A 72,089-nucleotide genomic window follows, 5' to 3' on the forward strand; every position below is an offset into this window, starting at 1 on the left:
TAATTAAACGAACTTGGAAAAATTGATGCTTTACCTAAGAATTTACATAAATGCCCTTGCCACGGGTTTGAATACGACTATGACAGACTTCGAAACTTGATATGTAACCTAAAAGTTTGAACTTATGCTTGGAATAAGCTTGAAAACTATTGACTCTGGAAGGTGACAACTTCAAATTTCGACTTGGGACCCGAACCAAAACTTGGACCAAGTTACATTTGACCTATGTGACTTGTGAGACTCGAGAAAATAACTTGAAACGATCCGAGATGTGATTTGACATCTTGACACGGCTTAAGAATGGGATTATGTTGACTTTTTGCACCACGACCTTGAATTTGTTGACTCAAAATGAAACATCCTTGAAGTCCCAAATACTTGTTGGAGTGTGTTCTGGTGGTTGGTGGTGCCCTAAGATGCCTCAAATCCATTCCATGCTCTTGCTGTCAAAAACTACAGAAATGCAGATGCAGTATGCCGTGCATTCTTTCAAAACGTCGTGCGTTACTCCTCAAGGTTTCACGGGGTACCAAAGCTATACCATGCTGATTTTCCTATATCTAATACGCTGTGTGTGGCTCTACTATGCCACGCGAGGTTATCTTCCTGACACTTTGCATTTTGTTGTTTCCCAAGGCATTTTGCACGGAGGTTGAAGTTTGACCTATGCAAAGGCATTTCAAAGCCAATGCATGTCTGCATTGTACTTTCATGCTATGACCAAGCCTTTTCCTATGCAAGACTCATGGAAAATTTGCACTTTTGAAACCTAAGGCTCCTTAAAAGTTGAAGTTGTTCCCTCCATCCTTCCTATAAATTCATGCCTTTAACTCCAAATTCTTTCCACCCCACTCAAGTCTCATTCTTCTAAAGCTCACTCTTCCACCCAATGGCCCTTTCGCTCACCGGTTCACTCCGCCCATGGTTGGTTTCGATGGAGGGCGTTGTTGGCTCAACTTCCGGGCTCATGGCCTCTACTCCATGAGGTACCTTCACAACATCCGTCTTTGCCCCAAGTTTTTGAGGGCAGCCGCGAGTCTTTGGGACCCCGAGGTCCATGTGTTCCATTTTGGCGAGCAAGAACTTTGTCCGATCGTGGAGGAGTTCCGTGCGTACCTTGGCGGTTTTGGCTCGGGAGAAGTCATTATCCCTCCTGTTCGTGAGAGCATCCATAAGGTTTTATCCGCAGCCCTTGGATTGAGTAGCGGCGCTGCCTGTTACTTAGTTAGCGATGGTCGCCTCAACGTGATGCGACTTATTGAGATATTTTCTCCCCCTGATGATCTTGCGGACATAACTTATCAAACTCGGTGCATGACTCCCCTCTGCATGTGCCTGCTTGCAGCCTACCTTTTGGTACTCTCCACTGGTCATGTTGGCTCAGCTCTGGTCAGCATTGCCATTCAAATTGAGGCTCGAAAGAACGTGATTCCGATGGTTTTGGCTGAGACATTGATAGGTTTGGATAAGGTTCGTTCTGGAGAAACTAAGGCTTTTGGGGGTAGTCCTCTCCTCCTACAGGTTGGCTTCTCACTCGGCTCTCCTTTTTCGAGTTTTTCTCACGTTCTCGTTTTACCTCACCACTCGGTTCGGCTTCCTATGGTTTCTTACTTGTTTTTCTCTCTTTTGTAGATCTGGCTTTGTGATAAGGTGAATGTGCAGACCATTCCTCCTGGCAATTGGGCATATGAGGCTAGGTTGTTGTCCCTCCGATGCTTTGAGTTTGCGGACAGACGAGTTTTTGAGTGGGTCAACTTCTTTAGGTGTCTGCGAGCTGAGACCGTTTCGTGGAGGTGTTTGTGGCTAGATCTCCCTCCTATGATTGTGCACTTCATGGGCCCCCAATGGGTCGTCCTTGCTGGTTTAGAGGCCTTTACTTTCTATATCCCATACCGGATTCAAAGTCAGCTCGGCCTTAGATAGGAGGCCCCTGCAGAGGTTATGGTCGATGTTGTTCTGCCCTTGTTTCGCCATTCTGTTCTTTGCAACTATCAGCGGTTTTGGAGAACTCGTGGAGTGACCGATGCACACCCTTATCCGTCTGTGATGGTTCGCGTGAGCTACCGAAAGTGGCTTAGGAGAGATATTGCCACAAGAGCTGGAGCTCAAGGAAACTGACTCAATCCTACTACCCTGACCATGGAATAAATTGTGGACCTTATCTTCATCATGTTGTGCTTTTTGTTCTTGAAAATCATGCTCAGCCTTATGTATTAGAAGCAGTTATTGTAATAAAATGAGTCGTGGAGGGCTTCCCTCTTTTTGATTCAGTGCTTTGAATTCTCGCAACCTGGATTTTTATTTTGATTGATCGTGACCGGACCTCAGAGTAAGGCTGCGTACGTATCCTTATGGCAAAGGAATCAGGTCATAACATAGTTCAGGTTAGGGTTCGCTCTAGTCTTAACACTTTTCTTTTGTGCTCTAAATTTTGCCTAGTACCGCCCTTTCGGGTTTTTGGTTTAGCGATCTCATTTATTGCATGGCTTAATTTTTGCCTAGGATGCCCTTGCGGATTTTCAATCCTAGCAGGCCTTTGCTCTAACTTTTGCCTGGGTCTGCCCGCCCTTGCGGTTTTCAGCCCAGCGAGCCTCTCTTAAGGGTAATAGCGCTTGAGTTAAACCAGGTTGACCAAAGTTGAAAATTCGTTTCTGTCCAAGTCAATAAGCTGCGCAGCTCCTCCGAATAGGATGGTCTTGATAATGTATGGCTCGAACCACTTCAGTCGGAACTTTCCACGCGGATCGTAAATTGGTGCTTGGATTTCCTTTAAAACCATATCACCTTCTGACAAGTCCCTAGGCTTCACCTTTTTATTGAACGAGCATGCAATTCTCCCTTGATACCTTTGAATATGATAGAGAGCCCTCAACTGGCGTTCATCGAACAACATGAGCTCTTCAAATCGATTGCTTAACCACTCTACCTTCTGGACCTCACACTCGATCATAGTTCGAAGAGATGGAACTTCCAACTCAATGGGAAGTACAACCTCCATACCGTAAACCAAAGAGTAACGGGGTTACCCCTGTTGGTGTACTTACAAATGTGTGATATCCCCATAAAGCTAGCGGCAACTGCTCATGCCAATCTCTTGAGGATTGAATGGTCTTTTCCAGGATGGCCTTGATTGTTTTATTAGCCGATTCTACGGCTCCGTTGGTTTGCAGCCGATAGGTGGTTAACTTGTGTACTTGAATTTGAAACTCATCCAAAACTTTCCTGGCTCTTCCCTTGAAATGAACCCCATTGTCAGATACAAATGCCTGAGGGACTCTGTATCGGTAGATGATGTTTTGTTTGATAAAGTGCGCAACTTGAACTGCGGTCAACGTGGCATAAGGAGCAGATTCTACCCATTTCGTGAAGTAATCGACAACCACCAAGATGAATTTGTGGCCATTAGATGCTGCTGGCATAATTCTCTCGATGACATCAATTCCCTTTACCGAGAAAGGCCATGGCGAGGTCATTTGATGTAGTTCAGATGGCGGGACATGCGTGAGGTTGGCATGGATCTAGCATTTGTGACATCGTCGTACGTGTTCCACACATTCTATCTCCATGGTAGACCAGAAATATCCCTGCCTGAGGACCTTCTTGGCAAGTATTATGTCATTCATGTGAGTGCTGCACACACCTTCATGAATCTCCTCCATTACCCTTTTTGCCTCTGTGCCATGGATGCATAACTTGTGCATGCCATAGGGTGACCTTCGATATAGATTTCCGCCGCAGATGATGTATTGAGTTGCCATCCTCGGTAGGTCAAGTTTTCGTTCAAATGTTGGCCTTCCTGTTTCCAGTTTCTACCGGTAGGAGCTTTAACCTACTGGTAGGTCAAGTTCTACCGGCAGGACTCGTTCACCTACCGGTAGGAGATTGAGCTGCTGCAATATCTTTCAGATGCTTCCCTATTTCTTCCAAATCATATTTTGAAACTTCTCGTCGACTCTAATGGGTTTGGTTATGCATTCTTTCTAGTGTTTTGAAGAGTGTTACTTGTTTCACACTAGAGTGGTGTCCGATGGTCATAAATAAACTCGTTGTGTTAAGAAATAAGAAATGGGCGTTATTACACATTGAAATACCCAAACGATACACTTGAACATGTCTAGGGACCCGATGAGTAGTCTTGCAATCCATTTTCTCTCGACTCATGGGATTCTTTAGATTCCTTTAGTATATGCTTTACGGACTCCAAGTATAGAAACTAGAAGACCGGGGCATCGCAGAGTCTAGACGTGGGCTGATATGTGGTATGTGAAGGTACGGGGGTGTACTTAAACGTACGGTGAGGATGTGTGGTGGATTGGTAAATTGTTTAGAATGCTTGAAGTGAAAATCGATGTTGTGAAACAACTGTTGAGATGATATAATAGCTGGTGTCCTCACGAATCGTCAAGTCTTTCAATTCTTTTGGCACCCGTCCTACGAGGTTCAAGTGTAGAAACTAATGAAAATGTATGAACCTGCACATTTGTGGAGCTATGCAAGGGTTGATTAAAGTTTTGTGATACACTTGGCAGAGTGATGATGAAATTGATTATGAAACGATGACGATTATGAAAAATGTGAACGGTGACCCAAGTGGTCGTTATTGAGGGAAAAGACTCGGGGTGACCCTACGCTCGAGGGAACTAGACCCGAGGTGACCCAATTGATTATTGCTATTGAGGGAAAAGACTCGGGGTGACCCTGCGCTCGAGGGAACTAGACCCGAGGTGACCCAACTGATTATTGCTATTAAGGGAATAGACTCTGGGTGACCCTGCGCTCGAGGGAACTAGACCCGAGGTGACCCTAGTAACTATTGATGGAAATATTTGATTGAAAGGAAAGATTATGTAGTGAAGGGATTTGATGATGACTGTAGACACGAGAAAGATTGTAATATCGTACGAAGAATAATAAAATGATTTAAATGGGTTGTAGACTAAGGTGGATGGACGTGGGTTCACTGATGTATCTAGTCCGATGAGTAAACGGTTAGTGACATTTATGTGGAGTTTAGGACCCTTAGACTATAGCTTGCAGCTTGTTGGTAGTCACTCATACTATGGGCATATCTGTCATTATTCACTCATTCATGGTGCATGATTCATCAAATTTACATATAGTTTGAGTATAGAATTCTCTACTGGGCACGTGTTTGCTCAACCTACCATTTCAGGTTCATTGCAGGTCATGGTCATGGAATGCTTGAAGTGCATGCTGGCGTTATCAAGTAAAGCTATTTTTTGGAGAGTACTTTATATTCCTTGTAAAACAAACCGCTTGTTATGAAACTCCTATTTCGAAAAGTTGTAATTGTAGGCCAGTTTGTGGATATTTGGAAACTGTATTGTATTTTGGGGTTATGTACGTACGATTGTGAGGACTTTGTATTTCAAATGGTATTGTTAATTTATGTTAAAAATCGAGGGCGTGACAAAGATGATCAAGAAAAGCAAACGAGTCACCCGCTGTGTATTGATCTACCCCAAAATTCTGAAGAAGCTCTCCGCAAAAATTTCTCTAGCAGCTCTGCGCTCTTTCAACTACTCTCCGCCAAAATCCTAGCATTGGCCAGGTACGTTGCACTACGGCTTTTAAAACCCGAAGGTACATCTTCTGCTCTCAACCCTCCAAACTTTTTATTTTTCTTTATTGCCCCGAACTACGGTTGGTCTGAATTTCCCTTGTGGAATACGTAGGCAGCCTCCCGGCCCGACCATAACTAAAACCTTTTTCGAAAACCCTTGGAATAGTGGTTCGACCAAATTGAAGTTGTTTTACGGCTTTGACTCTTACATAAACATGCCTCGCGATCCGTCTAAGTTTAGTCAAAGAGGGGCATCTGTAGACACCCCAATTTGGCCTAACAATTATTTCAAGTCCCACCTTGGGGACCATCCCGATGATTAATGGATACAGTGATTGCTGATTGACTTCTCGCGAACCCATGGACTTTTGGTAAGTACTTTTAGCCACTTAGAGGACCCAATCTAGAGCCAAATAGCCTTTCAGACAGAAGTACAGTATCTTAGGAGAATCCATCTGTCGGCCATAGCATTGATCTCACAGCCTCAGCATCATTCTTTCACCCGTGAAACATGTAGCATGAAAATCTCCCTGAGAGGTCGAGCACTCGGCCGCTAGGCCTATCCCTCAGCCGCAACATCAATCCTTCGGTCGCTAGATCATTTGCTCGGCCGCCAGATCGTTTATTTTCCAGATTCTGGAATATTCTGTCATACGTTTGATCCGTTCACAAAACCCCAGTAGCCAAATCCCGATGCGTTCAGGCTACGTAAGGAGATTGCAAAAAGAGGTCTTTTGCATATATACTTCCGATTTAATCGTGCGTTTTAATTGGCCGGAGTGAGTCACCAATTGCCTATATAAAGGGCCTTTAGGGTTCCGAAATTAACATGTTCATACACTCTCTCTAGCCATGAAATATTGATCTCACGACCTCAACATCATTCTTTCACCCGTGAAACATGTTGCTTGAAAATCTCCCTAAGAGATCGATTCTTCGGCAGCTAGAATCGATCGCCAAAACTATCCTTCGGCCGCCGGATCCTTTAACCGGCCGCCAGATCGTTTATTTTTCAAATTCTAGAATGTTCTGTCATACGTTTGATCTGATGCGTTCGAGCTATGAAAGCATAATCATCTAGAGATCTTATTGCCCTAGAATTCCTTATTGATTCACGCCATTTGATTGGCCAGAGTGAGTCACCAATTGCCTATATAAAGAGCCCTTAGGGTTCCGAAATTAATATGCCAATACACCCCCTCTACCCATGAAACCCTGCCAATATACTCTGTCATATCCTATCTACAAAAGCCCTAACCACCCGAAGGCAATCGCGATCCGACGATCAAGTCCCGAAGTACAAACCCTAACCTTAGGGTTTTCGAGAAGCAAATCAGTCAATCACCCCCAAATCCGAAGCAATCAAGCCACTGAGGGATCAAGGTGGTGAGGCCCAGGGGCCTTTGGTTCATTTTATTTTCAGTGTATGCATACTAACTGTAACATTTTGATTCTCTATTAATTATTTAGTCTGGTGTGAGGAAGAACATCGGCTAGATCTTCGATCCATCTGTCGGTACATTGAACCAAGAGGATCTCTCGACCGTGACATCCATTCACTAGCCGCGAGATCCATCTCCCTGGGACATCTTGTTTTATTCTGTCTTTCTGATGCATGTTTCAATTATCGTCTCGGCTCACCATTAACTGTGTAAAGGCTAATTAATCAAATCTATGTGTTAGGATTAAATAAGGCATGTGTTAATTGTATGTTGAACAATTATGGGCTAGTCTCATTGCTGGGCAAAGATGGGTGCCTAACACCTTCCCCTTATTGTACTTTTGGCTCCCGTACCCAGAATCTCTATCTTATTTTCCTAGTTTTCATAAACTAGGTGGCGACTCTGTTTTGACGATAACCGTTATCGTGTGGCGATGTTCCTAGCCATGGGAATGTCCACGATTTTGGTTTATGAAGCAAACAACCAAACAAACAGCAACGATCAATCTATATGGCAATGCCCCGTTTGGGAGGTGTCTACACCCAGCACCTTAGCTTGTTCAGCCCCGAACTGTCATTGAAAGCAAGCAGGAAAGTAGAAGGTAACTCGAGTTATACAAATCACCACAACACCAAAATGGCTCATGGTACTCATAGTCATGCTTCCAATGCCATACCAGGGGCAAACCCATTGGATCTGATCGCCCTTGCGAGTCTCCATCCACACCTTCCAAGCAGCCTCAGTTGGAAGCCGTCTGGTCACATGACGCTCCGTGTATTTGTCTGAACTATAGGGAAGTTGCTTTGGCACATCCCATACCCTCAGCTTCTCATAAAGCCATGCCTATAGAAAACAAGGGAAAATTGCGAGTTGTGAGAACATGTGAGTCAAAACAAAAGAGTGATGAGCGGAAAGATAACTTGACAATAAACAAGAGCGAACCTGTAGTAACAAAGGACTGCATGAGAACTGGGCTGTTGGATTACCCTTCACTGCATCAAGACCTATCAAGGTCTCTGCCAACACTACACTAGCAAAACCTACACGGTTTCCAATTTCTTGGGCGAAATCAAGTAGCATAGACTCAGCATGGCCAGAGGATGGGCCAACAAGTGATAGTGGAGAAGACAGACACACGGCGCATGAAAGCACGCCTTCTGTTGAGGAATTTGGCGATGAGCTTCAGCTACACCAAAACGCTGAATAAGCTGCAGGGTTTCCAACCTTCCATTCACCATGAAAAATTTGAATTTGTGTTTCTGAACTTGGAGTAAGGCCTTCAAAAGGTTACCACGGTTAAACAAAGGGTTAGGGGAAATGAGACCTTCTTTATCCGAATGCCCCATAATAGTTGTGAACTACTCAATGGTAGGGCACAATTCTTCTCTTCCAAATCGAAAAACCTGAAGAATAGGATCCCACAAGCTAGTGGTTGCATGAAGAAAAGCAAAATTCACAGGAACTTGGCGAAGAGAGAAGACAAAGTGTATACCAAAGCACTTAAAGTGTAGACGGTCAAAACTGTTGAAGGAATCCAACCACTAATCAAGAACCGGTTGTGCCATAAGTAAGAAACTGCTGCTAGCAAACCATCGGGTTCGTAGAATGCGTACTTATAGGCTAGGCTGAGTCCTAGTTCGAATCGGAATCGGATTCTAAAATCCACATTAACCAAGTCGGTCTCTCAGCCGACACTTCGATATAACGGCCGTAGGATCGATTCCCCGGCCCATGAAAATCAAGGCTGACTCAAAGTCAACCCCAGGAAGACGAATCGATCCCTCGGCCGCCAGAATGACTGTCTTACAGAGAAGTTCCACGGTTCTGCTCAATTTGTCGAGATACAATTTTTATACTAAACAAAACAGCGCAAATGCAGCATACACAATCACATATCAGAGCAAAAGATTTTGTTTCGTATAACAAAAGCTTTTTACATCACAAGGTGAATCATCCCACATTTCCTTAAACAAACTATACATAGGTTTCCTGTCGGACTAACCTATGCATGAAGAATAGAATAAAACAAGAAAGAAGGAGAAGAGGATGCCGAATCCTCTGGTGGTCTGAACACTAGAGACCAGCTGAAAAAAGATGGGGACACCCCCGGGGTGACCTTTACCAAAGAAGTACTGTGGTGCAGAAAAGACATCTCAAGGCTCAAAAGAATCACCACGTGGCCCAGAAAAATCATCATACCGCGTACAAGCGCCACCCCAGGAGTTCCGCGTCACGGAAGCAAGCCCCCCATGCGAGGATCCCTAATCAAGCATCAAGACATCGCAGACTCCCTCCACGATCGTTGATCGCACGCCACCCATGGCCCGGACCCGACGGGAATGAAGGAGAAAAGAAGTGAAGAGATCCTCGGTGGAGGTCTCCGATAGAATGGAACGAAGAGAGAAGGAGAAAAGTGAAAATAAAAACGCCGAAGTCTCGGCTTTTATAGAACTCTGGAAATCAAGTGATTACGCGGCCGAGACTTTGATCCTTCGGCTATGTGGCCGCTGGATCGATCTCCTGGCCTCCTAATCTATTTCCTACAGTAGATCCTGCTCGGTGCACCAAATTCAAGCAAAAATGAGGTTTTGGGTCCTCGACCAACAAAACCATTAATCAACATTGATTGAATCAACCTTGGGGGCATGCCTGAACATAAGGAAGCTCTCTTTCCATAATAGTAAGTTCATAACTACCGTTCACTTGATCACCAAGGATTATCAAACCCAAGCTCTTGCTCCGTGCTCGCCTACAATAGTCAAGCTACTCAACCATTCCTATTATCGGCTCTAAAGCTCACTCAGCAGCCCCGTGCGTACTACCTCATTCATTCAGCAACCCTGCATTCATTTACCAACGAAGTTCCATATTCAAACCATCTCGGTAACTTCACCAAGCTCACTCTCAGAGGCCCTGTGCCCCCCCATCACAGCCACCCAACAAGCCTCGAGCTCATCATTTCAGTAGTTCCAAAGGCTTTATCATTCAAACAGCTCTAAGCTCGCCATCATTTAGCAGCTCGATGCTCATGCCCACTGCTATCAAAGCTACTCAAAAGGCTCCACTGTCTTAACAATAGTTCCATGTTCACCAAGCTGAACAGCACCACGTGTTTATTATCTCAATGGCTCCATGCTCACTACCACCAAACTACGATAGCACAAGCTCAGCAGCCCTGTACCCAAGTTGCTCAAGTCACTCAACAGCCCTGTGCCCAAGTCTCTCGAATAACTCTGCACTTACCTCAGCGACTCTATGCCTATAACTACCTCAACAGCTCTGCGCTCGTTACCTCAAATGACCCTGCACTCACTATGCAGCAGCACCGCGTGCCCATCAAAGCCAGTCAATGGCTCCCTTACCTCAACAGCTCTAAGCTTGCTATCATTCAACAGCCATGTGCTCAATAGCTCCGTATTCATTCATCTGGTAGCACTGAGCTCAAATCACTATCGGTAGCTCTAAGCTCAACAACCCCCAGCTTATCATCTCAGCAGTTTCATTCCACCATCTTAGCAGCTTCACTACCTCTCAGCATCTCTATATTCACCATCTCAGCGGCCCTATGCTCACTACCTCACCATCTCAAAGGCTCTACTCCCATAACCGCCCTAGGCTCCATACCCGTGTTCACTATGTTCAACAGCTCTAAGCTCACCATCACTCAGCAGCGGCTCTATGTCTGTACCTGTTCACAACTCTGCACTCACTTCATGCTCACTATCGTCAAGCCATCTCAGCAGCTCTATGCTCGCTATCTCAGCGGCTCTACGCCCACTATCTCAACTGGCTTTATGCCATAACATCAACAAGATATCATCTGTTCTCAAGCTCTAAGCTTGAATGCTCAAAGTCTAACACTTTGAATGCTCGAAGCTTTTCGAATGCCCAACCACTGTGTACTAGATGCTCAAGTTCTACACTTATGCTTGAATGCTTCCCAGCCAAAAATCTTCTTCCTACGTGGCCTTCTCTTTAGGCCATTTATCTCACCAACCTTATTTCCTTCCCAGGTAAGTTGTCTCCTTTCTTTCTTTCTTTTTTTTTCACCAGAGAAAGAGAGAAAGAGAGAGAGATGTAGCGTGAGAGGTAGAGAGAGGAGGAGGAAACCGAGCCCCACACCACCTCCCACCACCACTGGATATCACCACTCTAGTAGGGCTAGCTCTGAGCTGAGACGAGCAAGGCGGCGGACTTAAGCCATCGAATTTTGGATCAAAATTAGGGCCCCAGATAGGTATAACCAGATATGTAATATATATTTAATCTAGCTCTTATATAACAAATAAGCTAGCTAGTCTAGTGGAAAAACTAAGTTCTTCTACCCAAAAGGTACATTGTTCAAGTATTAGGAGCCTCTTTTTTTCTTCCCCATATGAATATTTTTTTCCCCTTATAAGTTTGTCTTAGACCCCAAGAATCTCAAAGCCGGCCCTGACCACCACCACCGGAGCCACCTCACACACCCAATAAGCTGTGAAAACAGCTCCACTTCACCTCTATTTCAGCTTCAGTGTAGTGGCTTTGACCGAGGCTCGATAGTCCCCCTGAGTCGTACAGCACCGAGCTGTCATGAGGATCCCTACCCGCAATGACAGAAGAATCTAGAGGATCATGGTGTTTCCCTCGGTGTGTTGCTCGGTAAGTGGAGGTCCAGTCGGGATCCTGCTGTTGACTATTGGATTGGTACGTTTGCAACCCCGACCCCCCAAGGACACTTGAAGGAGAACGGTTACTCTAGGAGGAGCCCACGTGGTTATGCCATAAGGATAATTATTGGGGTCTGACCTGGCCATGTGCTCCATAACTGTCTTATCCCCTAAATCCTTTATGACATCACCCGAGGCGGTTACCCGAGCGGACCCTCCACGCGCTAGCTTGGAGGCCAAGCAAGCCAAGGTTTATAAATACGAAGGGATTCTAACCTAGAGATGTATGTCATTCTACCCTAACCCTAGACCTACATACTTCTCCTGAGATCTAACTTGATCATCTGAGGGTCATTAGGCAACCACTACCCTAGTGACTTGTTGCAGGTTCGGCGGCGGGAGCACGGAACTATTGCATGTCGCCCTCTGGGGTCCACCATGCCCTGATGCTGCAGTTTTCCGTGGTTGATTGCCTTAGGTCGGGGTGAAGGGTTTGGTAGGGTATGGTCCGCGGTTGTTGTTGGAAGGTTGAGTTCGGATCGGTCCGCCAGTGTTGCCTGTTGCCTTCCTCCATCGGGTTTTGAAGTCAATTTCCTCACTCTCCAGTCGAAGAGCACACTTCACAACGCCAGTATAGGTGGGAAAAGCCTGAGCTACCACAGCCCTTCTAGCAGTGGTCAACCCCCACTCAAACCTTATCGCCTTCTTGTCCTCCGTTGCAATGGCAGTTTGGGCGTAACGAGACAGTTCCTTGAATTTGGCCGCATATTGGGTAATGATCATCATTCCTTGTTTCAGGTTTAGGAACTCTTGTTCCCTAGCCAAATGAAGAGGCGTGGGAAAGTACTTGTCGAGAAACAGAGTTTCAAACTCGGCAAATGTCATGGTGGCTATGGCTTGGGTTGCCTCCATCAGATCCCACCAGTAGCGGGCTTCTCCTTTCAGCTAGTATATATGGCTAATGCTACACGATCTCCATTTTGAGTAATCTCCAAGGTGTCCAGGATCACCTTGACTTCTTTCAGCCATGTTTCAGCCACAGTGGGGTTGGTATCTTCGTTGAAGGTCGGAGGTCGGCGTTTGCAAAATTCGTTCATCGCTCTGGTTCGGGTCATAGGCTCATCATCGCGGTTTTGGTTTCGGCGGTTGGCATTCAGAGTAGCTACAAATGCTTGCATGACTTGGGTTAGATCGGGGTTTGTGTTAGAGGATTCACCACTTTCATACCCTAGTCCACTGCATCGGTTCACCATCTACGAATTAAAAGGGGGAGTTTTAGTCTATTTAACAATTTTTCTTTTGTAAAAGGTATATCTTTCTAGAAGTTAAACGCAATTTATCATATATATGCAACAGTACTCTTAAAACAAGGCAAGCTTCTCATAGATAAACAGGATATTACAATCATAAGCATAGAGTTCTACTATAAGACAAATAAGATAAGATTCCTAGTACAAGTTGAAACGATCCTACACATTCCTACTACATGGTCCTTCTAGCCTTAGTGCTCTCAAGGGTAACTCAAGCTATCAGAATCTTATTTTAATACTACTACTCTTCTGACGAGGTGGAATGAGTCCGAAAAACTCTCTCAACTACTCCATCCATTCCTTCTCTCTTATTTTGAGCCAACGCTCCCCCTCTTGGCGAATCTTCTCGGCTAGCTCCCTAAGCTGTGGGTCCAGAGGGTCGACTGCCATGTGCTGATCCTCATTGGTAAAGGGTGTCATCACAACTAGCTCGTATAGCTGATCACCGGTCTCGGGGTCGCGGACTCCCAGGTGGGGTATGGGAATAAGGGTCTCGAGTGCTAGCAAGGTCTTGTAATATAACAGATTTGCTACTGTGATCGGGGCAGCAAAGGTGCGGCTATCCATATCTACAATAAAGAAAAATTATATATTAGACTTAACGGTGTACGGAGTAGACTGAACATAAATAAATCCAAGTACACATAAACAGTGATCATATGCAAAAAGGAAAATATAATTCTTTCATTGCCAAATAACAAGTACCACATAGATAGCTTACTAGCCTAAGCTTCCTACTGCATTCCAATGACAACAAAAGATCCAACCACTTGCTAAGCTTTCCTAACTGGTCTAAAAGATATTCGGGAATTCGACCCTATACGCGCCTATGTCAGTCTCGAAAAGTGGTGGGGGTACATCTCCTGAGTCAGCGGGTATGTCCATGAAGTTGGGCATAACCCACTCTGCTGGTTCTGCTCCAAAAAATATCTCCTCATCGTTTGAGTCCCAGTTCTCATTTCCCTAAATTTCTATTGGTTCTTCTTCGGGAAACTCCTTCTCCTCGGGGTCTTCCTCGGGTTCCTCCTCAACTCCCGCGACCACGTTGTCGGGGGGTGCTATTGGGGCTGGAGTAGGTGCTACTTCAGCATTGCCTTCCTCAATTCCACCATTAGGGGGTGCTATTTGGACTAGAACGGGTGCTGCTTTGGCATCATCTTCCTCCTCCTCATTGATAGGGAGTAGGATGGTGCCATGCTCTTGGAAATAGCCACGAGTGTAGGGGAAGGAGTAGGGGAAATAAGGGTCCCCCACTAGTTGGTTCGTCATTGACTTTAGGGTGCTTGCAAGTTGGTGAGCTTCAGCTAATAAATTGACTTGGTAGGGACTCATGTGATTCATCTACAAGGAAAGTTTTAAACCTCAATTAGTAACATTTTTAGACAAAGGTTTACTAATACCAAAAATGCTTTCGAGTTTCTACGTCCCACACTCGAACCTTGATTTAAGTCATCATCCAATTGTTTGGGAATTCCCAACTCGGTGGTACTGCCAATTTCCTACACCTTGCTTCAATCCAAAGATTGTTTTGTCAGAATTCCACCCAATTTGGGACGGTAAACTTAAACTCAATTCATGTTTATGCAACGGTTAAACTATCTTATGGTTCTACCCATTCTACCCATGGCCGAGGTTTTGAACCTAAGGCTTTGATACCAAGTTGTAATGCCCCTAATTTTGGAACGTTATTTAACCAAATTTTCATTGAAAACTAAATAGAGTCTGGCTGAATATTACATCATAAACTTTACAAAAGTACTTTTATTCAAATAAGGGAAAGAACTAGAGTTCCTATCTACTGCTCCGCCTGTTCCTCCATCCTGGCCAGCTCCTCAACTCCAAAGGCTTCCAAGGTGTAGAGTTCACCATGTTCATCTATAAGATCTAACACATTATACCAGCGTCGCCACCAATATAATATGTTAGGGTCACCAAAGGTAACACCGTGAGCTACAAAAGCTCAATAAAGTAACCCATACCCATTAACCCCAAACTTACGAACAAATGATCATAAATTCAATGATTTCCACATAGTTCATACATATTCGACAAAATAGTTAACAACGACACAGCCACATTCATTATCTAAACTAACGTTGGTGTCCATGATTTTTCGAGTTTCTCCTACGCGACTCCTCGTAGACCGTGTCACCATTTTCCACATTTCATAACCATATCAACATTTCCAAAATCGTTTTTAACACACCCAACCTCGGTTCCGCCGTTCCGGTCTCCCGAGTATCCTCACAATGGTTCCGCCGCACTGGGTTTCCATTGGCACACTTTGCATTGGCTCCTCTCCGCGGATAACCAAGCCACACACCCAACCTCGGTTCCGCCATTCCGGTCTCCCGAGTATCCTCACAATGGTTCCGCCGTACCGGGTTCCCATTGGCACACAAAACACACACCACATAATGGGCTACCACGTCCGGCCACATTGCAGTTTCCAAAACATTTCACCTTTTCAAAACATGCCTTTTCATTAACCACACCCTAGGTGCCATGTCTCTATACCTTCTCGATTTTTGTGTCTTGTTTTCGTACAACGACTCCGTGGTAGGACATTTCACATACGTACTCATAATTCATTCATTGTAATCTTGAAACTAAACTAGCAAGATTATCCAACTCTATATTACAAATCATGCTCAAATCATCACTTAAAGCATAGCGCCACATGTACGGATGCCCTTGGAGTGATAATCACTTATCCTTCACAACAAGACAAGTAATACAAGCAATTCATGTATGCATGCTCATAACCATCCTAAAGATCAAAATACGAATACTTCTATCAAACGATAAAGTCTTATCTTTCGAAAATCGTTCTTTCTTCCTTTGTGGGAAGTTCAAAACAACACATGTTTATTGAAGTAAAAGTTCATTATTCAACACGTTCATACCACCAATAGCAAAACGAGTTTGTTAACCATCATGCATTCTAAATATTATAAGCGATAGATAACCTTATCTACTTAAAAATATTTCATGTTATAATTTGAACTAAAGAGTAAAGACATGTTATTTTTCCACATGCGGTTCTACGCTATACGTTGAGTTAGGGGACAAGGGACTCTACCTTACTTCTTGGCGGTTGGTCGATTTTGAAAGTTGATTGTCGGTTTTGCGAATTGGCTGCGTAACGGCTCCGAAGTGCTTCGAAAGGAAGAGAGATGGATTTTCTCTTCCTAGAAACAACTTTGATAACTAAACTAGGCTACTCTAAAGATCTAGGGGTGGTTTTTGGAGGTGGTTTGGTGTTATCTCTCAAGAACTTCAAGAAACTTAAGAACTTTGAACTTTGGCACTTCGAAAGCTTAGAATTTCTAGAGAGAAGTTGGAGCAAGAAGTGAAAGTGTGAGTTTAAGCTTGGAATGACTTGCTATTTATAGGCCAAGGCCCTTCTCTTTCTCCCTCTCACCTAAAATCTCTCTCTCTGTCTTTGATTTTCTTCACTTGTTAAACTTGATTGAAAGCTTGATAGGTTAGGTGATGGGGTTGCTTGCACATCTTTTACCTAGTTCTAGGCATGCATGGCTAGATTTAGTACTTCTAGGGTTGGTTTGGAAGATTTTGTGGAAGGAAGTAGGATTGTACAAAGATTTAGTGATTAAAAGAACATATAAGGACAATGGGAGATAGATTTTTTCTTGGTGAAGTATATAACTATAGATTGAAAGGATGTAAGAAGATCATGGAAGATCAAGGCAAGGTACACTCCAATCTCTCTCTCTCTCTCTCTCTCTCTAGTACTAGTACTATGGAAGCGTGTGTGTGTGTGTATATATCCAAGTATAAGTACACAAGGTACTATATAATCCTTTAAGATTTTCAAGTATCCAATAAAAAATTATAAGATCAAGATTTTCTAATAAACTAATCTAATAAGCACATGTTCATATTATATTATTATATTAGAGTACTTTAGTACACATATTTATATATATAAATGTCTTTAGAAAATCTAGGGCAATAGATTTATAAGGTACATATACATATTTTTAAAGATATAATCACATGGGAAATCTAGGAAGTGATTATTTAATAAAATCCTAGTACTTGTTGGTAAACTAACCTTATTATCCAAGGGGTAAAGTTTACCCTGGCATGTATTGACCAATGGTTAAAGGAGTGAGGTATTATATACTAGAATAATACTTGAGATGACTATGCTTATAATAATCTATGAAGTACATAAGACTATATAATCTTATATAAGTACTTTAATAAATCTAGAATGGTACCTTAGGTGGGAAATCTAGGTTTCCTATTGTCCAATGGATAAAAGTTTTCCTAACTTTTATTGTCCAATGGGTAAAGGTTCATCTAGGGTTAGGTTTCTCCAACTAATTGGTTAGAATCTAACTATACTTGCCAAGTAGGGCTTTTAATCAAGAAACGAATTTTAAAGGGCTAAAATCTAATTATGACGAATTATAGGAATTAAAAAGAAATATTAAAAGCAATATTATGAAATTAAAAAGAAATGATGAAATTTAAATGAAATTTTATTCATTAAAAAATTAGAGTCGTTACAACTTTACCACTGCATGCAAGCCCTTCAGGCCTACTTGGAGCAGCTTGTTGCGGGCAGTCACCTCGGTAATCTCATCGACCATGACAAAACTAGGGCTCGAGCACAGCGCGCTGAGGCCCAAAATGAAGAAGAAGTCCAAACGATCCACGTTATTCATGGTCCTTTGAATGCTAAAGCCGTCCACATCAAATGCTAAAGCCGTCCGCATCAAGCTTAATGATGCTTCCTCCTCCAAGCAAGTCATGTTGGTTGGCCCCGAACCTAAGCATACCCGTACCGATGACAGCTCCAAATGGACTATCTCGTTTACTGAGAAGGATTTAGACCGCGTCCGGCTTCCGCATATTGACGCCCTCGTGGTCACCTTTTGCATCGGAACCTTCAATGTTCGGCACGTCCTCGTCGACCAGGGCAGCTCGGCAGAGGTCATGTACTATTCTCTTTTTAAAGACTTGAAGCACTTTGATACCAACCTCCGTCCTTCCGAGGTCCCCCTAATCGGCTTCAACGGGGCTCCGGTTTGGCCTCTTGGCATGATCACCCTCCTCGTTCGCGCCAGATCGGTAACACTAGAGATGAAATTTGTTGTGGTGGACGTACCCAGACCTTACAACGTCATTGTCGGGCACACTTGGCTCCATAAGATGAAGGCTATTGCCTCCACTTATCACCAAGTGTTCTAGTTTATTGGTGCTTATGGACGTCAGGAAGATCTCCTCAGAGACCAAACCGCTGCCAAAAGGTGCTACGTCAACGCGGTCCGAAGCAGTAAACAAACATCCCAGGTCAACCTCATTGAGGTTCCCGACGCTCCAATTCTTGAGGACGTCGGTAGAAGAGCCGACAAGAAGGATGCGTTTGGTAGGAAAAATGATCTAGTGCACACACATGCACCTACTAAGGAAACTACTTAGCCGGATACGTGCACGAACATAATTGATTACGGGATAAAAATTTTGTGTGACAACATAAATAATTTTTCGTATAACTAACTAACAAAAATTATATTTGCAAATAAATTGTTACTCAAAAACTTGGACCATTAAAATAATAGGGTGTGTTCCACCAACTACAAGTACTTATAATCTAATAACTAAAATAAGTACTTATTTTTTAATTAAAAGTGATGTATTATGAGAGAATGTCCTGTCTTGTAAAATAAAAAATAAGTACTTAAGAAATAAAATTCAGAGCAGAACAAGGTCTAAATAAGTACTTATTTTTTAAATTAAAGGCGACGTATTGTGAGAAAACGACATGTCTCATAAAACGAAAAATATGTCCTTAAAAAATAAGAACATAGCGGAAAGGGGCCGTGTTTCCACTAGCAAAAAAACAAAATAAACTTAGGTGTTTTTTGCATTTCATTCACACTAATACACAAGTTTCAGCATTTTACCCTCTCGTTCACACTAACAAAAAATTTGCTAGCAACAATTTCTTTATCAATAACATTTTACTCACATACTCATTAACAATTTATTCACTAGGAAAATAACTTAATATTTCTCACCAAGTTATTCAATACCAAAAACAACTAACAACTTTTTAACAGGAAAAATTTCTTAGTGAAAATACCCCTAAATCTTCCTACTATCCTCCTCCTCCTAAAGAAGAAACACGTCGGCCAATTTTGCCCCTCTATTGGACAACAAGAAGGCTAGAGGCTAAGGGTAATTGCATCCATTCGCTCACTTCTATTTTGGTAGTTACAAGTACATTAAGGGGCAATTGAGAGAATGTGGCCTTGCCTTCATTCCCTGAAAGTACACGTGGTTCACATGCGTCCAAGTATTTCACCCCTACTTTACACACCATTGCCATTCTCCTCCCTCTCTGAAATACACACCACTGCCCCATTCTTCTTCCCCTTGTCTTTCACTAAGAACCTCACCGGCACAACTCACCAAAACCTTTCGTCTCCAAGCACCACAGACGGCCTTCTAGCTGGAGAAGAAGAATAACCCTCTGCCATGGTCGCTTTCGACCCATGGAGTAAAGTGCAGACGACCTCATGACGCAAAACGATTGGGAATCCGGACGCAATTAGGTCTTCATAATCTGGTTTATTTTTCAATATCCGTTTGAGAGATCTCCAATATACCCCTTCTTTGCTTTAAGCATTTTGAATTCACATCTCTGCTGCTTATTTTTCTAATTCTGTTAGGGTTCTGTTTTATTTAGGGTTCTAATTATGCTCTTCTATTGTTTTGATTGATATAGGGTTCTTCAACTCACTCACAAAATCGAAACCCTGAGTCTGTGGCCCCATCGCTTTGGGTATGTTTTAACTCGACCAGGTGCAGTCTCCTCTCTCTCTCTCTCTCTCTTGGAGAAGATACCTAGAAAAGTGAAAATCCCACTGGTAATATGTGTTAAGATTAATCAATTTATGTTAGTTAAAACTATATTGCTTATGCCATGGACTAGAACAGCTGCATGTGTTGCTTTTATGCTTTTAGGTTTACTCATACTTGATTTCTTTAGCTACGGGTTATATTTTGCGTTCTGCTTCTGTATGTGACCTATTTTATTGGAACTATTGAGAGAATAGTTGAGTTCATAAGGGAAAGAAGACTGAAGAAAATTTTTGGTCGAATCAATTTAATGACCTTGCTGAGATTTCTAATTCGTAATTAACAAAATATAGAGCTTTGGACAACTGTTTCGTGTTTGAACCTTCGCATAATTTCTCTTACATGTGGCTGGTAAAAGACCAAATTGGCATGCTAGCATATCATGTACTTGGTGTAGTTGGTCTTCCCCAACTTAGGACAAAACTTGGACATATTTTGTTTTTCGGAAGTTAATTATAGAACATAGTTCATTCATTGAACCTCCTTTCTGATTCATTATGTCTATCTCTATTCCTAAAATCACTACTACTCTTTGGTTGTCCAAAAAACATCCATGATCTCTCAGTATTCAAAAGATTTTGATTGATCTATTACTAAATATGGTTTATCATTTCAAATGCTCAAGAACCAGCAGATAGTCAGGATGATGCTTCCTATGAGCATCTGTTGTGCCCCTACGACAATTACGTCTGCAAGGGCACCAAATTCAACTTCCTCAAAGAAGACGTTCTCGGAGAGGTATGTGCATGTGTTGATATCATCATGTATATGTATGGATTGTATTTATCTTTGATTTACGTACTTACTTGGTAAAGTCTATGGTTTTCCTTAAAGATACTAGCTTCAGTTATGTTTATCTGATTTTAATTCGGCAATTTGGGCATTACAAGTGGTGTCGCTTGAAATTCTTAGCTTATCACCTAACCAAACCGAGCCTTGTGTCCCATCAATTGGGATAGGCTACATGAATCCTATTTTTCTCTATTCAGGGCTACCTATTCACTTAGATTTAGTAAGCCCTAATCTTTTCGTATCACAGCATCCATATTAGCGAGGCACCTATTAAACACAATTTCATTAAAAAAAAGTTTCCAATAAGAACACAGTCAATATGTCCTTATGGTTTGTCTTGTTTATTTATTAAATTTTTTGGAGAGAAAAATAGCATCTTTTGTGAGCTTTTTGGATATTTATCTTACTGTAATTGTTTTTTATTTTCAGATGAGGGAAATTTAAAAAATAGCAAAATTAGCATATTTGAAAAATGGTCCAATATACAAGTAACATGCAAACAACCCCATATTATTGTTGCCATGTCAAAACAATGCTTTTCTTGTGTCACCAATGAGTTCCATCATTGTTGTACCAATTTCCTAAGTATTGCAAAGGTTGTGCAATTGCCAGGGAAAGTTGTTCTTACTATGCCTTTGTGGATGAGCAAGTGTTATACATAGTAAAACTAACGAGTGAGTTGGGATCTCCTTTGTTGTTCTTTGTTGAATTATATTGTTGTTTGCATTCGTCCCATGGCACTTATGGCGCCAATTGTGGATGTCTCGAATTGAGGTTAGAGTATTCTTATGCGAGCTAACTGTTAGAATTCGGAAGAAGTACTATCACTATCTTCAACACTCACTACGGATCTTGTGGTATTTTTTTTTAACCACTGATAGCCATCAACCACCTTTCCCTACTGTCATGTAGGAGATTATCTTTTTTTGGAATGTATCCCTAAGAAGGATGAGGTGATATTCAATGACAGTATAATTTTTGAAGCATGGATTGGCGGTCTTTTTACGTTTTAATGTAATTATCCATACATGTCTTGTAGTTTTGTGACCATTAATATGTGGCCGCCTATGCTTAGATGAGATATGCATGAATGTGCCACTACTAGTTCTATCACGCCCACGATTTTTAACATAAATATAAAAGGTTTCCATAAATAAAACCTCACATTAATCCATACAATACCGAAAAGAGTTAGACATTTCCATTTCTATAGTCACACTTCAACCTCCAATAGTTTCCAAAAGATTATATCTTTGGCTCCAAGGCCCAAATTAACATAAGTACTGAATATCAAAAGAGAGTTAAGATTTTACAATAAAGTTTTACAAATAGAGTTACAAATACATCTTCCTAAAGAGATTTACAAGGATGACTTAGTAACTCCTTTATGTTAGCTTTCAAAATAATGTCCAATCCAAGCACTCCAAGCATGCAACTTGTAACGCCCCAAATTTTGGGTACGTTAAAAGGGCATTTTATTACATAAATAAAGAGAGTCTGTTACATCAAAATCAAAAAGGGTACATTTATTCAACAAAAGAGGAAGCTAGGGTTCCTAATACTACTCTTCCGCCTGTTCTTCCATCCTAGCAAGCTCCTCTGCTCCGTAAGCCTCCAGAGTGTACAGTTCACCCTGTTCGTCTATGAGGTCTGACACATTATACCGGCGTCACCACCAATATAATATGTCAGGGTTACCAAAAAGGCAACACCGTGAGCTACAATGCTCAATAGGATAAACCTTACCCACCAACCTTAAACTTACCGACGATCTGACATAATAATGAACAACAACTAGTAATGATATCACATCCACATTCATTAGTTGGCGTTGGTGTCCATGTCTTTACGTGTTTCTCCTACGTGACTCATCGTAGACCGTGTCATCCTTTTGATATACCGTTCAACCTTTCAAAAACCATTTGTTCAACACACCCAACCTTGGTTCCGCCGCGCCGGGTTCCCGAGTATCCTCACAATGGTTCCGCCGCGCCGGGTTCCCATTGGCACACAATTGCATTGGCTCCGTACCGCGGATAACCAAGCCACACACCCAACCTTGGTTCCGCCGTGCCGGTCTCCCGAGTATCCTCACAGTGGTTCCGCCGCGCCGGGTTCCCATTGGCATACACACACACAACTCACATAATGCCACCCAAAACCGGTCATTATGTAGTTTCAAAATATTTCCATCATCGGAATATATTCCCTTTCATTAACCACACCCTAGGTGTCATGTTTCTACTTTCTCGGTTCTTGTGTCTCATTTTCATGCATAGTCTCCGCGGTTATACGTAAGCATAAATCATTTAACAAAATCTTGAAACTAATAAGCAAGATCATCCAATTCTATATCCTCTAACATGCTCATGTTACTAAAAACAAGTAGTGCAAACACTTCATGCATAAAACTCATGTTGCCAAAATTCAAACTTATCTTGCGATCCAAACTCATGAACGAGAAGTAAACTCATCTTTAAAGCATTATCCTATAAACTAGTAAGTATAGGCTTTTAAACAAAAGGTAGGATATATAAGTATATCGGATTAAGGGTCGAGAAATCCTACCTTACTTCTTGGCGGTAGATTAGGTAGGTTTTGGTCGGTGGTCGGACATAGTAACTTCCTACGGTATGCCTTTGGGAGCTTCGAAAGAGAATGGTTTCTCTCGAAACTTCTTCTTGACTAACACTACTCTACTTTATGGATCGAAGGGTGGTCGGGTGGCGGTTTAGTGGCGGCTTTGGATGAGTTTCTTGAAGAACTCAAGAACACTCAAGAACAAAGAAGAACTAAGCAAGAACAAAGAAAGAACAAGATTTTTCTAGAGAGAGAAGTTGCTAGGTGAAGGTGTGAGTTGAATGAGAAACATGGGGTGCTATTTATAGCCAAAATCTTGGGTTCTCCCTCCCCTCTCATGGCCGGCCCTCTCTCTCTCCAAATCCTCCATGGATTTGCTCCATTAAGTTTGTCAAATCAAACCTTTCAATCAAGTCATAGCCTTCTCTCCAATCTTAGGCCAAATCTTAGGTGTAAGGCTATGAAATCAAATAAGATCTTTAGCCTTTCTAGGTGAGTCTAGGTAATTAAAACCTAGCTAGCTAGGCAAGGCTAGGGTGTACTTTGGAAGCTAGGAAGAGACTAGAATGGGTTGGCATTAGGCAAAATAGACTTAGGCCTAATTAGGTAGCTTGTACAACTACACAACACATCACACATCACTCTCTCTCTCTCCCTCTCCAACCGGCCCTCTCTCTCTCTCCCTCCCTCTCTCCCACGGCCTCTCTCTCTCTCTCACTCTCTCTCTCTCTTTCTTGCTAGTACACTTATGCACATATATATATATATGTATATGTATACATATGTACTTATGGTACTATATATAAGCTAATAAATCCTAAGGACAAAGATTAATCAATAGGCACATGTCTAGTTTAAAGAATAATATAAAGTACTAAAGAATCTTAGGGTACAAGTCAAATCTTCAAGTCTTTCAAGTACAAATCAATCAAAGGAATGACTAATGGTATTAACCAATGGGTAATAATTTTCCTAGCGGGTAAAGACCAATGAATAAAAGAAGTACAAGTACTTTTTATCTTTAAAATAAGATTTTGAAAAGACTACATGTACTTTTAGTCAAATATTATAATGAAAAGCTTATTGTCCAATGGACAAAAATTACCCTAACCATTATGGACCAATGGATAAAGAATAAAGTAAGTTTGATGAGAAAGTTTGAAGTGACAAGGTTGGCTTCTAAGAAACAAGGTACAAGATTCCTTTATTATGACTAGTCAAATCAACTTTATTGAAAGATTCCCTAGTCACATCGGTACTTTATTGGTCAAAAGACTCTATTACCCAAGGGTCACTAACTTTCCTAACGGTTATTACTCAATGGGTAAAGGATCCAAGGAACTGGATAGTTGGTTTCTAACTAATCGGTTTAGAATCTAGTTCTATGTGCTCAGGAAACTACTTAGCCAATGGTTAAAATTTAGGGACGAAAATCTAATTATCACAAAATATCGAAAATATAGAAGTAATATAAAAAGTAGAAATAAAATTTAAATATTTAACGAAATTTTTATTGACCAAAATTTAGGGGTGTTACACAACTACTGCCCCGAGTTAGTACCTGAAAATGATGTAAGGTTTGAGCTTCACTAGCCCAGTAGGAAACTATAATCTAACAATGTATATACATGAAATGTAGGGATGATCACATGATGAACAATGCCAACAAGATTCGATGAATAGACTTTAACAACAATCCATAATCCAACATTTCGTTTTCAAAACCAACCGTATGACTCAATGAGTAACCTTTTTAAGTACCACGTGTACAACCATGTCTCGTACAAGTGTCTTGAGCCGTAGCTCCTGCCAGGCCAATTAAAGGACCCCCGATGTCCTCTGCCAGGCACCTTACCCATTAGGAGGAGGTCTTGAAGTATCCAATACGAGCATATAGCTCCTACCGGGCCAATTAAAAGACCCCGATGTCCTCTGCCAGACACTCACCCATCGATGAGTCCTGAATTTCCTCGTCATGTTCGTAATGTTTCAAAGTCATTTTATCATCATGTTCGTACCGTTCAAACCCAACTTTGATACATAAGGTGTTTTTGTGAAACCATGCCCAAACAAGCGCTAAGGTTATGGAAACATTCAATGAATTCATTAAATACGAGTAATCAAGTTAAGGGTCACTCAGGAGGTGTTTGAGTAGGTTTGGAAGTGATTGGGAACCGAAACGGTGAAGTATGAAACAAAACAGCAAAAATTGTCCATAAGCAACAGGTATATCAATACCTAGCAAAATGGTATCGATACAAATGGACCAAGAAGCGTTCCAGATGCAAGGGTATCAATACCCATGGAGGATGGTATCGATACCAGTGTGTTTTCTGGATTTGGTAATGCAAGGGTATCGATACCCAAGGAAAATTGTATCGATCCCAGGCTGTTCAAGCAGATTTTCTGCAGATTTTCGTGGGTTTTTCAACTACATCAACCTCAACAACAACAACAACAAATGGTAAGATTCAAGCCATAGGAAACATGTCATGAACATATATTGAAAGGTAGAACTCTCTACCTCAAAGATTGAAGAACAAAATCAAGAATCCTCTAAGCCCTTGCCCCAAATCTTGGAACCGGATGAGATACACCTCCACCGAGCTCAATCCAACGAGAAACGAGCTCCACTACGCGAAGGAAAGAAGGATTTGAAGGTTATTTTGGTGGGTTCTTAGGTTGAATAGGTGAAATTTTGAGTGAGAGGAGAGAGAAAGAGTGGGAGCCGAGAGGAGAGAGAGATGGATGGTGGGTGGAGAGAAAAAAAAAGGGGAAATTTATTCCCTACACACACACACACACATGTTATGTATATACACTAGGCACACATCACATATTCACCCCTCAAGTGCAACACTTTAACACATTAACCCCAAATCTCAATATTCTAAACCAATTTCCTCCTTTTGTTTCTTGTACAACATTTAAATCAATTTTACAAATTTACGAGTCTCTACACCCTACCCTCCTTAAAGAAATTTCGTCCTCAAATTTATTATGTCATGCCAATTAACATGTATCTCACATATGTGTACGACACTTATAGCCATCAATATTATGCAACAAATTAAATAACATGAAACTTCGACATTAAATAGTACTCACTTCAACTTAGTCCGGAAATAGGTGCGGATACTTCTCCCTAACTTTTTCCTCTCTTTCCCATGTGGACTCCTCGCTACCCTAATTACTCCACAAGACTCGAACCAATGGTATCGTCTTACCCCTTAACACTTGATCGCGCGAATCTAGGATACGTTTCGGCTCTTCCTCATAAGACGCATCGGCCTCTAACTCCAATTCGGACCATTCTAACACATGTGACGGATCCGGTTCGTACTTTCTCAACATAGAGACGTGAAACACATCGTGCACATTCGATAATCTCGGTGGCATAGCCAGACGGTATGCAACCTCCCCGATTTTCTCGATAATGTCAAACAGACCGATATAACGCAGTGAAAGCTTTCCCTTCTTCCCGAAACGTGACAAGTCTCGACGTGGCGATACTTTAAGAAACACGTGATCTCCCATTTCAAACGATAATGGGCGACGACTGTGGGGGGGAGAAAACAATTGGTGCTTAGAATTGCACCAGATTGCAACGACGATTTCTCTTGCCTCTTCACCGGAGCCCTTGTTCATTGCCGGAACCCTAATCTGCAAAACAGACAAGGGGTGAGTGCACCTTTGCCTCTCGTGGCAAAGGCCCTCCAATGCCTCAGTTAGTATCACGTACTAGCAGAAAACCCTAAATATCAATAGGAAGTATGGTATGAATGCAATTAATTGCGTACCTTTTACCTCTAGGTTTACCTTGTATTTATAGATTCATAGATGCTTGCTGCCCAAGCATCCCTGTCGCCCTAGGATTCCTATCTCGTATAGTAAACCCAGGACATCTTGGATTCTCGTTCCATTATCAGTTTATTACATCAGTCCTTTTAGGACTCTTTTCCAAAATAGGCCGAACATTCCATTCCCATTGGGTATCTTTCCGAGATCGTACATTCTTAGGATTTTATTCTTTTAATGGAATACCATTATCTCTGGACTCTTCCGGAGCTTTCCCTCTGCTCCAATACTTAATTTGGTGTTTTTCCCTTGCTCGGCAATGTCATTGCCGAACAAACAGTCCGGACCAGTCACTTCACATGCAACTGGTCCTTTTATGTTTTACTTGGGCCTATGTCTTCTCAAGAGCTCTCTTCCTGTTCGACCTTTTTATTGCCAAACAGGTTACTTGGACCAGTGACTTCACATGTCACTGTTCCTTTATTAGTCTCTTGGTCCAATAGCTTCTTAAGTCACTGATCCATATCGCCGAATAGACTGCCTTGCACGGCGACTGTTATGTCTTTATTCAAACCATGTTCTCACATACTACCTGTTTAGGTATTAGTTGCATCTGTTCGGGAATACCTCCCTACAACGACGACGATCGGCATAGCTCTTTTGTCAACTTTGAGTGGTTAGTAACCTTTAGCGAATCACCTTGACTTGTTCGGTTGTCCTCTCTTGAGCTTCTAAAAGTCGTTGGCGAATCGATCTCATACTCTCAGTAGTTTCTCTGATCATATCCGGCCCCACTAATGTAGCCTCTCCCAATTCGGTCTAACACACGGGTGATCGATATGATCTCCCATACAAGGCTTCATACAGCGCCATCTCGATACTTGATTGATAACTATTGTTGTTCGCGAATTCAACCAACGATAGATAATCTTCCCAATTATCCCAGAAATCCATAATGCAAGCCCAAAGCATATCTTTCAAAATCTGAATTGTTCGCTCGGACTGGCTATCGATTTGTGGGTGATAGGCAGTGCTAAACAAGAGGTTTGTGCCCAAAGTGGCCTGCAAATTTTGCCAAAAATGTGCGGTAAACCTTGGATCTCGGTCAGACACAATAGATACAGGAATCTCATGAAATCGAATTATCTCCTGATTGTATAAACAACTAAGCGTTTCCACGAAATTGGTAACATGGATAGATAGAAAGTGAGAGGTTTTGGTCAAACGGTCCATGATAACCCAAATAGCATCATGCCCCCTCGGTGATTTCGACAAACCCGTCACAAAATCCATTGTCACATTTTCCCATTTCCACTCGACCACCGGTAACGGTTGTAGTTCTCCCGCGGGTCGTTGATGTTTGGCTTTTACTTGTTGACACGTAAGACACATGGACACAAAGATCACAACATCTTTCTTCATCCCAGGCCACCAAAATTGCACACGCAAGTCGTGATACATTTTCGTTCCTCCTGGATGGACGACCAATAGTGAATCGTGAAACTCTCGTAGGATTTCCTCCCTACACGAAACGGGTATGAACATTTTCCCTTGATAACGTAAACTTCGATCGGCGTGAATCATCCACCCATCTCAAGCATTACCGCTAAGGAATTTTGTACGAAGTTCCTCTGCTTCTCTATCATTTTGTTGAGCTTCCACTACTCGTGCCGATAAGGTCGACTGGATGGTGAGATTACATAATGTAATCCCTTCTTGAATTTCCTCGAAGTGCGAAGCATAACAGCCTAAATCGTTCACCATCTTCCACTCACGTATGGCTAGGCTCGCTAAGTGTGTCGATTTTCTACTCAACGCGTCCGCCACAATGTTTGTCCTACGAGGATGATATTGCAATTCGAATTCATAATCTTCTAAATATTCCATCCAATAACGTTGACGCAAGTTAAAGCTCCTTCTGGGAAAAAAGGTACTTGAGGCTCTTATGATCGAAAAAAACTTCAAATTTCTCACTGTAAAGATAATGACGCCAACTCTTTAAAGCAAAACGATAGCTGCGAGTTTCAACTCATGGGTAGGATAGTTTCGCTCGTGAGTTTTCAATTGCGTCAATCTGTGCTGCCCTTAGAAAGGATTCCGTTCCTTCCCAAAGCAGGGCCCATAATCGAGGGAGCGTGAGCGCAGATGGCGAGTGCTCGGAATACAAAGTCACCACTCGGGTTTGAAGGTCCGACACCCAAGGAAACGTATTTTTAAAGCACTTGCCATGCTGTTTGATTTGAAAAAGTGAAAGCACTAGTCCATCATAACCATATCGGGGTTACGAGAGGGGAAGGGTTTTAAGGCACCCCTCTCGCCCAATCCGGAGATCGGTCTCTACTTAGGCATTTACAAAAACGTTTGCGATTCTATTTGATTAATCAATTCTTTAGCCATTTAGGGCAGGGGAACAATTTACTGGGGATTAAGACTGTAACAATTTGCAAGATGTGATTGATAGCATGGATGTGAAAGCAGTTAGAATAGGATGACACCTGTGGGAGTTTAAACAGACTAGAAGGCTACTATTTTGGAGTGACGTACGCAGGTGGAAACCAGCATGCACCGAACAAGTCATTGCATGCTGTTTACACCTGCTCGCGCCACTACAAGACATGCACGCGCCAGTGAGCTCAAACCCACGGCTCTTATTCTCAAACCCTCTGGGCTCTGGAAATGACCAGTGCACACCCAGGACAAACCAAGCAGTTTACAGGCAGCATAATACACAGTTTAAAGGCTGAAAAGTCCTACAAATTAACAAAGTACCCCATAAACAATGTGGGGACGAAAATAGAGGTCTAAGGCCAAATTACCCATGCAAGGCCAGCCACTGGTCAGAGACAGACCGGCGCACGCGTATGGCGCCCCGGCGCACGCACATTGCGCCCTGGCGCGCGCATGTCTAAACCTTTTAACCAGTGTTTGGTTTATATGTTTCTGGGTTCTGGTACATATCCAGAAAGATCCCAAAGGTACTCCATAGCAGCAGGTATGAATATTGAACTAAAGCTAATAGTTTTAACTAAGGAAAGCAGTAAACTAGTTTTAGCATGCGTAACAGTGATCCATATACAAAGTAAAACATAAATAATAGGACACCAAACCCCACGTAGACCTGCATGCATAGACACATAGTGGCGCACGCGTACAGATGACCTCCGCGCGTTGGTTCCTACCACGATGGTTTTTGAAACCTTGCAAGCTTTAGGGTCAGGACTGGTATTGATTACCAGCCTTGGCCCTACCAGCCCCCCTCAGGGATCAGAACAGGAAAACTGTAGGTATGCTATACCTAGATTGAGTTTGAACAGATGACTGAGCTTTGAGGTTTGAGACTTGAATGAGGTGTTTGAGGATTGTTGAGTGTTTAGAGAAGGTAGAACAAGCTATGCTCTTGGGATTAGGGTTTGTATGTCACCCAAGGTGTGTATTTTTGTAACCTTTCAAATTTTGTAACCCTTAGGAAGAAGAACCATGAGGGGTATATATATAGAGAGAGGAAGGTAGATATAGTGCAAAGAGAGGAGCTCAGCCAGTCCACGAGGCTGGCTGAGGTTGCTTGGTGGTTAAGCTTACCAACCCATAAAGGTGATGGGGATAGGCTTAACCAGCGTAAGCGCATTGCGCCCTGGCGCGTGTGTGTTGGGCCCAGGCGTGCGCGTGTCATACCAACACGCGCATGGGTCAACTGTCAAGCTTTGACTGTTGACCACACCTGGCAGCTTAACCGGCGCGTGTGGGTTAGGGAGCAGCGCGCGCATGTACCACCTACTCATGCATTGGTCAACGGTCAAGCTTTGACCATTGACCAACAACTGTCAAGTTGATCTACACGCACAGGCTCTCAACCAACGCGTGCCAGTAGGGTTTTTGGCTTTTGAAGTGTTTTCGGCTAGATTAGGTTCAAGGGTTTTGCAAACACTCAAAGCTCAAACACTCGACATTCCCGGGGTGTTCTTGATCCGTTTCATCATTGGGAAATCAAAAACCAAAAGTAAAGTAACCCGGAAGCCCAGATTGGGGTGTCTACAATAGCCCCTCTTTGACGGCACTTGAAGCACCATCGACTTTGTACAAGTAACGTCAAAGAATTCTAGACACCCCTCAAGGCAATCCAGAACAAAACATACTAGCAAAGTAGACTTGTAAACTTAAGGAACCTGATTGGTGGAATAGACAAGAGGTCCATTGCCGGGGATGGAAGTAGAAGTGGATGAGTGAATCGCCGCTTGTTGATTGAATTTTGACAGGACAGACTGTTGTTGCAGATTTGGACGGGGTAGGCCGTCATTGCTGGGGATCAAACTATCCTTGGCATAAAGCATTCTAACAATCACGGGTAGGTCGTGTCAGGCAGGTTGAATTCCATCTGTTGGGAATCAAAGCCTATCTCCTTATCAAAGACCATCTGAGACAGAGCAATAAGGCTGCTGAAAGATGCGCTTGAAGCTAGACTGATGTAGAGGTAGTCATTTAGGGCAGGCCGAGGCAGACTCTCCTGGGGAACGATTAGTCGTGGATGGGTGGACCATCGAATGATATTCTAATCATCGTTGATGATATGGCTGATCATCGTTGATGGATGGAAGTGGACAATATGGCTCATCGTCGTTAATGATATGGCTGATCATCGCTGAACGGAGACGGACGATATGGCTAATCGTTGTTGATGTTATGGCTGATCATCGCTGAATGACTGAGACGGACGATATGGCTGATCATCGTTGAATGACTGAGACGGATGATATGGCTGATCCTCGTTGATGATATGGTTGATCATCGTTGAATGATTGAGATGGACGACATGGCTGATCGTCATTGATGATATGGCTGATCATCGCTGAGAGGAACGAACAATATGGCTGATCGTCATTGGATGACGGGCAGATTGTGCCACCGTTGATTTGGACGGGCAGGTTATGCTATCGTTGATTTGGACGAGTAGGTCATACCGTCGTTGATTTGGACGGGCAAATCATGCCGTCGTTGATTTTATCGCATCCTGCTATGAGAACAATACTGCAGAAGATTGCATCGCATCCTTTTGATAAACAAAGACTTGATGGAAACCATTCAGGCACAAGTCCCACAAATTGGCCACCTTCCTACTTTCAACAGTTGATATACACAATATGCAAAGGATGTATACTATATGAATGCACAAACTAAAAATGCAAACCCTAGCTAAGGGCGGCTCCTAGGAAGACAACGATGCTTAAAGACTATTACTGAGCCCCAATACTTTACTATCTTTTGCTTCTGAGATGCACGCCCAGACAAAGAGACATTGAGTGGGCCGGTGTGCCCAATTGATATAGTAACGGCATTCGGCCTGCGCGCCCTTTCTTTGATGCGTAGGGAGACGTGCCCCAGAAATATGCTTTGCTTGGCCTTGGGCGGATATGCCCTTGCCGTTTACGAGATTTTCCACAGCTTGTGGATTACAGAAGCTAGGGTAGCAATGTAAAAATTGCATTTTTTAGTTTATTGACTCCCTTTTGAGAAAGTCTAAGAGTATGCAATAAACGATCCGCTAATATCTAATTTGCATTTACAAGCAAACTGAGTTGACACACAAACATGCACAAACTCGCCTAGCTTGAACGAAAAGGAAGAAGAGCCCCCAAATGCTACACGGACTCTTAGACACATGAAAAATAATGAAATTTTGGGCATTAATGTGCCAAAACTCACAATAGCCCTCTTGACAGGTAAAACTGACATTTGCATAAGGTCAATAGCTGTACAATGACCTGTATGAACCAACAAGAACCAAAAAAAAGCATCTCAATGCGATAATGGATTGAAAAACTTGGAAAAATGCCACAAAGACGGACAAAAGACACAAATGATGACTCATATAGGCCCGGACTAAAAGCGATACCCCCGTGTAATCACATTAGATTCATATAACCTGCATGGCATGACAAAACTTGGCAAAAGCCCCTTGAATGACATTCGAAGGCAGTAGCTGACCTCTATTGATTGTTGCTCGAATTGAATACGCGCACACAGGTTTGAGACCAACGCGCATTACTTTGAATAAACACGCGTGAACCTCAAACTAGCGCGCGTGACTATAAATCCATTGCTGTTGCTCACACCAAACTTCGTTGAACTTAGAATAAACTGTAAGCCATTAAGCCTCGCAGGCATTTCGTTCTGTTTTTTATGCTTAATATCTTTTAAGACTTTTGCTCAGCTTTGAAATTGAAGTAGTACTTTGCAATAAGATTGAAAGACAAAAGGTTTTCCCCTTTCTACACAAACGAAGTTTGTCTTCTCCTCGACCTTTATTGACCTTTGATGTGTACCAAAACATCAACCATGGATCTAATCGATAGATGATGACCGAGTCTCAAAGAGAGACTGCCTACGTATCCCATTTTGGGAATCAGGTCAAAACGTAATTCAGGCTGAGGTTCACTCGTGTGTTTTACCTCTCCTTTTATGCTCTAACTTTTGTCTAGAACCGCTCATTCGGGTCTTCGGTCTAGCGAGCTTTCAAATATTGCCTTTACTTTTGCCTAGACTGCCTTTATAGGTTTTTGGTCTAGCAAACTACTCTAACTTTTTCTTGGAACTGCCCACCCTTGGGGTTTTCAGTCCAACAAGCTTCTCTTAGGGAACAGGCTTTTGAATTGATCCATGCTGACCAATGTATTGAATTTTTGCTGTCAAGGTCGATGATCTTTGGCTGCAGCCCTAGATAAAGTAGCTTTGATAACGCAGGATCCAGAGCGCTTTAGCTGAAACACCTTGCTCTGGGCCAATTTTGAACGTTCTAACTTGTGCTTGGCGGAACGCTGTTCTTGCAAACTTAAACATGTTATGTGGCATTAGACCTTCTAACCTTTGCTTTACATGGTTTGGCACCCGGTAACAAAGGGATTTGATGCGTTTTTTTATCTCAGGATTAACACCAGGCATGTCTTTTGAGAGACCGCACCAAGATGTCAATGAACTCTTTGAGCCTATCTAACCGGGCACAATGCTCCTCTGGTGACAGCGTTGAACCATTCGAGGGGTCTACCTCATCTTTCAAGTTTATTGAAAACTACAATTTCAATTAATAGGCTGAGCATGCCTTTCGTCTTCCCTTTCGGCGAGGGAACACATTTCCATGGAGATGATCGCATCGAAATCTATCCCTTCGTCGTTAGCGTCGACACAGTTTATTCAAAAGCAAGCAGAGTACTTAGAAGCAAGATAATGCATATCATAAAGAAAGCCCCTCGGGGTTGCCAAGTACAGCAAAAGACTCAAATGGAAAATAGAAGCTACGACATAGACGGCCGAGAAGCACAAACTCCGACTCAGAGCTAGATTTAGATGACTTGACAGACACTATGTCAAACTCAGATTCAAGAGTGTCAATGCAAAATAGACGTGATTTGAAAATGTAAATTTTATAGTCACCCTTGGCTTCCTCACAGAGAGGTGGGATCTAGAGGACATCAGGCCCAAGCAATAGCACTTCGGCTTCCTTAGCTTCTTCGACCAAACCTACTCGGTGCTCTCTTGAACAATGGACCTCAGCCCGTTAGCCTGCTCCTTTGTAAGCTCCTCCTGCTATCAATCCAGGTGTCGGCAGTGAAGACCTCAATTGCCCAACCTACAGCCATCATGTTAATCTCCGGTTCGAACGGGATGGATACGATTGGTTTGGGTTGGCTTTCTGGGACGATATAGTGGCTAAGGTTGAATATGGCAGAAATCAGGTTGATTTGTGTGGAGGTGATAGATATCTGACCAACAAGAGGGTCAATGTAACGCCCCGAATTTTAGGTACGTTAAAGAAAACATTTTATTACAAAAACAAGGTGAGTCTGGCTCATTATTACATCATAACTCTCATGAGAGTACTTTTATTACACAAGGGAAGGGAACTAAGGTTCCTAACTACAGCTCCGCCTGCTCCTCCATCTGAGCCAGCTCTTTAGCTCCAAAGGCCTCCAAGGTGTACTGCTCACCTTGATCATCTACAAAGTCTGACACATTATACCAGCGTCGCCACCGATATAATATGTCAGGGTCACCAAAAAGGCAACACCGTGAGCTACGAAAGCTCAATAGAAAAATCCTTACCCACCTATCTTAACTTACAAACAATAAGACATCGATTTCCACATGATACGTGTATACACAGCTATAAAAGACAATATCCATAACGCATCCGCAAATGCTATATAACTATCGTTGGTGTCCAAGATTTTCCGAGTTTCTCCTACGCAACTCATCATAGACCGTGTCTCCATTTTCATATACAAATCAACATTTCCCAAAATCTGTTTGTTTAACACACCCAACCTCGGTTCCGCCGTTCCGGGTTCCCGAGTATCCTCACAATGGTTCCGCCGCACCGGGTTCCCATTGGCACACAAAACTTGCATTGCCTCCTCTCCGCGGATAACCAAGCCACATTACCAATGAGGCTACCACGTTCGGCCGCATTGGCAATCTTCACAATGGGCTACCAAGTCCGGCCACATTGTGGTTTTCACAATCCACGCAAAGGGCTACCAAGTCTGGCCACATTATGAGTTTTCATACACACAACGAGCTACCAAGTCCGGCCACATTGCGGTTTTCACAATCCACACGATGGGCTACCACGTCCGGCCACATCGCGGGTTTTCATACACACAATGGGCTACCAAGTCCGGCCACATTGCGGTTTCAAAACACATCTCATCATTATCCACACCCTAGGTGTCATGTTTCTATTTTCTCGGTTCTCGTGTCTCGTTTACATGCAAAGACTTCGCGGTAGGACAAAAGTAAGCATGAGACATTTTAACAAGATCATCCAACTCAATACCACTTATAGCATAACGCCACATGTACGGACGCCCTTGGAGTAAAATCTCTTATGCTTACTCGAAGCACAACGCCACATGTACGGACGCCCTTGGAGTGAAATCACTTATGCTTTATCACACCACAAGTAATACAAGTAACTCATATATGCATACTTATAACCATCTTAAAGATCAAAATACAAATACTTCTAAACAAACGATAAGTTTCTATCTTTCAAGAATCCATTCTTTCCTCTTTTGTCGAAAGTTCAAAATGACACATGTTTATAAAGAGTAAAGACATTCTACTTTCTAACATACGGTTCTACACGTAGAGTTAGGGGGCAAGGGGTTCTACCTTACTTCTTGGCGGTAGGGCGGCTACGGAAAGTACGTCGGTGATCGAGCGGAGTAACTTTCTACGGTATGCCTTCGGGAGCTTCGAAAGAGAAGGTTTCTCTCGAAACTTCTACTTGACTAACACTACTCTACTTTATGGATCGAAGGGTGGTCGAGTGGCGGTTTAGCGGCGGCTTTGGATGAGTTTCTTGAAGAACACAAGAAGAACTCAAGAATAAGAAGAACAAAAAGAAAGAACAAAGAAATTCTAGAGAGAGAAGTTGAAGAATGGAAAGGTGTGAGTTGAATGCTTGGAATGGCTTGCTATTTATAGGCAAAACTCTTGGCTCTCTCTTTTCTCTTCAAGGCCGGCCCTCTCTCTCTCTCTAAGTCTCATTTTTTATTCCAACAAATCAAGGTTGCTTGGAAGATCAAAGGCTAAATGGTAGGCTTGCATGGCTAGGTTAGTCCTTGGATTTGATCTTTGGAAGATTTGTCGGAAGGAAATGAGACAATGGTACAAGATTTGGTCTTAAACAATTGAAAGATGTACAAAGGAGGTCAATGGGGTTAAGATTTGGTTAGGAAGAGTAACCACCAAAGATTTGAAGTACAAGGAAGATCAATGTCAAGGTACACATCAAATCCCTCTCTTTTCTTCTTCCTCTCTCTCTCTCTCTCTCTCTCTCTCTCCCAAGTACACTATATATATAATAATGTACTACAATGCAAGAATACAAATAAAATATAGGTACTTCTGTACTTTGAAACAAAGAAACTTAAAGACTAAGATAAGCACATGTTGGATTAAACTAATAAACTAGTGTACTAATGTACTCTAGGAAGATCAACTCCCCAATAAATTAATCCAATTGGGTACAAAACTCCAATATAAAATAATAAAAGTGTACTTTAAGAATCTTAGGCATTTAAATCCAAGGTACACATAATAAAATATTGGTACATCATCCCATGGGTTTTTAGAAAAGACTAGTTTATTCAAATCCTTGTACTTAGTTGAAAGACCAACCTATTACCCAATGGATAATAAATCCCCTAACTTTTATTGTCCAATAGACAAAAGTTAAAAGGAAACTTTTATATTAAAATAATCAAAGTTGTCCTTTAAAGCATGTGACAAAAGCCCTATATTTAAATATAGGTGTGGTACCAAGTACCCCAATTAAATAAAAGGCTAGGATTCTCCCGAATAAGATAATAATAAAGTACTACTATTAAATTAATCAACAAAGTACTAGGAAATCTAGGGTTTAGATATACCCCAATATTTTAATGTATAAAATCACATGGAAAATCCATACTTGATTATTTAAATAGAACCTTGTACCTTGTTGGAAGATTTGAGCTATTACCCAATGGGTAATAAATTCTCTAGCGGTTAATAACCAATGGATAAAAGAAGTACAAGTACTTTTTATCTTTAAAATAAGATTTTGAAAGACTACATGTACTTTTAGTCAAATATAATACTGAAAAGCTTATTGTCCAATGGAAAAAGATTACCCTAACTTCTATTGACCAATGGGTAAAGGCAAAAGGTTTAAAAGGTTCAAAAGGTTCATCTAGTAACTAGGTGAGTTTGGTTGCTCGGTTCCTCCAAGTAGTTGGTTAGAAACTAACTAAATTGGTCAAGTAGGGTTTCTAGTCGAGAGTTAACCAATGACCAAAATCTAACTACGACGGAAATTAATAAGAAATCATATAGCCACTCAAGAGAAAATAAGTAATTTAAATAAAATTCAAATATTTAACGAAATTTTTACTGACAAAAAATCAGGGTTGTTACAGTCAAAGTTGTATTGAGGCAAGGAGTTGGAGATGACATTGGGCTTTGGTGGAACTTGAACGGTGCCATTGTCAATGAGATCTTGAATCTCACGTCGAAGACGATAACACACGTCAACGGGATGGCCAGGCATTTGGTGGAAGGAGCAAAAGAGGTGAGGCTTATAACCAGAAGGTAGGACTTTTGGCAGGGAAGTTGGGTCAAAGGCTTGAGATGCCCGGATTTGACGAGTTTTTCCATCACCGCGGACAGAGGTGCCTTGGAGACAAAGAAATTTCGAGGTTGGGTTCGAGCCTGATAGCTTTGGGCGTTTTGAACTTGATTGATGTCAGCTATATGATTTGGGGAAGCAGCAGCATTGTCCCCACTTGTAGCCGCATTGGCATAATTGCTACCGCCAAACAATGAGCTACTATTTCCAGAGTAAGCCATCGGCTTAGCTTTTTGAGTAGAGGAAGAAAAGGATTCTCCTCTTGGCAGAACTCCACTTTGTAGCGCATCTTCGATAGCCAGGCCAGATTCGAAGAAGGTCTCAAAATTGGCAGAAGCTTGCGTAGTTACCAGGTACTTGGCAAAGTTAGGTTGGAGATTGCGGGAGGTGATGCGAAGCTGATCTCTCTCGCTTGGGCGCTCAGTCATTAGAGCGGCTTTGGCCCTCCATCTTTCGACAAAGTCTACGAAGGACTCCTTAGCCTCCATTTTGGTGGACTCCAAATCACGAGTAGTCATCTTAAGTTGCGAGTTGTAGCTATACTGCGAGACAAAGGCAGCCCCTATGTCTTCCCAAGTTCTTCTTTTGGAGATGTCAAGCGACAGAAACCAATGGAAGGCAGGCCGAGAGAGAGTATGAGGAAAAAGCTAAGACATGGCCTCACTTTCCACCCCTAGTAGCTTCATGGCAACATGATAGCCTAGTAGATGAGTCTTTAGATCACCACTCCAATCAAATTTGACGAAGTCAGGCATTTTGAACCACTCGGGGAGCCTTGCTTGGGATACAAGCAAAGTTGGTCCAAGTCTATTCCGCCCTCACTGATCTTCTCAGACTTCGAGACAGCCTCCTCCAACTTAGCCATCTTGGCCACGAGAGCAACTATGTTAGGGTTTTGAATAGACCTAACAACAGCAGGGTTCGAATTTGGAGCAGGCACACGAGCCTCTCCAGAGATAGGTTAAATAATGAGACGCCCTGCAAGATTTGGATCCTCAACAAAGACAGGGTCTACATGAACATCCTCATCGTCCTCATCCTCCTCTTGTGGTGCTAGTGGAAGACGAGTGTTGATGAGATCATTCAGGCATGTGATGCTAGCATCTGTCTGAGTGGCCCTCTGTTGCATAGTAGTAATATTGTTCTAGAGGCTCGTGAGCATGGTTTCAAGACTGAGCGGCTGGTCTGTCATTGTAGGTTTTTCAGTGGAGCTTGATGAAGAAGCTGAAGATGGGGGAAGCCGGCGGCATGGCTTTTTGCAAAATCGATAGCGAACCCGACTGTAGGGCGACCAACAACAAACTTGGAGAAGCCTCCGTTGCAACTGGCAGGGAATCTAGCCTCACAAGTCTTTGAACCAGATTCTGAAGACGTTCCCAAGTAGGTTTGGCTCTTCCTTTCGGTACTTTCTTGTTCGGTGCAATGGTTCCAAACTAGATAGTAAAGCAATTGAAAGTTCAGTGACGTTCCTGCAGTAGCAGTTAATTGCAAAAAGAAATGCAATGTGCACGTCATCATCGTCGGTGTTCTCTTAGACTCTATAACTAAAAACGAGTCAGTCTCATGATGTTCGGACGCTGCCAAAATCCTCAGAATTTTTTTCGAGGGTGTATCCTTTGAATAATCGACTAACACTAAGAGATGTCAAAATAGTCTAAGCCTTTGACTATTCCATTCTCGAAGTTTCAACTTTGTTGTCAGAACAACTCGGTGTAGATGACGTGATACCGGAACTAGGGCGGCTTAGGCGACACAGCACCATTGCCTAAACGGTGTATGTGTTGCGCACGATAACCAAGGTGGTATAAGCATCACGGCATTCTCTCCGTTGTTCCTTGTTTTTTGTTTGTAATCTCGATCGAGTATTTAGACAAGGACTTACAAAGTCTTGATTTCCCAAAGTCTTGTTCATCTAAGGACTTTGAAAATTGATAACATACACCATCGAGATGCATGACTCTTCATCGGGTCATAGCAGTGTCCTAATAAGCATAAGACAGACTAGAAAGAGAGACAATCTAGAAGCCGCCCTAAACATGCTCCTACGTAAAACGGTATGTATGTACAGTGCATGCGATAGGGAAAGCAATAACACGTAGATAGTATATGGGGTTAGATGCAAATAGATCTTACCCTGCGGGTACCTATCTTAGTTTGGAGAGTTCTAGTGTTTTGTATATGCAAAGGCCAATTTTGGTTCTTAATAGGTTCCTCGGACTAAAGCCAAGATATACCTCCCCCTGCCCGCGTAACTGTAGAGCAACAGTCGAACGGTAAAATGACTTATCATCATCAAAGGTTGTTGGGCCTTCGGGGTCCCCGGGCTCCGGTAAATCGTGTCGGCTTGCCAAAACGCTCCAACGCAGCTATCCAACATCGATGCAAGTGAGATGCTAAAAGAAATTGATTAATGGAATAGAATCGCAAATTCGCAAATACTGTTTCAAATTTGGCTCTCTTTATTAATCAATACTTAGAGGAAACTACACAAAAGAACAATCGGAAAAGCCCCAGTCCGGATGGCCAGACATGAGGTCCTGTTAAATCACCAATCCTTTCTTTAGCAGCACGAAGCTCACTATTTTGATAGACTTTTGTGGGATTGTTCTCAAGCGTATTAAAATCTAAACATAGACCAATATTGATTCGATATTCTCTAGCAGAGTCGCTACTGTGGGCAACATGCCCTTGGAAAGGATTCCGTTCCTTCCCAAAGCAGGGCCCATAATCGAGGGAGCGCGAGCGCGGATGGCCAGCGCTCGGAATACGGAGTCGCCACTCGAGTTTGAAGGTTCGACACCCAAGGAACCGTATTTCAAAGCACTTGCCATGCTGTTTGATTTGAAAAAGTGAAAACACCAGTCCGTCATAACCATATCTGGGTTCAGGAGCCAGGTTAGAGGAGGGGAAGGGTTTTAAGGCACCCCTCTCGCCCAATTCGAAGATCGGTCTCTACTTAGGCATTTGCAAAAACGTTTGCGATTCTGTTTGATTAATCAATCCTTTAGCCATTTAGGGCGGTAGAACAGTTTAATGGGGATTAAAACTGTAACAATTTGCAAAATGTGATTGATAGCATGGATGCGAAAGCAGTTAGAATAGGATGAAAATAGACTCCTGTGGGAGTTTAAACAGACTGGAAGGCTGCTGTTTTGGAGTGACATGCGCAGGTGGAAACCAGCATGCACTGAACAAGTCCTGCGCGCGCCAATACAAGACATGCACGCGCCAGTGAGCTCAAACCCACATCTCTTATTCTCAAACCCTCTGGGCTCTGGAAATGACTAATGCACACCCAGGACAAACCAAGCAGTTTACAGGCAGCATAATACACAGTTAAAGGCTGAAAAGCCCTACTAATTAACAAAGTACCCCATAAACAGTGTGGGGCGAAAATAGAGGTCTAAGGCCAAGTTACCCATACAAGGCCAACCACTGGTCAGAGACAGACCGACACGTGCATATGGCTCCCCAGCGCATGCATGTCTAAACCTTTTAACCAGTATTTGGTTTACATGTTTCTGGGTTCTGGTACATGTCCAAAAAGATCCCAGAGGTACTCCATAGCAGCAGGAATGAATATTTAACTAAAGCTAACAGTTTTAACTAAGGAAAGCAGTAAACGAGTTTTTAGCATGCTTAACAGTGATCCATATACAAAGTAAAACATAAATAATGAGACACCGAACCCCACGCAGACCTGCGCGCGCAGCCACATAGTGGCGCGCGCTTGTTCCTACCACGACGATTTTTGAAACCTTGCAGCTTTAGGGTCAGGACTGGTATTGATTACCAGCCTTGGCCCTGCCAACCCCCCGTAGGGATCAGAACAGGAAAACTATAGGTGTGCTATACCTAGATTGAGTTTGAACGGATGACTGAGCTTTGAGGTTTGAGACTTGAATGAGGTGTTTGAGGATTGTTGAGTGTTTAGAGAAGGAAGAACAAGCTATGTTCTTGGGATTAGGGTTTGTATGTCACCCAATGTGTGTATTTTTGTTGTGCCCTGGCACGCGCGTGTCATACCAACACGCGTGTGAGTCAGCAGTCAAGCTTTGACTGTTGACCACACCTGGCAGCTTAACCCGTGAGCGCGGGCTTGGGAGCAGCGCGCGCGTGTACCACATTTCACGCATTGGTTAACGTTCAAGCTTTGACCATTGACCAACACCTGTCAAGTTGATCTGCGTGTGGGTTTTTGGCTTTTGAAGTGTCTTCGGCTAGATTAGGTTCAAGGGTTTTGCAAACACTCAAAGCTCAAACAATTCCCGGGGTGTTCTTGATCCGTTTCGTTATTGGGGAATCAAAAACCGAAAGTAAACTAATCTAGAAGCCCAGATTGGGGTGACTCTACAATCCATACGCTACTACTCAGCTCGCTTGCATCAATACACATCCCAATCCCTCCTTAGACGCATCACATTATACGAAGTAGCCAACTTCACGTCCGGGCACAATCAAAATCGGTGCGATGGTCAACCTTCTCTTCAATTCCTCAAAATCCCCCTCACACGAGTCACTCCAAATGAAACGAGTCCCCTTACGCGTTAGTCTAGTCATCGGTGCCGCTAGACGAGAAAAGTCGAGAACAAAACAATGGTAGTACCCGGCAAACCCCAAAAAGCTTCGAATCTCAAATACGTTCTTCGATCATTGTCAGTTCATAATGGACTCTATCTTCCTAAGGATCAATGGACACACCTCCCTTCGAAACCACGTGACCTAGAAATTTAACCCCGGGTAACCAAAACTCGCACTTACTAAGTTTGACGTATAAACGGTATTTCCTCAAGAGTTCAAGAATGATGGTAAGATGAGTTTGGTATTCCTCCTCCATGGATGAATAGATAAGAATGTCGTCGATGAATACAACCACAAAATGATCGAGGTAAGCACAAAAGATACGGTTTATTAGATCCATAAAAGTAGCTGGAGCGTTCGTCAAACCGAATGGCATCACAACAAATTCGTAATGACCATAGTGAGTACAGAAAGCGATTTTAGGAATATCTTCTCTACGAACCCTTAATTGGTGATAACTGGACCTCAAATCGATTTTGGAAAAGCAAGTGGCACCTCAGAGTTGATCAAACAAGTCATCGATTCTTGGCATGGGATACTTATTCTTAACTGTCATGCGGTTGAGCTTATGATAATTGATACACAAACGAAGTGAACCATCCTTCTTTTGGGCAAACAAAGCCGGTGCTCCCCACGGTGAAGTGCTAGGACAGATAAACCCCAAATTTTCTGACTCCTGCAGTTGAACTTTCAACTCTCACAGTTCGGCGGGCGCAAAGTGATAAGGGGGAATTGATATAGGAGCGGTGCTTGGAAGTAAGTCTATTGTGAACTCGATTTCTCTTTCGGGAGGCAAACCGGGTAACTCTTCCAGAAATACATCGGGAAACTCGCGAACTACTAGGGGTTACTCCTCACGTGTAGACACATCCTCATCTAATGTTAAGCTCACCAATATAAGGTAAACCGACTCTTTTTCCCGAGACCCACATAGATACGGTTCTAATAGGTCTTGACGCTCCCCATGGAATTCAAAACAAACACCGTTAGGTGGATATATGCAAACACGACGCTTGAAACAATTGATCGTAGAGTGGAATGTAGATAACCAATCCATTCCCAAAATGAGGTCGAACCCCGACATATCCAACACGATAAAGTCAAAGACAAAGCGATGGTCACAAATAACAAGCTCACAATCTTTACAGATATGATTTAGAGATGACTTTCCCCCTAATGGTGTCTCAACGATCAACGGCGAATCAAGATTCTCGGTGTCCAACTCCGATGCATACACAAATGATGCAGCAATGAAAGAATGCGATGCTCCAGAATCAAAGAGTACTTTAGCAAAAGAGTTGAATAGAAGGAAAGTACCGCTTACAACAAATGTCTCTGGAGCCTGAGAGATAGAAGGTGAAGCATTGGTGTTGATGTTGAAAACACGCCCCTAGGTACCCTAACCCTGCACAAGGCCTCCCCTCTTACCGGAACCATGAGAAGGTGTGGACGAACTCGCTCCCCGGTCAACCTTAGAACTCAGAACTAATGATGTCTGGCAGAAATGAGGCTGTTGTTGCCTCTGAACACCTCTGAAGGACTGCTGGCCAACACTACGCCTTGCCCCCGACTGTTGTACCGAGCCCGACTCACTACGCGCTCCCACCCCTTGAAGGAAACTCCAAGCACGATGATCCGTTTTACCGCAATTATAACACGCCTTAAGGAGCTACGGACACTGAGTACGGATGTGCCCGGGTTGATTACACTTGTAGCACACGGTTGAAGGTCTAGACAAGGCACCCCGAGTTCCCGAAGAAGTAGGCACCCTAAAGTTGGATTGGCTAGATGCTTGCTGAGATGGTTCCCTCTGTCTCTTCCATCCTTGACTCCCAAAATTGCCCGAAGAAGAACACAAACTTTCCATTAGTTGCCTTGGTTCCCAAGCCCTAGCATTTCGTTAAGCCTCCTTCGGAATTTCAACGCTCCTCACACACTCCATAACTTTGGAGAACTTCATCTTACGTTGGGCTATCACCATTCTCCTCACAGTGTTATGCAACCCCTTCTCAAACCATCAACACTTTCTCTCCTCCGTCGCCACCAACTCTGGAGCAAAATGAGACAAGGATTGAAACTTATGCACGTACTCTGAAACGGTCATATTACCCTATTCTAGCTTCTCAAATTGATCTCTCAGATTTTCACATGAAGTTTTCGAAAAGTATTGCTCCTCAAAGAGCGCCTCAAACTCAGCCCATGTCAAATTTTCAACAACCCGTTCATTTGCTTGAGCCGCAGTTCTTGCCACCCTCCTCGCATCCTTCCTAGATTCTAGGATAGATTCCCACCACTCGCTGGCCTCCCCAACTAGCTAAACGGCCACAATACCTACTCTGATGTTGTCTTCAGTGATATTGAGAGCTCTGAAGAGTTAACGGATTTGAGCTAGCCAGTAGTCAGCTACCAAAGGGTCGCTACTAGTCCCATCGAACATCGGTGGATTCCTACAGCTAAACTCTCGCATCACCACCTTGGCTAGATCCTCGACATTGGCCCTAGGAGTGGTATTCAAGAGATTTGCCGCTGTAAGAGCCACAACGAAATCCCTAGCAAACGGATTCTGAGCATTCACCACTTTCGAATTTTGTCTGGCCCCCGACCCTGGATCTCCACCCGAATTCTCCCCTTGCTGACTAACCTTATCCTCCAATGGCACCCCTCGGCCACAACGATGGCCACGGCCACCCCGATTTCCAGCCCCACCTTGGCTAGCACGCGTTCTCGAAGGCATCTTACTACATGATATAAAAAAGAAAAACTATTAACCAAGGTCTAATTACTATGAGGTCTAAGCCCCAACTTCCCAACACGGTTACATGAAGGTTAGTCACACAAGAATGCACAAGTTATGTTAAAAAGGCGCGACGATTTGAACCCATGAGACGAGACACCTCCCCTCGATCTCTACATGTTCTAAACCTATGCTCTGATACCAAGTTGTCACGCCCTCGATTTTCAACATAAATATAAAAGGTTTCTATAAATAAAACCTCACATTAATCCGTACAATACCTAAAAGAGTTAGACATTTCCATTTCCATAGTCACACTTCAACCTCCCATAGTTTCCAAAAGATTACATCTTTGGCTCCAAGACCCAAATCAACATAAGTACTAGATATCAAAAAAGAGTTAAGAGTTTACAATACTCCTCAATCAAAAGATTTATAAATAGAGTTACAAATACATCTTCCAAAAGAGATTTACAAAGATGACTTAGTAACTCCTTTATGTTAGCTTTCAAAATAATGTCCACATCCAAGCACTCCAATCATGCAACTACTGCCCCGAGTTAGTACCTGAAAATGATGTAAGGTTTGAGCTATACTAGCCCAGTAGGAAACTCTAATCTAACAATGTATATTCATGAAATGTAAGGATGATCACATGATGAACAATGGCAACAAGATTCGATGAATGGGTAGTAACAACAATCCATAATCCAACATTTCGTTTTCAAAACCAACCATATGACTCGATGAGTAACCTTTTTAAGTACCATGTGTCCAACCGTGTCTCGTACAAGTGTCTTGAGCCGTAGCTCCTACCGAGCCAATTAAAGGACTCCGATGTCTTCTGCCAGGCACCTTACCCATTGGGAGGTCCTGAAGTATCCGATACGAGCATATAGCTCCTACCGGGCCAATTAAAAGACCCCGATGTCCTCTGTCAGACACTCACCCGTCGATTAGTCCTGAATGTCCTCATCGTGTTCGTAATGTTTCAAAATCCTTTTATCATCATGTTCATACAGTTCAAACCCAACTTTGATACATTATGTGTTTTTGTGAAACCATGTCCAAACGAGCGCTAAGGTTATGGAAATGTTCAATGAATTCATTAAATACGAGTAATCAAGTTAAGGGTCACTCAGGAGGTGTTTGAGTAGGTTTGGAAGCGGCGAAACCAACGAGATCTCATCAGTAAACAAGCGAAGCAAAAAGGAACCGAGAAGGTGAGAATGAAAGGGAGGGGAGGAATATTGCGTAGAGGATGGAAGAAGGGGTAGGGGGAGATAAAAACACACAGGGGAAGGAGGGAGAAGAAGAATAGCCTATGACAAAGAAGTAGAATCGCCTTTCTAGAGAGAGAGAGAGAGTGTGTGTGGTTTTGGGGTTTGTTATCTTAGGGGGAATGGTCACGTTATGTGGAGAAATGAGGAGGCTTTGTTGTCTAGGTTTTTTTTGCATTCCAACCCATATTGAACCTATTTTTAACCTATTTTTAACTCATCTAAACCCATTATATGTAAAACCCCTAATCTTAATTATAATTAGAGTTTGATTATGTACTATGTTTTGAGTCTATTATGTGAGTTAGGAGTCTATTTTACTTGTTAAATGAATTAGGGCACATGATAGACCATGTACCCACACACACATGATAATCTTTCTTGAAGTCTGATAAAACAAAAGAGGCGAGAGGTTCTAAAACTTCTACGTTGTTCCTACCTTGTATCTATCGTTAACGTAAAGAGAGAGAGAGAGAGAGAGAGAGAGAGAGAGAGACAGAGACAGAGAGAGAGAGAGAAGCGGTAAGAGAAGAAGAAGGGAAAATTAGGGAAAAAACCTGTTGGCTTTGAATTGAAGACTTGACTTGGTAATTTATGCTTCTCCTCCTTGATCACATGTTAGGGTAGTTGAATTCCATGTCTAAGTGATGAATTTTATGGGTCTTAGTTTAATCACAAGTTGAATTAGGTATAACTCCTGAAGAAGCTCAAGAACCCTAATTGAATCCCTTGAATTTCATGTTTAGATCTTACTTTGATCCATGAATTTGATGTTTCTAGAATAGCTCTACTGTATCTACATGTTTAAGTATGTTTTGTGAAGTTCTGGAGTTGGTTTTGATGTGCATTGAAGGGTTTTAGGGTTGAAAATTGAAGGAGGAATAAGATGAATTTTTCTGGAAAATCTGCAGAATTGAATCTGCCTTGTTCTTGAGGAATTTTTCTCACCAACTTCCCGACCTTAATATTTTTTGATATTTGTATTGAAGATGCCTGTATGTGTCTACTTTACTGTGTAAAATTTTCAGAACCTAACTCAAAATATGGAAAGAGATAAAATTCATTAACCGACCTGCTGCTCTGGTATCTGCAGTGCTGACAGCATCGTCGCACTTTACGGAAACGGTCATATTTTTCAGCTCAGGAGATGAAATTGCGATCCGATTTCTGATTTTGAAACTAGACTCATAGACCTAAAAAAATGCATGAAGATTTTGTCTTAGTTATTCCTGTTTAAAGACAGATTTTAAGTTGAAGTTATAACTGCAACTGTTTTCACTAGGCTAGGTATCTAACTTCTTCAATTGTTCTCAAATGTGTTTAGGACCTCATTTAAGTTATATTTATGCATGTTTAACAGTTTTTAATTGTGTTTCCATTGCCTAATTATTTTAGGAGGTTCGGGTGACACGTAGATACGAGGTGAGTGATTTAATACTTAAATTACATGATTTTGAATTTGTTTTCTTTAATGAACTTATTTGAACAAATTTTATGAATTGTGTACTCCATGGAATAGCAATGGAAGGTGGACTTATTTGTGAAATATTTGCGAATCTATTTAATGGCATTCCCAACGTCCGGTCTTGCTAGGGGACGGCTTAATGGCTAGCAAGGGTGTTTGAAGTTGGTGTGTGTTTTGGGATAATGCGTAGATGTCTGGCTTATCCACTACCGGGGACGCCTGGTAGCTTTTGAATTTTGAATAGCGGAATGTGCATTATATTTGGCCTATGGATTTGAGTTCTTGTTTTTAAATTGGAAATTGACTTCTACACTCCCCTTTTTATCACATACACTCCTTTTTTTGTCTTTATTCATGTGAATTTACCTTTTTACCCCTTTCATAAGTTCACTTTTTTCACACATTAAGGGGCAATAGAGTAAATTCATACCAAATAAAGACCAAAAAAGGAATGTATGTGGTAAAAAGGGGAGTGTAGAAGTCAATTTCCTTTAAATTCTATCAAATTATTTTGCATTGTCCATGGAAGGCATGTGAGTTATGTATTAATCATTCACACGAGCTTTGGCTTATGTATTTTCTTTTCCACCTTTCAGGAAGTGACGCATAGGGTGGCGTAGTGTTTTACTTTTGGATGTGTCATATTTCTTTTTGGAAACTTGTATAGAGGAAATTATGTTTGTGGACACTTAGCTTTGTACATGGTTTGTTAGCTTTTGAGTTTGTAGGTTGTAAGTAAGCACAACGCTGATAGGCTTACTTTTGGTTTGTAAAACCTATGTAAAACTTTGGTTTGTTATCAATAAAAAGCTGACTTTTGCTTCCGCTGTTAAGTTTTAGTCCCTTTTGATCATCACTTGTTTAGGTGATATTTGATTTGAGATTTGGCCTTAGTGAGAAATCACTGGCATTTGTCATAATTAAGACCTCAAGGGGCGGGTCAGGGTCGTGACATAGGTTTTGGTATCAGAGCATGAGCAATATGTTAGGACAATGAGATGCACGGTTAGCAATGACTCACACACAAACCCTCAGAGCTTTAGGACAAGTGAAGTCTATGTGCTAAGTGAGCCATATTGAATGCTATGCTATGAAATTGTTAATGTGATTGCTATATGACCATATGTGCATAATTTATGTGATCCTAATTTGATTTGTACAATATGAATTTGTCTCTTTTGATTTAGCAAATGGAGCATCAGGATATTCCAGAGGGGGCACAACCTCCACCTCCAGATCGGGTGGAGAGAATGGAGCGGATACTTAAGGGATTACTTGGGGTAGTGAACCAGCAGGCCCAACAAAATCATCCATGGCCTATTGTGATGGGAGAACCTGCTAGAGTTGAGCCGATTAGTATCAAAGATTTTCAGAAAATGAAACCTCCGACCTTTGAAGGGGGAATTGATGGGCTAAAGGCTTACAACTGGGTTCAGGGTATGGAGAAGATATTTACGATTCTTCAGGTTCAGTGTCCAGAAACACACAAGGTGGATCTTGCTACCTACAACTTTGAAGGAGAAGCTCACCGATGGTGGTTACAACAAAGAGAAAGGGAACAGAACATGAATTGGGCTCGGTTTAAGGAGATATTTTATGAGAAGTACTTTCCACAAACTTTGAAGGACAACAAATGTAGTGAGTTCATTAATTTGAAGCAGGGAGACAATATGACAGTGTCTGAATATGATAAAGCTTTTACTGACTTGAGTCAATTCGCACCACACATGATTTCGACGGATAATCTTAAAGCAAGGAGATTTGAGGAAGGTCTAAAGGATGGTCTTTGCAAGCCAATCAAGATGCTCAGGCTGCCAACATATACGGATGTACTGAATGTGGCTTTAATGTCAAAAATCGATAATAAGAAATCGAACACTTCTGGTAATGAACAAAGGAGACAAGTTGGTTATGTGCCGCCAAGGAATCAGGGAGGCAGCAATCCGTATAAAAAGCAGAATACTGGAACATCTGGGTGGAGTCAAGGTAGTAGTAGTGGTGGAGGAAATCAGAACTGGCCATGTTGGAAATGTGGTAGGATACATACCGGGCAATGCTATCGAGTTGCTGGAGTGTGCTATAAATGTGGACAGATGGGACATTTGATGAGAAATTGTACGAATGCACCCAAGCCAGGATTTGTGGATAGACATGCGGCTTCAATGGGTTCGGGGACTGTGCCAAGACCGACAGCCACCACTAGTTCAGCGCAAAGTTCAGGAACAAAGTTGAATTCAGGAAAGAGGCAGGGTAAGATGTTTGCAATGATGCCAAGAGACTCTCGAAACACAGATTCAGTGGTGTTAGGTACTCTCCGTATTTGTGGTCATTCGGCTTATGTGCTTATTGATTCAGGGTCTACTCATTCTTTTGTTTCTATGCAATTTGCTACTAAGCTGACTAGACCACTTGAATCACTTGATCACAAATTGCTCGTGTCACAACCTATGGGTAGTGATGTTATATGTTCTACGGTCTATAGGGCGTGTGATATATTAATTGGAAGTGTGCATTTGCTAGTAGATTTAATTCCTTTGAACATGGGTCATTTTGATGCTATCTTAGGAATGGATTGGTTATCTTCCAATTTTGCTACTATAGACTGTATTGCCAAAAGAGTTATGATTCAAATACCAGATAAGGGAGATATTACTTTTGAGGGAAAAGCAGTGGTTTCACTGCCTTATTTGATATCTGCCATGCATGCTCGTAGATTGATAAATAAAGGGTGTCAGGGTTATCTGTGTTCAATTCTTACTATTGAATCTGGAGTAACTACCTTGCAAGATATTCCTGTTGTGAATGAGTTTCCTGATGTATTTCCAGAAGATTTGCCTGGTTCATTGGTTGACAGGGAGATAGAGTTTGTAATTGACCTTGTTCCGGGGACTCAGCCAATTTCTAAGACTCCATATCGAATGGCACCATTGGAGTTGAAGGAATTGAAAGTCCAATTGCAGGAACTACTTGACAAGGGGTTTATTAAACCAAGTATCTCGCCTTGGGGAGCACCGGTCTTATTTGTGAAGAAGAAAGGTACAATGAGGCTTTGCATTGATTATCGGGAGTTGAATAAAGTGACTATCAAGAATAGGTATCCACTTCCGAGGATTGATGATTTGTTCGATCAACTACAAGGAGCGAGGGTGTTTTCTAAAATTGATCTTCGATCGGGCTACCATCAGTTAAAAGTAAAGGCAGAGGATGTTGAAAAAACAGCATTCAAAACGAGGTATGGACATTATGAATTTTTGGTTATGCCTTTTGGAGTTACTAATGCACCTGCAGCCTTTATGGATTTAATGAATAGAGTGTTCAAGTATTATCTAGATGAATTTGTTGTTGTATTCATTGATGATATACTTGTGTACTATAAGACTCCGGAATAGCATGCCAAGCACTTGAGGATGGTTCTACAAACACTACGGGAGAAGAAGTTATTAGGCAAACTGAAGAAATGTGAGTTCTGGCTATCTAGTGTTGCATTTCTTGGGCACGTGATTAGTGGAGATGGTATTACGGTTGATCCACAGAAAATTGAGGCGATAATAAATTGGCAGAGGCTGACTACTGCAATAGAAGTCTGCGGTTTTTTAGGATTAGCTGGATACTATCGGAAGTTTGTCAAAGACTTCTCCAAGATTGCAGGTCCATTGACTGAATTGACACGAAAGGAAGTACCGTTTGTGTGGACTAAGGAAAGAGAGAACTGTTTCTTAGAGTTGAAGGAACGGTTGGTGACGGCGCCAATTCTAACCTTGCCATCGGGGACAGAAGGATTTGTGATTTTTAGTGATGCTTCACATCGAGGTTTGGGCTGTGTTCTGATGCAACATGGGAAGGTAATCGCTTATGCTTCGCGTCAACTGAAATTGCATGAAAGGAATTATCCCACACATGATCTGGAGTTAGCGGCAGTGATCTTTGCTTTGAAATTGTGGCGACACTATCTGTATGGGGCGTCATGTGAGATTTATACGGACCATAAGAGCTTGAAATATCTCTTCACGCAAAAAGAGTTGAACTTGAGGCAGAGAAGGTGGCTTGAGTTGATGAAGGACTATGATTTGACGATTCAATATCATCCGGGCAAAGCAAATGTGGTTGCTGATGCTTTAAGCCGAAAATCTTCAGGTGAGTTGTGTTATTTACTTACCTCTCAGCGAGAATTGATTAGAGAAATGGAAAAGTTGGAACTACAGGTTTCTATTCATGGCACTGATGCTATATTGGCTGCTTTTACTGTTCAACCTATGTTATATGAAACTGTTAGGCAAAGACAACGGGATGATGAATTTTTGAAGGACATTATCGAGGCATGGGAAACTAAACCTAAGGAGGATTTCTCTTTTAGAGATGGTGTGCTGAGATTTCGAAATAGGGTTTGTGTACCTGATGTACCAAAAATTCGAAGACAAATCTTGGAGGAGGCTCACAAATCCAAATTTGCAGTGCATCCTGGAAGCACCAAAATGTACCGAGACCTTAGGGAGGTGTATTGGTGGCCAGGCATGAAAAGAGAGGTGGCCAAATATGTTTCTCAACGCTTTACTTGTCAACAGGTGAAAGCAGAGCATAAGAATCCAGCAGGATTGCTTCAATCATTGCCAATACCGGAATGGAAGTGGGAGCACATCACAATGGATTTTGTTGTGGGGTTGCCGCGTACTCAGAAAGGTAATAATGCGATATGGGTAATTGTGGATCGCTTAACAAAATCTGCTCGCTTTTTGCCTGTAAATGTTTCATTTAGTTTGGAGCAGTTGGCTGAACTGTATATTAAGGAAATTATACGATCACATGGTACACCAGTGTCTATTGTGTCAGACAGGGATTTGAGATTCACTTCTAATTTCTGGAGGAGTTTGCAACAGGTTATGGGCACAGAATTGAAATTCAGTACAGCTTTCCATCCACAAACCGACGGTCAGTCTGAGAGGGTTATACAGGTTTTGGAGGATATGTTACGGGCTTGTGTTTTAGAATTTCAAGGGAGTTGCGAGAAACATTTGTCTCTAGCAGAATTTGCATATAACAATAGTTATCAAGCGAGTATAAGTGTAGCACCGTACGAGGCACTATACGGGAGGAAATGTCGATCGCCGATATGTTAGACTGAAGTGGGAGAGAGGAGACTAGAAGGACCGGCTATTGCTGACGAAACTACCGAAAGGATTCAAGTAATTCAAGAAAGATTGGAAGCGGCGCAAAGTCGGCAAAAGAGTTACGCAGATTCGAAGAGGAGACCGTTGAAGTTTGAAGTTGGGGACTTCGTGTTTTTGAAAGCATCGCCAATGAAGGGAGTGAAACGGTTTGGAAAAAGGGGAAAGTTGCAGCCAAGGTATGTTGGGCCGTTTGAGGTTTTAGAGAAGATTGGGGAAGAAAGTTACCGTTTAGCATTACCACCGGAACTATCCTATGTTCACGACGTCTTCCATGTATCTATGTTGCGACGGTATTTGCCTAATTTCGATGAGAAACTGCTTGTAACGACTCCTACTGAACTTTGGGAGAATCTCAGCTACGTAGTAAAGCCGGAGAAAATCGTTGACTGGAAGAACAAGGTTCTTAGGAACAAGGTGATACCATTAGTTAAAGTGTGCTGGACTAATCAACGTGGAGGAGAAGCGACATGGGAAACGGAGGAGGACATGCGAAAGAAATATCCGTATCTCTTCCCAATACAAGGTAAGTCAAGTTTGAGGACAAACTTCTATAAGTGAGGGAGGGTGTAATACCCCTAATCTTAATTATAATTAGAGTTTGATTATGTGCTATGTTTTGAGTCTATTATGTGAGTTAGGAGTCTATTTTACTTGTTAAATGAATTAGGGCACATGATAGACCATGTACCCACACACACATGATAATATTTCTTGAAGTCTGATAAAACAAAAAGAGGCGAGAGGTTCTAAAACTTCTACGTTGTTCCTACCTTGTATCTATCTTTAGCGTAAAGAGAGAGAGAGAGAGAGACAGAGACAGAGACAGAGAGAGAGAGAAGCGGTGAAGAGAAGAAGAAGGGGAAAATTAGGGAAAAAACCTGTTGGCTTTGAATTGAAGACTTGACTTGGTAATTTATGCTTCTCCTCCTTGATCGCATGTTAGGGTAGTTGAATTCCATGTCTAAGTGATGAATTTTATGGGTCTTAGTTTAATCACAAGTTGAATTAGGTAGAACTCCTGAAGAAGCTCAAGAACCCTAATTGAATCCCTTGAATTTCATGTTTAGATCTTACTTTGATCCATGAATTTGATGTTTCTAGAATAGCTCTACTGTATCTACATGTTTAAGTATGTTTTGTGAAGTTCTAGAGTTGGTTTTGATGTGCATTAAAGGGTTTTAGGGTTGAAAATTGAAGGAGGAATAAGATGAATTTTTCTGGAAAATCTGCAGAATTGAATCTGCCTTGTTCTTGAGGAATTTTTCTCACCAACTTCCCGACCTTAATATTTTTTGATATTTTTATTGAAGATGCCTGTATGTGTCTACTTTACTGTGTAAAATTTTCAGAACCTAACTCAAAATGTGGAAGGAGATAAAATTCATTAACCGACCTGCTGTTCTGGTATCTGCAGTGCTGACAGCATCGTCGCACTTTACGGAAACGGTCATATTTTTCAGCTCGGGCGATGAAATTGCGATCCGATTTCTGATTTTGAAACTAGACTCATAGACCTAAAAAAATGCATGAAGATTGTGTCTTAGTTATTCCTGTGCAAAGACAGATTTTAAGTTGAAGTTAGAACTGCAACTGTTTTCACTAGGCTAGGTATCTAACTTCTTCAATTGTTCTCAAATGTGTTTAGGACCTCATTTAAGTTATATTTATGCATGTTTAACAGTTTCTAATTGTATTTTTATTGCCTAATTATTTTAGGAGGTTCGGGTGACACGTAGATACGAGGTGAGTGATTTAATACTTAAATTACATGATTTTGAACTTCTTTTCTTTAGTGAACTTATTTGAACAAATTTTATGAATTGTGTACTCCATGGAATAGCAATGGAAGATGGACCTATTTGTGAAATACTTGCGAATCTATTTAATGGCATTCTCAACGTCCGGTCTTGCTAGGGGACGGCTTAATGGCTAGCAAGGGTGTTTGAGGTTGGTGTGTGTTTTGGGATAATGCATAGACGTCTGGCTTATCCACTACCGGGGACGCCTGGTAGCTTTTGAATTTTGAATAGCGGAATGTGCATTATATTTGGCCTATGAATTTGAGTTCTTGTTTTTAAGTTCTATCAAATTATTTTGCAGTGTCCATGGAAGGCATGTGAGTTATGTATTAATCATTCACACGAGTTTTGGCTTATGTATTTTCTTTTCCACCTTTCAGGAAGCAACGCGTAGGGTGGCGTGGTGTTTTACTTTTGGGATGTGTCATATTTCTTTTTGGAAACTTGTATAGAGGAAATTATGTTTGTGGACACTTAACTTTGTACATGGTTTGTTAGCTTTTGAGTTTGTAGGTTGTAAGTAAGCACAGCTCTGATAGGCTTACTTTTGGTTTGTAAAACCTATGTAAAACTTTGGTTTGTTATCAATAAAAAGCTGGCTTTTGCTTCCGCTATTAAGTTTTAGTCCCTTTTGATTATCACTTGCTTAGGTGATATTTGATTTGAGATTTGGCCTTAGTGAGAAATCACTGGCATTTGTCATGATTAAGACCTCAAGGGGCGGGTCAGGGTCGTGATATTATATAATATGGGCAAATTGGGTTGGGTTAAAAGTGAATGGATATGGATGGGTTTAAAAATATGGCTTGAAATTGTCACCTCTAGACTTCTCTAGCACAATACATGTTGTAGGATTTGCAAAATATTATATTTAATAAAAAAAATAGTTTGGTCGGATATGGATAATATCAGAATTTTTGAATGAATGATGTTGGACAGTATAATTTTTAAATAATTAACAAGAATTTATCAGATATTTATTTTATAAATTAAAATTTAATTTTTTGATATAGTTATAGATGTCCAATAAAACTAATTTTTTTGCATGAGAATAAACATGCGGTGAAATCTACAATTGCGGACCATAGGTGGAAAGAATTTAATCTAATGCTCCATCTGTCTCAATTTATGCGTGATATATCTACAGCAATCACTTGATGCTATCTTACTAAAGAATTTAATCTCATTGATTGCTACAGATATATCATACTCTCTCTGTCCCTCAGGTCCCGTTGAATTACAGTGATAAATGGATAAGATTCGTAAAGAGATGGGATTAGGATTGTGATTGGTAATGAGAAGTGATTGTTAATGAGTATGTTTGTTTGGGATGGAATTCGATGACGAGATTATTAATATTATATTTGTTTGAGATGAGATTAGATTGATAGAAGAAATTGGTAATGAGAAGGGTTGGTAATGAGAAGGGGTTGGGATTGGACTATGAATACCAAGTCCAAAGGGGTATTGCTAATACCCCAATTTGAGGTCTTGCTAATCCCATGGGATTCATAGTCCGGAGTAGTTTTGGGTTACCAAACAAGGGATTAGGAAGCCATCAGGATTGTTAGTCCAATCCCAAGGCTGAAGGGGGTTTAACAAACGGGGCCTCAGTGTTTTAAAAGTCCCCGCCCAGGCGCTAGGCGAAGGTCTAACGCCTAGGCGATTAAGTGGCCAACTAGTCCCACCTAGGTGCTAGGCGGTACCCAGACGACTTGGGAGCACCTAGCGTCTTTTAGAACCTTGACATCCTACAATTGCATGTCATTTTCAATTGTTTATATATTTCAATATATATTTTGCTAAAAATATGTAATATAGATTTTTTTTTGATAGATCTCAATTATTATAAAACAATATTTTAAAAACATAAAACATAATATATGTTGAGAGATATAAGTGATTGTGTAATAACTCTGAATTTTAATAAATAAAAAGTTATTTATTATTCAAGTTATTATTTAAATTGCTTGATTGCTTTGATTTTCTTTTATTTTTTCCGGTAGTTGATCATAATTACACTTTAGCCCCTCAAGGATCGTTTCTTGACTTTTAAGTCCTACTTAGCAAGTCTAGTTAGCTTCTAACCGACTTGTTGGAGAAACCAAACTAGGAAGTCACCTAGTTACCTTTTCCTAACCATAGATGGACCATTTTGCCCATCTTGAACCTTTTGAACCTTTTCAAACCCTAAACTAGAAATTGTTTAATTATTTCTTTTATTGTTTTTGTTTTATTCTTTATCCTTTGGACGATAAATGTTAGGGGAACTATTATCCATTGGATAATAGAAACCCAATTCTTTATATTAAAAGGATTTTTGAAAGATTTGAACAAAGTACTATTATCTTTTAAGAAATAGACTTTCATAATTACTTTGAAAGTACTTTTCGATTATTTTACTAATAAAAGTACCCTAGTAACTATGGTCCATTGGACAATGACCGTTAGGGTAATCTTTACCCATTGGACAATAGTGTTTCCAAATATTATAATCTTGATAAGTACATGTATATATACACGTGTAATTACAAAGGACTTGTAGTCTTTTTAAAAGACTTAGTTTATTATTTAAAGTATTCGTCCTTTATTATCCCTTGGTTATTAGCCGTTAGGGGATTTATTATCCATTGGGTAATAGGTTCATTTTTCAACTAAGTACTTGACCTATTAAACTAATATTTTGTTAAGATTCCCAAGAGTACAAAGTATACTATTATATTAATTAAGTACTTGTACTTTTTGTATTAGTTTTATGGAAGAATCTTGACCCTTTTAACCCTAGAGTACATTAGTACATATGTATATATTTATATAAGTACTTGGATGATGTAATTTGCCTTAGTACACATGTACCCATTTATTTGTTTATTGAGAAAATCTTAGTCTTTTAAACTTCTTTGATCTTTAGTACAAAAAGTACCTATTATTTTATTTGTTATCTTGCACATTGTAATACATATATATGTATATAGCTAGTACATGAGAGGAGAGAGAGGGGAGAGAGAGGAGAGAGGAGCCGAAAGGGAGAGAGAGGGAGAGAAAGAGAAGGAGAAAGAAGAAGGATTGATGTGTACCTTGACATTGATCTTCCAATGTACTTCAAATCTTTGGTGATTTTTCTTCCTAGCCAAATCTTAACTCCATTGTCCTCCTTTGTACATCTTTCAATTGTTTAACACTAGAATCTTGTACCAATGTCTCCTTTCCTTCCAACAAATCTTCCAAAATCCCATCCAAGGTACTAAAACTAGCCATGCAAGCCTAAACCTAGGTGGTTAGTGTGCAAGCAAGCCTTTACTTCACCCATCAACCTTTCAATCCACCTTGACATGTGAAAGAAAAGTGAGACTTAGAGAGAGAGAGAGAGGGGGCCGGCCAAAGGAGAGAGGGAGGGAGAGTTTGCCTATAAATAGAAGCTCACTCCAAGCTTTGAACTCACACCTTCAACCATTGCTCTTCCTTCTCTTTAGAAATTCTAGATGTTCTTGCTTCCAAAGTTTTAGTTTTCTTGTGTTCTTGAAAGTTCTTGAGAGAAACCACCAAACCACTTCCAAAACCACCAATAGATCTTAAAGTAGTCCACATTAGTTAGTAAAATTGTTTCTAGGAAAAGAAAGTACATCTCTTTTCCTTTCGAAGCAAAACGACGCCGTTACGCCGCCGAAATCCAAAATCGACGACCAAATCTTCGTAGCCGACCACCGCCAAGAAGAACGGTAGTTATCCTTACCTACCTTCCCAAATATAGTCTTGTACCCAAATATAAGTTCATTAGGAAGTAACTTTAATCATTTCATTTAAAGTAGATAATGTTATCTTTTGTTGGAAACGTATGAAATGCATGATGTTCGTTATTAAGTGATTCAAGCATGTCAAGTAGTTTAAAATGGATGATCTTGTTAGATTGCATATTACAATGAATAATATAGTATGTGAAAAGTCCCACCGCGGAGTCTATGCATGAGAAACGAGACATGGAAATCGAGGAAGTAGAAACATGACACCTAGGATGTGGTTTATGAAAGGGCGTGTTTTGAAAAGTGTGAAATGTTTTGGAAACCGCAATGTGGCCGGACGTAGCAGCCCATTGTGTGGCGTGTGTTTTGTGTGCCAATGGAAACTCGGGACGGCGGAACCATTGTGAGGATACTCGGGAGACCGGAACGGCGGAACCGAGGTTGGGTGTGTGGCTTGGTTATCCACGTTACGGAGCCAATGCATTGTGTGCCAATGGGAACCCGGGACGGCGGAACCATTGTGAGGATACTCGGGAGACTGGAACGGCGGAACCGAGGTTGGGTGTGTTAAAAACGAGTTTTTGAAAAGGTGATGCGTTTATGAAATGTGGAAAATGTTGACACGGTCTACGAGGAGTCACGTAGGAGAAACTCACAAATCTTGGACACCAACGTTGATTGTTTATCGTATACAAATGTGTTGTTGTTAGTTAAATTGGCTAGATAAGCATGCTATGAGGAATTCTTTGACTATGTGTTGTATCATTGTAAGTTAAGGGTTAGAGGGTTTGGATTATTCTATTGAGCGTTTAAGCTTACGGTGTTGCCTTTTTGGTGACCCTGGCCTATTATATTGGTGGCGACACCGGTATAATATGTCAGACTTCATAGATGAATAGGGTGAACTTTACACCTTGGAGGCCTTTAGAGCCGAAGAGCTAGCCCGGATGGAAGAACAAGCAGAGCAGTAGTTAGGAACATTAGTTCCCTCCCGTTTGTAATAAAAGTACTTCTTTTAAGTTTTGTTGTAATAAAGAGCCCGACTCAATTTCTTTTTCAATAAAATTACTTATTTAACGTACCCAAAATTCGGGCGTTACAGATTGAAAATAACATGCTTCTTGTAACAACCCTGATTTTTGGTCAGTAAAAATTTCGTTAAATATTTGAATTTTATTTGAATTACTTATTTTCTCTTGAGTGGCTATATGATTTCTTGTTAAATTTCGTCGTAGTTAAATTTTGGTCATTGGTTAAACTCTCGACTAGAAACCCTACATGACCAATTTAGTTAGTTTCTAACCAACTAGTTGGAGGAACCGAGCAACCAACTCACCTAGTTACTAGATGAACCTTTTGAACCTCCTTGAACCTTTTTGTGCCTTTATCCATTGGTCAATAGATGTTAGGGATTTCTTTGTCCATTGGATAATATAGTAAATCTAGTTTTCAATCTAAAGTACTTGTTTGATTATAAAGTACCTATATAGATATATATATATAGTTATATGTATACTAGCTTATAGTACCATGGTATTACTTTAATGTATAAAGTACCTTACTCTTTTGTCCATTGGTTATTAACCTCAAGGGAAACTATTACCCGTTGGGTAATAGCACTAATCTTCCAACATGGTACAAAGTTTTATTTTTATAATCAAGATTTGGATTCTCATGTACTTTTATGCATTAAAATATTGGGGTATATCTAAACCCTAGATTTCTAAAAGTACTTTATTGATTAAACTAGTACTTGTACTCTATTATAATCTAATGGGGAGAATCCTAGCCTTTTTATTTAATTGGGGTACTTGGTACCACACTTAAATTTAAATATAGAGTTTTTGTCACATGCTTTAAAGGACAACTTTGATTATTTTAATATAAAAGTTTCCTTTTAACTTTTGTCCATTGGACAATAAAAGTTAGGGGATTTATTATCCATTGGGTAATAGGTTGGTCTTTCAACTAAGTATAAGGGTTTTAATAAACTAGTCTTTTCTAAAAACCCAAGGGATGATGTACCAATATTTTATTATGTGTATGTACCTTGGATTTAAAAGCCTAAGATTTCCTAGGTACCTTAATATTATTTTATATTGGAATTTTGTACCACATTGGATTGGTTTAATGAGGAGTTGATCTACCTAGAGTACATTAGTACACTAGTTTATTAGTTTAATCCAACATGTGCTTGTTTGTTTGTTTAATAAGAAAATCTTAGTCCTTAAGTTTCTTTGATTCAAAGTACCAAAGTACTTACTATTTTAATTGTTTTCTTGTACCATTAATATATATATATATATATATATATGTGTGTGTGTGTGTGTGTGTGTGTGTGTGTGTGTACTTTTGAGAGAGAGAGAGGAGAGGCCGGGAGAGAGAGAGAGGAGGGAGAGAGGAGAGAGAGGGAGGAGGAAAGAAAGAAGAAAGGTTGGTTGTACCATGCTTGATCTTCCATTGTCCTTTCAAATCCTTGGAAAATATTCTTCCTAGCCAAGAATCTAACCTCCTTTGTACCATTATCAATTGTTTAACACAAAATCTTGTACAAACTATTTTTTTATTCCACCAAATCTTCCATAATCCAATCCTTGGTACAAACTAGCCATGCAAACCTAGGGTTTAGACCTTGATCTTTCAAAGATTGCTTGACAAGTGTCAAAATTGAGAGAATGAGGGAGGGGGGGGGGTTACCGGCCTTGAAGAGAGGAGAGAGAGCCAAGGTTTTGCCTATAAATAGCAAGCCATTCCAAGCATTTCAACTCACACCTTCACTTCTTGCTCTCACTTCTCTCTAGAAACCATTTCTGTTTTTCCAGGCAGCCTACTGCCCTTCGAAAATCCTCAGTTTTCTCCTTCTTAAGGTAGTCTTTAGGGCTAACTCCTTCGGGAAAGTTGTAGAGCACTTTGAGACCTTCAAGTTAGACCCAAGAACCACCCCAATCTGTGAAGAAATGACAAAGATATTGTCATCCAAAGTTCAGTAAAAATCTCGGATTTCCATATCCAGACAGCTTACTGTCCCTTCTTTTATCCCCATTTTTCTCCTACCTAAAGTAGTTTCTAGGATCAACTTCATTCACGAAAGTTGTAGAACGCTTCTAGAGCTTTGATTTCAACCCAAGAACGATCATATTCGGCCAAAGATTGACTGAGTTACGGCCATCCAAAGTTCGGTCCAGATTTGCGAGTTTCACCACCCGTAGAATCTTCCAACTAGCTTATTCGGCCCCAACTAGTTTCGGATCAAGGTAGATTATTCTTACCCCTAACTCTAAGTTTATCCTTACTCACTTACTTACTTATTCCAAGTAAAACGTATGTTGTTTGATCTTTAAAAAAGGATGGTTTTCGAAAGTTAAAACGTTACCATGTGAATCGAAGTATTCGTATTCTGATATTTCAAGGAGTATGAGCTTGCATACATAAATCGATTGTGTTACTTGTGATATATTATAGAGTTGGATGATCTTGTTAGATTACAATGAATGATTCATGCTTACTTTGTCCTACCGCGGAGTCTTTGCATGTAAACGAGACACGAGAACCGAGAAAGTAGAAACATGGCATCTAGGGTGTGGTTAATGAAAGGAAATGTTTTCCGAGGAAGGAAATATTTTTGAAACTACATTATGACCGGTTTTGGTGGCATAATGTGAGTTGGGTGTGTGTGTTCCAATGGGAATCCGGGAAAGCGGAACCATTGTGAGGTTGTGTGTTTTCCAATGGGAATCCGGGAAAAGCGAAACCATTGTGAGGTTGTGTGTGTTCCAATGGAGATCCGGAATAGCGGAACCATTGTGAGGTTGTGTGCATTCCCATGGGAACCCGGACCAGCGGAACCATGGTGAGGTATGGCTTGGTTATCCGCGGTACGGAGCCTATGCAATTGTGTGCCAATGGGAACCCGGTGCGGCGGAACCATTATGAGGATACTCGGGAAACCGGCGCGGCGGAACCGAGGTTGGGTGAGTTAAACAAATGATTTTGAAAGGTTGATTTGCATGTGAAAATGTTGACACGGTCTACGATGAGTCGCGTAGGAGAAACACGAAAATCTTGGACACCAACGATAGTTGATTAACGAATGTGGATGTGTGATTGCTAGTGTTGTTGTAAATGATTTACTGTTGTAAGGTTGGTGGGTAAGGAATTCCTATTGAGCGTTGTAGCTCACGGTGTTACCTTTTGGTGACCCTGACATATTATATTGGTGGTGACGCCGGTATAATGTGTCAGATCTCATAGATGAACAGGGTGAGATGTACACCTTGGAGGCCTTCGGAGCCGAGGAGCTAGCCAGGATGGAGGAAGAAGCGGAGCAGTAGATAGGAACCCTAGTTCCCTCCGTTATTTGAATAAAAGTACTTTTGTAAGGTTTATGATGTAATAATGAGCCAGACTCACTTCATTTTTATAGTAAAATGTTTTTTTTAACGTACCCAAAATTCGGGGTGTTACACTTCTCGTAGTGGACACTTAAATTGAGACAGAGAGAGGATGATATATCTACAACATTCACTTTATGGGAGGATGAGTTCTTGAGGTCGCCCTCCGGGTATATGGCGGTTGCTACGATGGTGCTCGGGAACCACCGGAGGTGGAGGTGGAGAGAGCTCGGGGCGGACTTAGAGAGAGATAGGGATGGCAGTGGAGAGTAGGTGCGTATTGAATGCCTTGAATGGTTGTTGATCGGTATTGAATGCTTGTCTTTTATATGAGCCTTGGAGATGAGGGAGAGCCAGGTGTAGGGCTCCTCTCCATTGGTGGACAGAGTGGAGGTTGACTTCTTTTCCTCTCTTAGTCCCAAGTCAGGCCTTGGGGCTTGTAACCAATGAGTCGACAGAGGCTATTTCGGTGATGCATGGAGACCCGTATCATCTGTCGAGTCAGGCGAGGTATGATACGAGCTTCGAGGTGCCAGGCGGTAGGTATGATACTTCTTCCGAGATGTCAGATGGCGGTCAATCCCCCCCTCTTTCTCTAGGATCGATCAAGTTAGAACTTGCCGGAGGCAAGCTCGTCTTCTTTGACAAACCCCTTGCTCTAGCCTCCAAGCCACATTCCTCCGTAGGTCCCGAGCGGGGTACCTAGGCCCTGCTCCCGGCCTAGGATGGTGTATAGAGTCGCCTTTAAGAGTTCGTGGAGTCTTCGAAGCGTCGAGTAGGAGGTGAGGTGCCCGGAGGTGACCTCACCCCTCCGCGGGTGGAGAATTCTTGGAGAAAGCCTTGCTCCTCCGGAGACGCAGTTTGTGGAGGAAGCTTTGCTCCTCCCAGAGGTGAACATTGTGGGGGAGGCATGTTCCTCCGGGAGGTGAATCTTGTGGAGGAGGCATGCTCCTCCGGGAGGCGAACTTTGTGGAGGAAGCATGCTCCTCCTGGAGGTGAACTTTATGGAGGAGGCATGCTCCTCCGGGAGGTGAACTTTGTGGAGGAAGCATGTTCCTCCTGGAGGTGAACTTTGTGGAGGAGGCATGCTCCTCCGGGAGGTGAACTATGTGGAGGAAGCATACCTCCTCCTGGAGGTGAATCTTGTGGAGGAGGCATGCTCCTCCTGGAGGTGAGCTTTGTGGAGGAGGCATGCCCCTCCTGGAGGTGAGCTTTGTGGAGGAGGCATGCCCCTCCTGGAGGTGAACCTTGTGGAGGAGGCATGCCCCTCCTGGAGGTGAGCTTTGTGGAGGAAGTACGTTCCTCTTGGAGGCGAAGCTTGTGGAGGAGGCGTGCTACTCCTGGGGACGAATCTTGTGGAGGAGGCCTGCTTCTCCTGGGGACGAATCCTATGGAGGAGGCCTTGCTCCTCCAGGAGATGGTCACTGGCAGAGTTCTTGGAAAAGGTGCATCCGGTTGCAAGATATATCAAATACCCACATTAATGTCCCCTTGTGCGCATATACTCACGTCACGAGGTGGGTGTGTGCGGGCATAATTGAATCACGGAGGGAACCTCGTTCCTCGTAGGATGACTTGCCGGAAGATTTTATTTTATTTTATTTTATTTTGAAGGATGCTCGTCCGGATGTGATGTGTATCGTATATCCACATTAATGTCCCCTTGCGCGCATGTACTCATGTTGCGAGGTGAGTGTGTGCGGGCAATAATGTCCCCTTGTACTGTATATCCACCGGATCTTCGCAGCATCTTTTTATGGAAGGATTCACATCTGATCAGAGTTAGGAGTATGAAAGGACGTCCTTGCGTTCCAAAAATGGTGTGATTCTTCAGTTTGTGAGGAGGAGTAGTATAAATTAATTTTACCTTCTCCTTTTTTACTTTCATCCCAAAAGAGAGGTTAAAAGAGCCTTGGTGTTTTTTTTTAGAGAGAGAAAGTGAACTTCCTGGACTTTGTAAAATTTTGATCTTCCCGGAGGAAGTGGGTTATTTGCAGAGGGAGGAGGTGACATCCGAAGTTAATCCGAGTCCTACACCTCCGGAAAAAAAAAATTAAATTTAGGAGGGAGGTGTGGTCCTCCGCTAAGTCTCACAAAACTAAAGTCCCAAAGTCTCTCCTCCACCCCTTTTTTTTTAATAGCTCTTCCCCCTTTTGTCTTTCCTTTGGTGAGGGAGGTAAGAGAGAGAGGAGGAAACCGAGAGGGGAGGAGGTAGCTTCGGACCGAGAAGGAAAGAGAAAAATCAAGAGGGAGAAGGCTTCGGCTGGAGGGGGGTCTCGGCGGAAGGGTTTCGGCGAGAGCGGGGTCTCGGGAGAGGGCTTGTGGCGAGTGGGGGTGTTGGCGGGTGGGTGCCGGCGGGAGGAGAAAGAGAGGGAGAGAAACCGAGGGGGAGAGGGGAAAGGGCAAAATCGAGAGGGGGAAGAGAGGGTTTCGGGCTGAAAGAGGAGGAGAGGGTTTCGGCGGGTAGAAGGCTCAGAGGGAGGGGGGTCGGCGGGAGGGGGGTCGGTTGGAGGAGGCGTCGGGGGGTGGGTGTCGGTGGGAGGGGTTTAAAGGGGGCATCGAAATCAACTCGTGGGGTGTATCTTGCGGAGGCAACTCGAGCTTGTGAAGGCGATTCGTGCGGTGGATTTCACAGAGTTCTTCGAGGTAATTTGTTTTTAGTTTATTTCAAAGTTGTAATTTTGCTGAGGGAGCAAGCAGAGTGCCACGGCGCTTCCTCCTTGATGACGAATCTTTGTTGTAGACCAAGGGTACAAGGGGGATGCATTCGGCTCCCTCCCCTTGCTGAAAAAAAAAATGAAACTTTCTTGTTTTTGCCAAGGGATGCATGCGGCGCCCTTCCCTCGCAAAATTGAATCTTGATTGTCTTGTTTGGTAATTGTCTGACAGGTGCTGGGGTTCGGATACATTGTGGTTGAAAGAAATGACGACGTGGCCCAAGCTTCTTGTCACTAGCCATGCCGGTACCGTGGTAGAACCACAGCGGGAACGTGCTTCTTCCGCGGCTTTGAAATCCAATAAATCTCTTAAAACGGAGAAAGACAAGCCACCTCCTCCCTTGCCTAGTCCGAAATTCTGGTTTCGGGCACCCTATCTTGGCGGCGGTGATAAATTGTGGCACTTAGTAGAGGCGGATGCAGAGATTGGGAAAGTGGTTGACAAGCCGTTGTTAGGGTACAAAGAGGTTTCGGTGGAGGAGGGTTGTTTTATTTCTCCCAAGTCAGTACTGAGGTTCCAGGTTGAGCGTGGTGAATTTCCACATTGCTTGTCTGCTTACAGGAATTATGTTGTTCCTTCGACTGCATTTGCGACTTAGGCGGATGATATTTTGGGGAATGCCGATTTTGTGGAGTCATTGCGAAAAGTCGATGTCCATCATGCCGTGGTGAGCAGTTTGCGATTGGTTGTTCTGCGGGAGCGAAAGTGGATGGATGTCGTGGTGTCCCAATGGAGTGCCAATTCTCATACTCTTCCGGTAGCCTGGTGTGAGACCGGACCCACTTTGGAGGATGTGGGCTGTCTGTTGAGGTTGCCCATGTTAAGAAAAGTTGACCCGTCCGCCGGGAGACTTTTGCCTTCACAACAAGATATGGTCGATGCACTATGGAAATCCGTTCGCCGGGAGAAGGGCCACAATGGAGTGAAGAATACCTTTACTGAATGGGCACGATATTGGTATAAGGATTTGGGTGCGTTGAAGGCCGGGGAGGAAGCTCATGTAGTGACGGACGGGCCGGGATTGAAAGAATCGGCTCACTTGGCAGCGTTCTTAGCCTATTGGCTAACTTGGTACATTTTTCCTGGTCCTCCGAAGGATGGTGTTGATATGACATTGTTTGAACTTGCGGCGATCCTTGCTTCCGGGGAATCCGTACCGTTGGCCCCGTTGTTTTTGGGGACTTTGTTCAAAAGATTAGACATGCTTCAAGATGCGGCGCGACGCTTTTGCGAGAGGTATGACTTGCCGATTTATGTGGCCACCAACTTTCTTCATATGTTCTTGTTTGAGCGGTTTCCTAAAGTTGCGCCTAAACCAAATGATTTTGGGGCGGGTGGTAGTGGAGGGATGGGGGAACCGTGCCGAAATGTATGCCGGTCGGCGCGATGGTCAGGAAGTGGCATCCGGGATGTGCAGGGTAGTATTGCCGATGTTCTTGATGTTGAGGGAGAGTTTGTTGCTCGATCGTATGTGAACACTCCGAAGGGGGTATTTCCTTTTAACGTGTACTCGGAGGAGGATGTGGTGGCCTTTGCGAATAAGGATGATGCATCCACGGCGGAGCTTTTTAGGATGAGTTGTATGATGAGGGGGGAATTACCATGTTTTGTGAATAGAAGGTATGGTTCTGTGATGTATGATCCGATGAGGGTTGCACGCCAATTCGGGTTTGATCAGGAGGTGCCGAAACCATTTCTGCCGTCGGGGGGTGCGAGAGATGGGTGGAAAAGGTTCCTGAAATCGGCTTTCCCGGCAGAGCTTAGGTCAATGAATACAATCACGTTGCTGTGGGCAGCGTGCCCTTGGAATTTTCGGATTCCAAAATGCAAGGGCCCAGATCGAGGGAGCGCGAGCGGGGAAGCAAGCGCTCACAAAATACAGAGTCGCCACTCGGGTTTGAAGGTCCGACACCCAAGGAACCGTATTTCGAAGCACTTGCCGCGCTGTTTGATTTGAAAAAGTTAAGGAACCAGTCTGTCATAACCATATTTGGGTTCGGGAGCCAGGTTACGAGAGGGGAAGGGTTTTATGGCACCCTTCTCACTCAATCCGGAGATCGATCTCTACTTAGGTATTTGCGAAAAATGTTTGTTTGCGATTCTGTTTCATTAATCAATTTTTAGCCAATTAGGGCGGGGGAACAGTTAATCGGGGATTAAAACTGTAACAGTTTGCAGGATGTGAAAAGATAGCATGGATGAGCAATTAGTATAGGATGAGAATAGACTGCTATGGGAGTTTAAACAAACTGGAAGGCCCCTGTTTTGGAGTGACGTGCGCAGGAAGAAACCAGCATGCATTGAACAAGTCACTGCATGCTGTTCACTCCTGCGCGCACAACTCCAAGACACACGCACGCCGGTGAGCTCAAACCCACAACTCTTATTCTCAAACCCTCTAGGCTCTGGAAGGACCAGTACACACCCAGGACAAACCACGCAGTTCATATAGCAGCATAATATACAGTCCTAAGTAATGTTAAAGGCTAAAAAGCCCTGCAAATGAATAAAGCACCCCATAAACAGTGTGGGAATAGAATAACAGCCTCAATCCAAGTTACCCGTGCAAGGCCACTCACTGGTCAGAGGCAGACTATCGTGCGACGGAGTCAGTCTGGCGCGCGAGGGTGCGCCCTCGCGCTCTGTCGCGCGACGGCGTGAGTCTGGCGCGCGATGGTGCGCCCTGGCGCGGACCAGTGTTTGGTTTACACATTTTTGGGTTCTGGGATAGGTCCAGAATGATCCCAGGGGTACTCCAAAACAGAAGACATGCAAATTGAACTACGGCTAGCAATTTCTAACAAAGGAAAGCAGTAAACTGGTTTTTAACATGCTTAACAGTGATCTATATACAAACTAAAGCATGAAACAGTAGGACACCAATCCCCACGTGGTCCATCGCATGCAGCACCGAAGTGTCGCGCGAGAGAATGGGACCATCGCACGCTGGTTCCTACATGACGGTTTTTGAAACCTTGCCAGCTTTAGGACCAGAACTGGTATTGATTACCAGCCTTGGCCCTGCCAGCCCCCCTCAGTGATCAGAACAGAGAGCAGAACAAAGGTAAGCTATACCTTCGGTTCTTGAGTTTTGAAAGATGTTTGAGCTTTGAATTGAGGTTGAGGTTGTTTGAGGTGTTTGAGTTGAAGAAGAACAAGCTATGCTTTTTATGGTGCTTAGGGTGTAAACCTTTGAATGCCAATTTTTGTTAACCCTTTGAAAGAGAACAAATGGAGGGTATTTATAGGAGGAGATATGGGTGAATCTGGTTGGAAACAGAGGAGTTCAGCCAGTCCACGAGGCCTGGCTGAGGTTGCATTGGTGGCCAACTATCCTCCTTCAGAAAGGTTGGTGGTAGGTTGGACCGTCGCGCGACGGAGTCAGTCTGTCGCGCGATTGAATGAGTTAGGCGCGCGATGGTGCGCCCCGGCGCGGGATGGCTGCGCCCTAGCACGCATCAGTAGGGTTTTTGGTTTTTGAAGTGGCTTAGGCTAGGTTAGGTTCAAGGGTTTTGCAAACACTCAAAGCTCAAACACGCTATCATTCCTGGGGTGTTCTTGATCCATTTCATCATCGGGGAATCAAAAACCGTAAGTAAACTAATCTGGAAGCCCAAATTGGGGTGTCTACAGTTGCCTGGGGCTAAAAGGATGGGAGGATGTACAAAACTCTATAGGGAGTATTGGAGCGATAACCTGGTACGCTTCCTGGAATATGTGAAAGGAGTTCCCGTGTCTTTGGGAGTGGAGGATGTAATAAGCCAGGATGGTGAGTTGTGTCTTCCGAAGGTGAAGGATCCGGTCCTTGCATCGTTTGGTGCCTGTTCGCCATATGTTAAGGAGGAGGTATTGGGGAAGGTGAAAGAACATCTGGAAACTATATATGGTACTGTGGAGAAGGATGTGGGAAGCAGTGTATCCGTGAGTGACGGGGCTGGAGAGGGACGGGCGGAGGGAGTAAGATTGAGTGGCAAGCATACTTCAAAGAGGCCTGCAAAAGATGCTATGGAGGTGGCTAAGCCCAGCAAGCGAAAGAAGGTTGGGGTTTGTCACCTTTGCATGTCTTTAATTTTCTTTATTCTTGTTAAATTGTTGGTGTAATGACACTTTTCTCTCTCCCTTTTTTTAGATTACAGAGGGAAATAAGGAGAGCTCTGAAGCGGTTCAACCTGGTGTTGCGGAGGAGGTGATAAGAACGCCACGAGTGGAGATTCCGGAAACGGAGACCGGAGGAGGTTCATAGGTGCCTTTTACTTCCGTGGAGGTGATAAGTACCTTCGATCAACATGCGGCGGCACACGGAGGTATGGACGATATCTGGGGGGATGAGGGGGTGTCTTCCGGGAGAGTGCTTCAACCCGATGTTGGGGAAGAGGTGAGAAAAACACCACGAGTGGAGGTCTTAGATATGGTGGCCGGAGGAGGTTTGAACGTGCCGTTGGATTCTTTGGAGGCGATAGGTACGTTCGATCAAAATGCGGTGGCGCACAGGGTTATGAACGACATTTAGGGGGATGAGGGGGGGCTTCCCAGGGAGTGGCGCATCCGTGGAAGGGTAAGTCACTCCACCATATGCGTTCGTCAGGTGTGGTGTCGAGTGAAGAAGAAGAAATGGAGGAGGAGGAAGGGGAGGAAGGAAGGAGTGAGGATAATAACCATGATGATGACCAAGAGGAGGAGGAGGAGGCTGAGGAGGGCCAGGTGGAGTTTGATCAAATGGAGGGAGGTGATGGCGGCGAGTCACTTGTGCAGAATTCGTCGAGCTTGCAGGATGAGACAAATGAGGGAAGGCTGCGCAGTAGTCGTCATTGGTGGAGAGAGGGTAACTTTATGATGGCACGCTATCCCGATGGGAGTGTCATTGTGACTTTGGAGACGAAGGAGAAGGTGACATTGCAGCCTAGTGTGTTGTTTGCTGAGGCCCGGGAGGAGCATTGACCTTTGCTGTTCGACATCTTTTTTCGGTGGCCCAGTACCGTTGTTCGGCTTGGCAACATGAGTACCTTTTCTAGGAGGTTGGCATTAATTTCCTTGGTATCGTTTGTGGAATTACTGGAGGATGTCAGTTTGCTAAAAGCTACGCCTGAGGAGTTTATATCTGTTTACGATGGTTTGGCTGCGTTGGGAAGTTATCAATTGGAGGTTGATTGGCTCCGTAAGAGGATAGATCTAATGGCTTTTCTTCTTGAGCTCCCAGCTTGGCAGGATCGGTTGGAGAAAGTAAGTAAAGAATTGGAGGTTGAAGTAACGGCGACGCGATTGAGGAAGAGGAAGAAAAAACTTGAAGGTGAAGTAGCCGAGCGCGAGAGTGCCCTCTCGGGAGACTTCGATATGTCTAGTCACGCCGGTCAAGGGTTGCGGCGGTGAAGACGGACTGGGCGCCGGGTGGTTCACTTATGTTTTGTTGATGCTTATTTCCTTTGTAATGTCTTGAACTGTCACATTTATGAGCATTATCAATGGTAGTAATGACCTCATGTAGTGAACTTTTGGTAGCAAAAGAAAAGTTTGGAGGGAGAATCCTTCGGCAGTTTGCCTTTCTTTTTTTGTGCCTTCACTTCTTGTTTGTAATAGACTTTTGGTAATGAAAGCATGGAACATCCTTGTCTTGTAATCTCTTGTTTGTATTTGTCATTCGGCCTTTGGTGATCCTTTCAACAAGCTGCGTAGGAAATCTTTTTCGTTCTTTTCGCCGAAATAGCGCGACTTTTAGAGTATGTAGGAGGGAATGGCTCTTAGGCGGGGGGTGTATCTTCCAGATTTCTCTTAGGAGGGGGGCGTGTCTTCCCCCTTGGGGCGTGTCTTCCCCATTTAGGTGTATCTTCCAGATTTCTCTTAGGAGGAAGGCATGTCTTCCCCATTTCGTTGTTTTATTTTATTTTATTTGGCAGAATGAGAGCATCGAGGCGTGTGGGAGGGAGAATATTGTGTGATCACGAGCAATATCTCTATTGGCGATTTAAAAGTAAAGCGACGCTCGGTATCATTATGATTTCAATGGTG

The 72,089-nt window shown here is 42.5% G+C and overlaps 3 protein-coding genes across 3 annotated transcripts; 2 read left to right on the top strand and 1 right to left on the bottom strand.

The window, feature by feature from the left end:
- Positions 1-21,887: 21,887 nt before the first annotated feature.
- On the bottom strand, positions 21,888-26,902 carry LOC131329692 (uncharacterized). The gene is made up of 3 exons (XM_058363006.1): positions 26,515-26,902; positions 22,440-22,446; positions 21,888-21,957 (listed from the first exon to the last, which is right to left on the bottom strand). Exons 1-3 carry the CDS (start codon positions 26,900-26,902, stop codon positions 21,888-21,890), a joined length of 465 nt encoding a protein of 154 aa, XP_058218989.1.
- An 18,711-nt stretch (positions 26,903-45,613) lies between these two features.
- On the top strand, positions 45,614-50,802 carry LOC131329702 (uncharacterized). The gene is made up of 3 exons (XM_058363032.1): positions 45,614-45,619; positions 49,461-50,747; positions 50,797-50,802. The coding sequence occupies exons 1-3, from the start codon at positions 45,614-45,616 to the stop codon at positions 50,800-50,802; spliced, it is 1,299 nt and encodes a 432-aa protein (XP_058219015.1).
- Positions 50,803-70,392: 19,590 nt separating this feature from the next.
- Positions 70,393-71,024, top strand: LOC131329708 (uncharacterized). Its single transcript, XM_058363047.1, has 2 exons — positions 70,393-70,546; positions 70,672-71,024. The coding sequence occupies exons 1-2, from the start codon at positions 70,393-70,395 to the stop codon at positions 71,022-71,024; spliced, it is 507 nt and encodes a 168-aa protein (XP_058219030.1).
- Positions 71,025-72,089: the final 1,065 nt, after the last annotated feature.

This window comes from Rhododendron vialii, chromosome 1a, assembly GCF_030253575.1.
Source record: "Rhododendron vialii isolate Sample 1 chromosome 1a, ASM3025357v1".
Classification (NCBI taxonomy): domain Eukaryota; kingdom Viridiplantae; phylum Streptophyta; class Magnoliopsida; order Ericales; family Ericaceae; genus Rhododendron; species Rhododendron vialii.

Excerpts from the sequence above, each read along its gene's own strand:
- LOC131329692 (XM_058363006.1), bottom strand. The coding sequence starts at position 26,902 with ATGAACAAGGGCTCCGGTGAAGAGGCAAGAGAAATCGTCGTTGCAATC.
- LOC131329708 (XM_058363047.1), top strand. The coding sequence starts at position 70,393 with ATGGACGATATCTGGGGGGATGAGGGGGTGTCTTCCGGGAGAGTGCTT. Across the intron at positions 70,547-70,671 it reads GGATTCTTTGGAGGCGATAG|GTGTGGTGTCGAGTGAAGAA; the intron begins GTACGTTCGATC and ends TGCGTTCGTCAG.